Source organism: Mixophyes fleayi, chromosome 4 (assembly GCF_038048845.1).
Source record: "Mixophyes fleayi isolate aMixFle1 chromosome 4, aMixFle1.hap1, whole genome shotgun sequence".
In the NCBI taxonomy this organism is placed as follows: domain Eukaryota; kingdom Metazoa; phylum Chordata; class Amphibia; order Anura; family Limnodynastidae; genus Mixophyes; species Mixophyes fleayi.
In genome coordinates, this window is record NC_134405.1 from 330,320,482 (window position 1) to 330,392,570 (window position 72,089).

Sequence of the window (72,089 nt, forward strand, 5' to 3'; positions counted from 1 at the left end):
GATTTAGGCCCCGCCCCCTTTCTAATTTCTAAGGCTGTCGGCGGCTGCACAGTATGTGCAGGTCCGCACGGCAGTGACGGTGTGCTGCCCCGCTGCTCTGATTGTGTTTAAAACACAATCAGAGCAGCCGGGCAGCACCCTGTCACTGCTGAACGGACCTGCACAGTGTGCAGCCGCCAGCAGCAAGCCCCCACCTGGATCCGCCACTGGTACTATTGTATCTGGCTGAAGTCATCTAAACTGCGTAGGAGCACGTGACCGATTGATTCATGACAAATTAATTTGTGCTTGAAATCAAAATAAAGTACTCTCTGATCATACAACATGATAAGTGGCTCTCTTATCCCATGACAATACAGTATATGTAATACTAGACTTCATATTAGCATATATAGATAGATAGTTAGATATAATATTGTGGCTGTTGAAAGCATGGTTTGCCCCTCTGTAGGAGCACAAAATAATTTTGGTATAATCACACTTGTGGATCTGTATCAATAGGACTTTTGAAGGGCTTAAAGGATTTTTCCATCTCCTGATAACTAAAATGTATTGGCTTGTACTGTACCTTCTGTAAACTTTACTTAATATATTTGTAGGAAAAGCTCATGCTACAACACATATAGCATAAGTGAGGATACTCTCACCCACCACTTGTGTCGTCAGAATCATCACGTTTTCCAAGCACATGTCAGACAGTGAGCAGAGAATCCAATATGAGAGTCAGGATCTCAGGGTAAATTTATCAAGCTGCGGGTTTGAAAAAGTGTAGATGTTGCCTATAGTAACCAATCAGATTCTATAAATATTTAGTACATTCTACAAATTGACAGCTAGAATCTGATTGGTTGCTGTAGGCAACATCTCCACTTTTGCATTCCCACACCTTAATAAATAAGCCCTAAATTTAAATTTACCCCCTTGTGTCTAATCTTACTTCTCCGAGTCATTAGTATCACTCCATATATTACAGATCGTTGACTAAACCACTTGACCCACCAGCAATTAATTTTCTCCTTTATTACCCTGAAACTGTATTATTAACATTTCTGAACAGTTTATTGCCTTGAAAGCTTAGTTTTGGCTTTTGAACTTTTTTTCCTTGCTAAACATATACAAACATATTTCTCCGCGTAAATGTTAATTCATTCTCTTTTCATCAATTTCTATGCAATTTTATCATTATGTTATTAAAATTATTTTATCGTTTACCAATAACCATTGTCTATGCAATTTGTGTGGTTTCAAAGCACAAAGCAATTTATTAGCAAAAGGAAAAAAAAACAACAGTTCAATAAATAAGTACAGCCGATACATACACTGCACACTGCTGGATCCAGCTATACAGTCATTCAGTCCTGAAGTCTGTGGTCAAAGTGACTGCAAGCTAATTCCAGAGAGCAATATATATACATTTGGCATCACAGTAAATACAATACAGATGACTTGGTATGTTTCCATAGGTTCAGGCTCCAGGACAGTTCAGTGTAATGCAGGTCATTGGCCAGTTCAAACGATATCATGCAAGGGTCAGCTCTCCAGAAGATGCATACTAATCTTCCCGCCAAGAACTAGTTCAAAGTGGTCTATTTACATTACACAGACAATACCATTCTGATCACTAATACCCTATATTCCATAACTAGCATACACAAAGTGCGATCTTATAGCTGATGGAATCAGATCACAGAGGATAAATAGGGGATTAGAATGACACCAAACATGATATGTTTCCTGAAACCTGAACCTTAGATCTCACTGAAGTACATATAACCTTATACTATTTAACTATAAACTCAATAACATCTGTTTATAAAAACCTGTGGGTTGGAACTATTATAAAATTAACTATGTACATGTGAATGTGTAAGTGTATGCGTGTGTTATTTATCGTACAATCGCGCTATGACACGTGGCGTACTGATTGCTATCGCACGGTAAAACAATATTAATCAATCTGCTTTCTTTCATCCAATTATTTGACTTTGACAGCACCACCCCTTGATAGTGCACAAAACTATCACCTTAAAGATTTTATTGCAGGATCTCAGTAGTACGTCTCATTGTTCTGTAATGTATGTCCCCCCTTGCATATGACCACACTGTCTGTAGATATCAGTCAGGTTACCGGAAAAGAGATTCACAATCCTAGAAACAATTTTCTTTTACTATGGAACATATACCTCTGGAGCTCGGAGATAACCTTTTGTATGCCCTTCACCCACACATGTAACACATTATCTGGAAGGGTACAGGGTGCGATAGAACATGTATCAACAATATAGAATACAAAGTAACCCGTGCATGATACTCATGCATTCTAGTCAAATCAAGCTACTTAAGGTCTTAAAAAGGTACTTGTCATGCATTTGGGCCTAGCCCAGGCCTCCTCAGGGGAAGAGCGTTACTTCCCGACGCAAGCGCCCTTTTTAATGTGTTTTCATGAGGTAAAATTATCTCACGAAAATGAGTTTGACCCCTCAACTCGTAAATTTAGCCTTTACTACTCCTCCCACGGGGGGAGGGGGGGATGATGGAAGCTAACTGACTTCACTATTCTAATTTTTTTGTCAAATAATGTCAGTATACCAAATTTCAGGTCAATTGGATGAGCCCTTTCTGAGAAAATAGTTTTTTCCACTTACACACACACACACACACTAACACACGCCGCTACACATGTGTGTTCATGAGGTAAAATTACCTAAGAATTTAGTAGGTCAGTGTATAACTCCGCCCAGCAGGTGGCGCTGCAGCTTGGTGTTTTTTTTTCACACACAGACTACCACACGCCACTAGGCTTTTATATTATAGATTCTACTACAGTCCTTCATGTCTAACATGTTCATCTGTCCAAAGCATGTCTTTTAGCTGAGACAAAATTTAAATAATGCATGTTGACAAATATCATCCTATGTCTATCAACAATGTAATTTACAATCTCCTTCAACCTGAGTTAGCATATACACTCTAATAATATCAACAGTTCTTTTCTTCAACAGTTGTGGGGCAGGCTATTGTCTGTTTGTTCTTCCCAGTCTCCCAATACTCAAGTTTCTTTGTACGTGAAACAGTGATCGGCCTGCTGAATATTGGGAGACTCCAAACTAAGGGACCTAGCTGTATTACCTTTCCCCTAGGGACCTCCCACCCCATAATTCAGGAACCTCAGAAATATTTAGTGGAAAGAGAACTAGTGCTACTTGATATAATCTCGGAGGTACGTGAGAGCACACCTAGCACTTAGTTTGGTTTAAACTCTTACCCACCCAAGAATGATAATCATTCTCAAGGATGCCTGCTCAAGTCCGAATATTACTGGACTGGCATCGCTGGATGTACCTCTCTTCAACTATGGGGTCAACGTAATTACGGACACAATGACAAGTGCAGCCCTAAGCGAAACGTCCCTAAACTCAGGTGATAGGCACAACAAATGGTACCTGCAACCTAAAGGTTAACTCCTCTCCAGTATCCAGCCAATGGGAGGGGAGTGGGCATTGACTCCCTGGAGAGGTATACGCCGGGCACAAGCAGGTTCAGTTCTTCTTACCCGGCTGGAAAAATAAATTTAACAGTTGTCTGTGTCTTTATTTAATAAGGTATGTTGATTGGTTAAACGGGTCATAGGAGCATGGTAACAGAGGTTAGGACTCTTCAATCTGCAGTTTATACCTCAGACAATAAAACTGTCTTCAAGCTCCAAGGTTAGCAAATTTTCCTTTACCCTTGAATTGAATAGAGTAATTGGCTGGACCGATTGTGCTAACAACTTCTCTTTCATTCCCAACTGCTCAATATCACTACCTGAACCAGCCTCTGTCACCTGTTCCCAATTTAAAGAATTGCATGTCCTGAAAAGAGAATGAGATGAGAGAAACACTGGACAGGGATAAACAGGAAAAACTGCTACTTCATGCTGGTCAACAGTCTTTGCCAAGTCCTTGGCCCAGGTGCTGTTAACTGCAATCGGGGTCTCCCAGAACAGATTCACGAGTGTAATTGGAACCGTCTCCGTGGGGTTGCCTCCTCTGCAGTGGATGGAATGGGTACCAGTGTCTCTCTGCTACCCCTAAGGACATGATGCTGGTCGTCAACACTTGGTACCTATCTGTCAAACAACCTGAGCGTAGGAAATTACAGTTCCACAACATACTCTCCCAGTTCAACATCAAAACAGTTAGTGTAACACCTTAGGAGACAGTGTTTCGAACGTTCTTTGTTGCTGTCTCACTATTTGCGTTTCCTCTCAAGGTCTAGAACAGTCTCCATTACAAACTCATCACAAGGAAAGTCAAAAGTATTTCAAAAGATGACAGGTTAAGAGGCAGTTTAGGAGTGATTTTGATAGTGGGGAGGACTAGTGGTCAAAGCTCTCAGCCACTCCAATCTAGTTTCAACCATCATTCTATTCAATTTGTTCTAACTAGTACCGTTTTACTCTATATTCCCACTGGTTTGTGGACGATCAAAAGTATGTAACTTACTATCACTGTTCATACATTATAAAGTTATTACCAATAAAAAGAATACCCCATATCACTTTCTATAACTCTAGGGATACCACATCTACTAACAACAACCCTGAGTATGAAACAGCAATATTTTAGAAACATTTCAATAAACCTTTACCCAGATATATTTCATCGGTACACCAGTACATACTTGAGAATCCTGCAAGGTGGCACTTGGATGAAGTGGATTTGTTTTACCTGGAGAAAGTCCATCTGTAGGATGGGTATCGGATGGTTCTATTGGTATTGACTTCTTGACATTTTCTCTCAATCAAGTAAGACAGGACATTGCCTTCCTACCAGCTTGAGAAGAACAGTCTGGTGCATGTTACAACTCACCTGTCCTCGCTCCAGCGCCGCGATCCTCTCTTTCTTCCGGGTTGGGGCGGCGCTGTCACATGACAGTCGGGGCGGGGAATTCAAATCTGCAAACTACTAAAGTCCTGCTCTGACGCCTGGACAGCGTCAGAGCAACTTCCTATGTACCCTGACTAGGTGCTTCTCGTGTACTAGCTCCTTACAGGCTTTTCAACATTAACTCCTCATTTACCAGACCCAAGCTTGCGGACTACGTATTATCTCCACTCCTCGTGTACCAGACCCAGGCTTTCTGACTACGTATTCTCTCCATTCCAAGTGTACCAGACCCCGGCTTGCTGACTACGTATTGTCTCCACTCCAAGTGTACCAGACCCCGGCTTGCTGACTACGTATTGTCTCCACTCCAAGTGTACCAGACCCCGGCTTGCTGACTACGTATTCCTCTCCAATCCAAGTGTACCAGACGTCGGCTATCCTGATACTACCTTCCAGTTCCAGTGTTATCGTGGGCTACCTCCTACATCCTTACCTCTAGAGGCAGACCAGTGGGCCGCGACCTGCAATCCTCCTCAGCAAAGCCCATCCCGCCTTGAGGCGGTTCATGGTGAACACCAGGGGGTTCGTTAGACTCCGCACCACCGGCTGGCCAGCGCTAATCTAGAGTAAGGCAAGTACTCCATATTCGTTACTTACATTGCTACATAATTGTTACAGTGCACACCAGTATGCTCGTACCAGCTTGCACATACCTTCTTTACCCAGCTGAGTCCGACCAGGTGCTGCTTCAGCTAGGCCTGGAAGATACACTCTGGGCGCCACAGGCCTACCTTGTCCACCTCTCCAGAATCCAGAAGACTCCTGACCACATCCCTTCACTTCCAGACCGCTTTTTCTTCAGGTAACACAAATCTCATATATTAACTAATTTATGTGTGTGTACAATTTAATACAATACAAAGAAAAACAAAACAAAACATTGATTTGTCGGTTGTCATGTAAAACCCTGCTGCCCATTTGACAGCTATGTCCGCCCTTTTGTTAAAGTCATGTACAGTCATGTGTGTAAGTGTTAACTTAAATAACAGCTACTTCAGTTGGTAATTGTGTCACTGTCACAAGTCCTTCATGTAATGTGAGTGTTCTACTTATGTATTGCCATTGTCATAAAAGTTCATCAGTCACCTCAACGTCGCCCCCTATCCTGGGAAAATACTGAAAACCATTGTATGTCAATCGATTTACCCAATTCACATGCCATTTTCAATCCCACAAGTTCAGCTACTTGGCTAAGTGAGGAGGGCAAAGGGGTCATATTCTATAACACTTCTATAACACTTTGTCAATTATAACAATATCCAGTACATGTCTGTCTGACTTAATAAAATAATAAAACATGAAAATGTTACATTTTCTAAAGGGTTTCACTTGTGTCGAGTCTTGTGGCACAAATCTTACTCCAATGTTCTACAGAGAGATGCATATCTGTATGTCGACCTAATTTACCTTCAGCGAGTCTCCTGTCTCCGTACACCCTTTGTGCATCTCGAGGCACACTTTGCACAAGAGACATGAAGGCAGATACCACATGCAATCTATAAAACATGAATCATATTTCCACAACACAAAAATCCTCTGCTTAAAAATCAGCAGCTTCTATAAAAATAAAAACCCTTAACTACCTTTGTGACTGTGAAAAACAAATAATGAGGTGATTCAAGTGCTCCAAATATTCCCCACATAAGAATGTGATTGACACACATAAATTGAATAAACTTTATACTTAAATTTAATGTATACTTCTAAGTTTCTATGCTGAACATCCAAAACAGATCATATAAACATAAAATAAGTGATATAGTGTAATAACATCAAAATAACAGCAATTAAAAAATACAATGTGAATATTAAATTATTTCAATGCTGCTCTTCAATTTTCTTTGTGTAATAGGTACAAAATCCCCAAAGGTATTGCACGCACCAAAAAAAGGAAGAAATTGCGCCTCAAACATATATCTTGATCTCCTTCCTTATGTGGATCTTGAAGATGAATAGTACTTATCCCCTCGTTAATCGATCATAATAGATAGGAAAAGAAGAAAAACCGGGGAAAGAGCCTATAGGCTCTTATAGGAGGATGTAGATGTGTGGTTGGAGGAAGTGACATCACTGCCATCCATTCGCCAACCAGGAAGTGCTGGTTGACAGGAAATACCTGGCAGCCATTTTCAGTTCTCAGTATATACCACACAGTGAAGACACGTTCTCACATTTCTCCAGCCTCTTCTTCTTGATTTGAACTCAGACAAATCTCTTTATTATACTGGACACTTCCTGATGTCTACATTACTGCCTGTTAGTCCTTATTTATCTAATATTGGAATTTTGGAGCTGCCGGAAAATAAAGGAACTTTGTTTTTTTTCTTAATTCAGAGTTTTATCATTTAAAATAAATCAGATTACTTACACTGACCCGTGGGCAAAATTTTTCTTCTGCCATCGGGACGTAGCGTCCTGGCATCACCATTAAAGTATCGAAGGTGAAAAGAATAATAGTAGAAAACAGAATAAAAACAAATGAAACCTTTTATGTCCTCATTCAGCTTTATATTAATTAGAGATGGGCGGGTCCGGTTCTCCGAGAACCGAACCCACCCGAACTTTGGGTATCCGAGTACCGAGCTGAGCAGCTCGGTACTCTCCCGCCCGTTCCGAATCCAAATCGAGGCCGAACGTCATTGTGACGTCGTCGGATCTCGGGGCTCGGTTCTCGCGATACTTCAACTTTATAAATACACGCCTCCACAGCAATCCATCGCCATTTGACAGAGGGAGAGAGCAGGGTGTAGTCATAGGCTAATTAGAGCAGGGACAGAGAATACAATATTGTTCTTGCAATTGCTCTAACCAAAATCGCTAGTGCAGAGAGGAGGATAGAGGTTTATTATTTTTTCTTCATATTTGGCACTCCCCAGCGCTTTTGGGGTGTCCCCCATAATTGTGCATAAATATTTCTGGCTGTCAAAAGTCATATCTGTCAGCAGTATCTACTAAATAATTTTTAGCACTTCTCAGTGCTTTTGGGGTGTCCTCCCTAATTGTGCATTAATATTTCTGGCTGTCAAAAGTCATATCTGTCAGCAGTATCTACTAAATAATTTTTAGCACTCCTCAGTGCTTTTGGGGTGTCCTCCCTAATTGTGCATTAATATTTCTGGCTGTCAAAAGTCATATCTGTCAGCAGTATCTACTAAATAATTTTTAGCACTCCTCAGTGCTTTTGGGGTGTCCTCCCTAATTGTGCATTAATATTTCTGGCTGTCAAAAGTCATATCTGTCAGCAGTATCTACTAAATAATTTTTAGCACTCCTCAGTGCTTTTGGGGTGTCCTCCCTAATTGTGCATTAATATTTCTGGCTGTCAAAAGTCATATCTGTCAGCAGTATCTACTAAATAATTTTTAGCACTCCTCAGTGCTTTTGGGGTGTCCTCCCTAATTGTGCATTAATATTTCTGGCTGTCAAAAGTCATATCTGTCAGCAGTATCTACTAAATAATTTTTAGCACTCCTCAGTGCTTTTGGGGTGTCCTCCCTAATTGTGCATTAATATTTCTGGCTGTCAAAAGTCATATCTGTCAGCAGTATCTACTAAATAATTTTTAGCACTCCTCAGTGGTTTTTGGGGTGTCCTCCCTAATTGTGCATTAATATTTCTGGCTGTCAAAAGTCATAACTGTCAGCAGTATCTACTAAATAATTTTTAGCACTCCTCAGTGCTTTTGGGGTGTCCTCCCTAATTGTGCATTAATATTTCTGGCTGTCAAAAGTCATATCTGTCAGCAGTATCTACTAAATAATTTTTAGCACTCCTCAGTGCTTTTGGGGTGTCCTCCCTAATTGTGCATTAATATTTCTGGCTGTCAAAAGTCATATCTGTCAGCAGTATCTACTAAATAATTTTTAGCACTCCTCAGTGCTTTTGGGGTGTCCTCCCTAATTGTCCATTAATATTTCTGGCTGTCAAAAGTCATATCTGTCAGCAGTATCTACTAAATAATTTTTAGCACTCCTCAGTGCTTTTGGGGTGTCCTCCCTAATTGTGCATTAATATTTCTGGCTGTCAAAAGTCATATCTGTCAGCAGTATCTACTAAATAATTTTTAGCACTCCTCAGTGCTTTTGGGGTGTCCTCCCTAATTGTGCATTAATATTTCTGGCTGTCAAAAGTCATATCTGTCAGCAGTATCTACTAAATAATTTTTAGCACTCCTCAGTGTTTTTGGGGTGTCCTCCCTAATTGTGCATTAATATTTCTGGCTGTCAAAAGTCATATCTGTCAGCAGTATCTACTAAATAATTTTTAGCACTCCTCAGTGCTTTTGGGGTGTCCTCCCTAATTGTGCATTAATATTTCTGGCTGTCAAAAGTCATATCTGTCAGCAGTATCTACTAAATAATTTTTAGCACTCCTCAGTGCTTTTGGGGTGTCCTCCCTAATTGTGCATTAATATTTCTGGCTGTCAAAAGTCATAACTGTCAGCAGTATCTACTAAATAATTTTTAGCACTCCCCAGTGGTTTGCGCTCAGAATGGATTCAAAGCAGTCCACATATGATCTGAATGAGCAACCAGGTTCTGTCACCAGTCCTGATGTTAGTGTTCCCAGTACGTCATCTGGCCAAGGCGATGTCAAACAACAGAGTGTTTTCAAATTAGTGCAAAAAACAAAAAACAAAAAAAAATTTACTGTATTGAAGCGAAAAAGAAGTGTAACTGAGCAAAAGTTAAGTGACGATAAAAAAAAAATTGCAAGCATGCCATTCTATACACGCAGTGGCAAATAGAGAATGAGGCCTTCACCTTTGGCTATTAGTGGCAGATCCCAAAAAGTTACCCAGCCTACAATTGGTGCACAACTACTGTTACGCGTCAAAGCCGAGCTGTAAGATAACAGTGAGGCATTACAGGAGAATATTTGCTCTGATTCACAAATGACAACAATCCCTGTGGAGAGTCCATCCAACAGTGGGATGCCTAATCGTAAGCATTCTGCTGATGTGTGCCTTAATAGCCCGAGTGTAGCCGGTGATACCCAAATTGAGGATGCCACTTTGGAATTAGAAGAGGATGAGGGGGAGATTTGTGTAGACGACGAGGGCGCTAATGAGGATGTTGATGAGGTTGTTTGTGTAAGTCCTGCACCAGTGGCAGCAGTTCTGGCACGTGACAAGAAAAAGGCCATTGTCATGCCTGGGCATAAAACAAAAAAATCCACTTCTTATGTGTGGAATTATTTCTACCCAAATCCAGACAACAATTGTGTAGCCATTTGTAGTGTATGTCAAGCCACAGTCAGTCGAGGGAGGGACCTTAACCATCTTGGAACCTCGTCTATGTTACGCCATTTAACGAGAGTTCATGGCAAAGTGTTGGGAAAAGCTGAAAGTTCTTCCCAAAAGAATACAAGCACTCCCTCATCAGCTAAGACCCTCCGCTCACCGACATACCGACGGCTACAAAATACACCCACCACACCATCCTCATCAATATCCTCAGTAGCGCTCGGAGTTAGCCCGGCATCCCACTTAAGGCTGGATGACTCCCGCACTATTATTGATTCCTCTGAAGAAAGCGTTAGTCCTGCTGCTGCTGTTGCTGCTGCTGGGGGTGAATCGTCACCCCAGAGGCAGGTTAATAAAATGAGCAGTCCTACATTTCAGCAATTAACTGTGAAACAATCATTTGCGAGGGGAAGCAAATATGACAGCAGTCACCCAGTCGCCAAGCGAATTACAGACGCCATGGCTGCAATGTTAGTGTTAGATCTGCGTCCAATCTCCACAATAAACGCAGCTGGTTTTTCACAGTTAATTGAGGTTTTGTGTCCGCGTTACAGAATTCCATCGCGACACCATTTCTCCCGTAAAGCTATTCCACAACTATACCAAAAAGTGTGTAAAAATGTAGAGATTGCGCTGAAAAATGCCATTCTGCCCACTGTTCACTTAACCACAGATATGTGGACAAGTGGAAGTGGCCAAACCAAAGACTATATGACTGTGACAGCCCACTGGGTTGGTCATTCACCTTCACCAGCAGGAACAGCAGCAGCATGTACACCACTACGTAACATTTGTCACAGGCAGGCCACTCTTTGTATCACCGGCTTCACTAACAGGCATACGGCTGACAATTTGTTACGCAAACTGAGAGATGTGATTGATGCATGGCTTATACCACTCGGACTCTCCCCAGGGTATGTCATTTCAGATAACGCCAACAATATAGTGCGAGCATTACAGCTGGGTGATTTCCAACATATTCCCTGTTTTGCTCACACCATCAACTTGGTGGTGCAGAGCTTCCTACGAAATAACCGTGAGGTGCAGGAGATACTTTCGGTGGCCCGTAAAATTTCAGCCCATTTCAGGCATTCAGCCACAGCATGTAGGAGATTACAGCAGCTCCAAGAGCAGTTTAACTTGCCCTGCCACCAACTTAAGCAAGAGGTGGTAACTCGGTGGAATTCCACCCTGTACATGCTTCAGAGGATGGAGGAACAGTGCAAAGCCATCCAAGCATATTGCACAAGTCATGACATTGGGAAAGGAGGGGGGATGTATTTCACTCTTGCACAGTGGGGAATCCTTTCAGTGCTGTGCAAGGTGCTGAAACCATTTGAAGTTGTGACATGTGAGGTCAGTGCAGACTCTGCTAGTTTGAGCCAAGTCATTCCTTTAATTAGACTATTGGAAAAGCAGCTTGAGAAAATGAAGGAGGAGCTGAAAGCAAGCAATTCAGCAAAGTATGTTGGCCTTGTCGATCAAGTACTTAATTCGCTTCACAATGATCCTCGAGTTATTAAGATCTTGAACTCGGATCAGTATGTTTTGCCACTGTGCTTGATCCAAGGTTTAAAACCTACATTGAGTCTTTACTTGTAAATGAGCGAGAGGTGAACTTTTGCAAGGAGCTATTGCTCAGCAAGTTGGCCGCTGAACTGGGCCTCGGCTTGACGACGTGTCCTCCTTCACTTTCTCAAGCTGTTGCTCGTAAAAAATTAAATTTCCAAAAAAGAAGCAGGGAAGACACAGGGGGCAGACCAGAACAATTTAACATCTGGGCTGGTTTGAAGGATTTTTCAAAAAAATGTGTCACTTTGCCCATAACTCCATCCAATATGAGTATAAACATGCAAAGGATGGTGGAGGATTACTTTCAAGAGGTAGTTGATATGGAAATGTCAGACAGTCCCTTTCCTTACTGGGAAGAAAAGCAGGCCATTTGGAAACCCATATACAAACTTGCTTTGCAATACCTAAGCTGCCCACCCTCCAGTGTGTACTCTGAACGAGTGTTCAGCACAGCAGGGAACTTAGTCAGTGATCGCCGTAGAAGGTTACTTCCCAAAAATGTGGAGAAAATGATGTTTATAAAAATGAACTACATCTTCCACGAGGAAGGCCTTCACCATCCAAGACATCCAAGCACTGACTGTTCTCTAATGGCGGATTCAAGCGGCGATGAATTGATAGTCTGTGATGATGACGTACACACTGATGAGGGTGAGGATTAAGCTGAAGATGATGCCGATAACATCTTTTTAAAACTTTCTATGTAAGTGTAGGGTGCAATCTACCCCCAAAGAGTAAAGGGACTTGTGGCATTTCCATATCACATACCATCTTGAAAGGCTGCTGTTAGGGCAATTTATCCTTAAGGGTAGGGTGTCATAGACAGAGTGACCCTAAACTGGCTTTGTCCATTTTTCATAATATTGTACAGTCTATAATGGCTGAATTTTTGGGTATTTTATACAAGTGGAGGGGGGCCTAGAGAGACAGAAACCAAACTGGCTTTTTCCATGTCAATTAATATTGTACAGTCTATAATGGCTGAATTTTTTGGTATTTTATACAAGTGGAGGGGGGCCTAGAGAGACAGAAACCAAACTGTCTTTTTCCATGTCAATTAATATTGTACAGTCTATAATGGCTGAATTTTTTGGTATTTTATACAAGTGGAGGGGGGCCTAGAGAGACACAAACCAAACTGTCTTTCTCCATGTCAATTAATATTTTACAGTCTATAATGGCTGAATTTTTTAGTATTTTATACAAGTGGAGGGGGGCCTAGAGAGACAGAAACCAAACTGGCTTTCTCCATGTCAATTAATATTGTACAGTCTATAATGGCTGAATTTTTTGGTATTTTATACAAGTGGAGGGGGGCCTTGAGAGACAGAAACCAAACTGGCTTTTTCCATTTCTTTACATATTTAACTATAAGTGTAGGGTGTAATATACATTCAAAGACGATGGCTGCATTGCCAATATGCATAGATGGAGAGGAAGACAATCTGTTTTGTGTGTAGAATAGGCCTACCAATGAAGAATTAAACTGTTTTTTTTGGATGATTTATTACCTCAACAATTAGATTACTTGTCTCTAAAACAGTTGGAGCACTAAATTGGGTAAATTTAGGCCCAAAAACTAGAGATGGTCACTGACCCCCGTGTTTTGGTTTTGGATTCGGTTTTGGATCTGGATTACCGTTGTGTTTTGGTTTTGGTTTTGCAAAACCGCCATTGCGTGTTTTGGTTTTGGTTTTGGTTTTGTTTGGTTTTGTTTTGCTATTTTGTTGGAAAATACATGTTTTTGTGCCTAAAATAACCCAATTTAGTGCTCCAACTGTTTTAGAGATAAGTAATCTAATTGTTGAGGTAATAAATCATCCAAAAAAACTGTTTAATTCTTCGTTGGTAGGTCTTCGTTTATTCTACACACAAAACAGATTGTCTTCCTCTCCATCTATGCATATTGGCAATGCAGCCATCGTCTTTGAATCTATATTACACCCTACACTTATAGTTAAATATGTAAAGAAATGGAAAAAGACAGTTTGCTTTCTGTCTCTATAGGCCCCCTCCACTTTTTTAAAAAAACAAAAAATTCAGCCATTATAGACTGTACAATATTAATTGACATGGAGAAAGCCAGTTTGGTTTCTGTCTCTCTAGGCCCCCCTCCACTTGTATAAAATACCAAAAAATCCAGCCGTTATAGACTGTACAATATTAATTGACATGGAGAAAGCCAGTTTGGTTTCTGTCTCTCTAGGCCCCCCTCCACTTGTATAAAATACTAATAAATTCAGCCGTTATATACTGTACAATATAAATTGAAATGGACAAAGGCAGTCTGGTATCTGTCTGCATCAGATCCTCTCTCCACTAGGAGTAAAATAGAAAACTATTCAGCCGTTATATAATCTAGAATATAAATAGAAATTGAGAAAGGCAATTTGGTATCTGTCTGCATCATAATCATCAACATCATCATTAGCGCCCTCGTCGCCTACACAAATCTCCCCCTCATCCTATTCTAATTCCAAAGTGGCATCCTCAATTTGGGTATCACCGGCTACACTCGGGCTATTAAGGCACACATCAGCAGAATGCTCACGATTAGACATCCCACTGTTGGATGGACTCTCCACAGGGATTGTTGTCATTTGTGAATCAGAGCAAATATTCTCCTGTAATGCCTCACTGTTATCTTGCAGCTCGGCTTTGACGCGTAACAGTAGTTGTGCACCAATTGTAGGCTGGGTAACTTTTTGGGATCTGCCACTAATAGCCAAAGGTGAAGGCCTCATTCTCTCTTTGCCACTGCGTGTGTAGAATGGCATGCTTGCAATTTTTTTTTTATCGTCACTTAACTTTTGCTCAGTTACACTTCTTTTTCGCTTCAATACAGTAAATTTTTTTTGGGTTTTTGTTTTTTGCACTAATTTGAAAACACTCTGTTGTTTGACATCGCCTTGGCCAGATGACGTACTGGGAACACTAACATCAGGACTGGTGACAGAACCTGGTTGCTCATTCAGATCATATGTGGACTGCTTTGAATCCATTCTGAGCACAAACCACTGGGGAGTGCTAAAAATTATTTAGTAGATTCTGCTGACAGTTATGACTTTTGACAGCCAGAAATATTAATGCACAATTAGGGAGGACACCCCAAAAGCACTGAGGAGTGCTAAAAATTATTTAGTAGATACTGCTGACAGAAATGACTTTTGACAGCCAGAAATATTAATGCACAATTAGGGAGGACACCCCAAAAGCACTGAGGAGTGCTAAAAATTATTTAGTAGATACTGCTGACAGATATGACTTTTGACAGCCAGAAATATTAATGCACAATTAGGGAGGACACCCCAAAAGCACTGAGGAGTGCTACAAATTATTTAGTAGATACTGCTGACAGATATGACTTTTGACAGCCAGAAATATTAATGCACAATTAGGGAGGACACCCCAAAAGCACTGAGGAGTGCTAAAAATTATTTAGTAGATACTGCTGACAGAAATGACTTTTGACAGCCAGAAATATTAATGCACAATTAGGGAGGACACACCAAAAGCACTGAGGAGTGCTACAAATTATTTAGTAGATACTGCTGACAGAAATGACTTTTGACAGCCAGAAATATTAATGCACAATTAGGGAGGACACCCCAAAAGCACTGAGGAGTGCTAAAAATTATTTAGTAGATACTGCTGACAGATATGACTTTTGACAGCCAGAAATATTAATGCACAATTAGGGAGGACACCCCAAAAGCACTGAGGTGTGCTAAAAATTATTTAGTAGATACTGCTGACAGAAATGACTTTTGACAGCCAGAAATATTAATGCACAATTAGGGAGGATACCCCAAAAGCACTGAGGAGTGCTAAAAATTATTTAGTAGATACTGCTGACAGATATGACTTTTGACAGCCAGAAATATTAATGCACAATTAGGGAGGACACCCCAAAAGCACTGAGGAGTGCTACAAATTATTTAGTAGATACTGCTGACAGATATGACTTTTGACAGCCAGAAATATTAATGCACAATTAGGGAGGACACCCCAAAAGCACTGAGGTGTGCTAAAAATTATTTAGTAGATACTGCTGACAGAAATGACTTTTGACAGCCAGAAATATTAATGCACAATTAGGGAGGACACCCCAAAAGCACTGAGGAGTGCTAAAAATTATTTAGTAGATACTGCTGACAGATATGACTTTTGACAGCCAGAAATATTAATGCACAATTAGGGAGGACACCCCAAAAGCACTGAGGAGTGCTACAAATTATTTAGTAGATACTGCTGACAGATATGACTTTTGACAGCCAGAAATATTAATGCACAATTAGGGAGGACACCCCAAAAGCACTGAGGAGTGCTAAAAATTATTTAGTAGATACTGCTGACAGAAATGACTTTTGACAGCCAGAAATATTAATGCACAATTAGGGAGGACACCCCAAAAGCACTGAGGAGTGCTACAAATTATTTAGTAGATACTGCTGACAGAAATGACTTTTGACAGCCAGAAATATTAATGCACAATTAGGGAGGACACCCCAAAAGCACTGAGGAGTGCTACAAATTATTTAGTAGATACTGCTGACAGATATGACTTTTGACAGCCAGAAATATTAATGCACAATTAGGGAGGACACCCCAAAAGCACTGAGGTGTGCTACAAATTATTTAGTAGATACTGCTGACAGATATGACTTTTGAGAGCCAGAAATATTAATGCACAATTAGGGAGGACACCCCAAAAGCACTGAGGAGTGCTACAAATTATTTAGTAGATACTGCTGACAGATATGACTTTTGACAGCCAGAAATATTAATGCACAATTAGGGAGGACACCCCAAAAGCACTGAGGAGTGCTAAAAATTATTTAGTAGATACTGCTGACAGAAATGACTTTTGACAGCCAGAAATATTAATGCACAATTAGGGAGGACACCCCAAAAGCACTGAGGAGTGCTACAAATTATTTAGTAGATACTGCTGACAGAAATGACTTTTGACAGCCAGAAATATTAATGCACAATTAGGGAGGACACCCCAAAAGCACTGAGGAGTGCTACAAATTATTTAGTAGATACTGCTGACAGATATGACTTTTGACAGCCAGAAATATTAATGCACAATTAGGGAGGACACCCCAAAAGCACTGAGGTGTGCTACAAATTATTTAGTAGATACTGCTGACAGATATGACTTTTGAGAGCCAGAAATATTAATGCACAATTAGGGAGGACACCCCAAAAGCACTGAGGAGTGCTACAAATTATTTAGTAGATACTGGTGACAGATATGACTTTTGACAGCCAGAAATATTAATGCACAATTAGGGAGGACACCCCAAAAGCACTGAGGAGTGCTACAAATTATTTAGTAGATACTGCTGACAGATATGACTTTTGACAGCCAGAAATATTAATGCACAATTAGGGAGGACACCCCAAAAGCACTGAGGAGTGCTAAAAATTATTTAGTAGATACTGCTGACAGAAATGACTTTTGACAGCCAGAAATATTAATGCACAATTAGGGAGGACACCCCAAAAGCACTGAGGAGTGCTACAAATTATTTAGTAGATACTGCTGACAGATATGACTTTTGACAGCCAGAAATATTAATGCACAATTAGGGAGGACACCCCAAAAGCACTGAAGTGTACTACAAATTATTTAGTAGATACTGCTGACAGATATGACTTTTGACAGCCAGAAATATTAATGCACAATTAGGGAGGACACCCCAAAAGCACTGAGGAGTGCTAAAAATTATTTAGTAGATACTGCTGACAGATATGACTTTTGACAGCCAGAAATATTAATGCACAATTAGGGAGGACACCCCAAAAGCACTGAGGAGTGCTAAAAATTATTTAGTAGATACTGCTGACAGATATGACTTTTGACAGCCAGAAATATTTATGCACAATTATGGGGGACACCCCAAAAGCGCTGGGGAGTGCCAAAGATGAAGAAAAAATAATAAACCTCTATCCTCCTCTCTGCACTAGCGATTTTGGTTAGAGCAATTGCAAGAACAATATTGTATTATCTGTCCCTGCTCTAATTAGCCTATGACTACACCCTGCTCTCTCCCTCTGTCAAATGGCGATGGATTGCTGTGGAGGCGTGTATTTATAAAGTTGAAGTATCGCGAGAACCGAGCCCCGAGATCCGACGACGTCACAATGAAGTTCGGCCTCGATTTGGATTCGGAATGGGCGGGAGAGTACCGAGCTGCTCAGCTCGGTACTCGGATACCCAAAGTTCGGGTGGGTTCGGTTCTCGGAGAACCGGACCCGCCCATCTCTAATTATAATACATTTTTGCATTTTCAAAAAAGGACGCCAACTTTCCAGAAGCCAGCGAGAGGATAACAAAGTTGCAAGAGAGAAGAGCAAGGACAGGTAAGAGACAATGGCACAATCTGTCTAAATTTGAATGCTGGAGAATACACCTGAACATTTATATTCAGGAGTGTTCCTATACATCTATATATTCGGAGGAGGGGGGGGAAATAATGTGACACTTAGGGGTGAAGCAGAGGGAAAGGGAAGGTGAAGAACAGGAGGGAAGGCGGCCAGGTCAAACAAGAGGAGGAGCAGATAAGCCCCTGCCCTCACCTTGTTGTGTTCTTAGTCAGCTTAGGCTTCCTGCTTTAGGCTGATAAACAGGGAGTTGAACTGGTCAGGAAAGAGTCTTATCTACACTATAAGCAGCATTTAATACAGTGACTGGTCTCTGGGAGGGACCAGTCACCAGGAAATACCAAAATGCCAGGGGTGGTCTCCTCTAACATGGGCTGGTCAGACCAGGGCTACAGGCCCCCCTCATACCATGCCAGCAAAACAGGTGCAGGGCGGGCTCCTAAGTCAAAGGGCCTGGTAGAAGCCCCCCTAATTCATGGGCCCAGGTGCAAATGGAAGAAACTCACAATCTAAATAATAATTTAATACCATTAAGATGACTCTTTAATCCCTTAATTACCGTTGTAATAAATAGTCTCCATTTTATTTTAGAATTAAATAGGTTTTTCTTCGGGGTTATAAAAACTAAATTAGATAATAATAATAATAGAGATTCACTTTACCATGATTATTTTTTGTTTTGATGTCTATTATGTGTAATTGTCTTTTGTTTAGGGAAAGTTATAGGGGATAACATTTTGTACAATTTTTATTCCTGTTTGGTTTTTTTTAAACTTTTTTTATTGAAGTGTGTCTGTATAGACATTGGGGATATTAAAAATATATTTTCACATTTAAAGCAACTGCTTGTGTGCTATAACTGGAGATGAAATAGCAGATGGGGTTAGAGCAGAAACAAATATGTAACTTTTTATATTATTTCATTACACTGAGAGGTAATACGGGTCTTCTTAGACCTGGGAGTAGGTGTGGATGAAGCTCCCAAAACTCTGTTGCCACAATTTAGTTAAAATATAACTAAAAAAATTGTAAACCACAGATAATTTCACATGACGACGTGGGAAAATCCCTACAGTATAAATAGACCTTGCGTGTTTATATTTCATTCTGCGGTGGCTGGTTAAGGGTTTCTTGTTTTGCCAAGTTGGATCCGGCTGCAATATTTTACGGTCATTGTGACTGAAGAAAAATGTTTTGTTTTTTCATTTTTCAAGCACATTTGGAATATTTTTTTGTTATTTTGCGGACAAATGTTTTCCAATACGTTGGTTTTTAGTTATCAGACTCCTTCTGATACAGATATACACCAAGATGTTGCCAGGATGAAATTAAAGAATGTTTATATTTTGAAATTCAGCATTAAATTTGATAAAACAAACTCCTTCATATCTATTGTAATCCTGTTGACACCTCTAATATTAGTAGAGCATCCAGATGTGTAACAATGAATTAGTAGACTCTCCACATAATCTGATAGTTTGTGAAGCCAGAATATTGCCAAAAGCCTTCTATAAAATTCAGTCCTGAATGATCACTGAATCCGCACTGTGAGGATAATGATGGATGTATGGTGCCCCATATCGTCACTAACTCACGTACCCACCATCATCCGGTTAGAAATGAGCAGCCTTTCACACAAGTCCGTTCAAACTGTTGACATCGCCGATAGAACTCCTGGCCCCCAGGTGATCAGGACTCTTCAGCAAAGGTAATTATTAGATACACTCCATTAGAAAATGTATCTAACCAATGTTATAGATGATAGATGTTATATTTGAAGAATAGATTGTTGGGGGGGGGCTGTTTTGCACATATAAACCACTCCCCTACCACATAACAAAATCCAAATGAGTTATATAATACTTTAAATGAAAGCATAAACAGGGAGTTTATAATTGTGTAATTTTGTAACCTTGACTCTTTGTCAAATGCTGTTTTTAGGAGTGATATCGGGAGTCCAGCTGGTCAATGTGTATGTAGGATCCGTCAGCATCATATATAAACCTCCTGGAACACAGATTTACATATAACACAATAACACCAAGACTTCATCTGGATCCAGACTGCTTCGGCTCTGTAGTCATGCAGGTGATAGTGCTTCTCCTACTGAGTATCGCTGCGGTGTGTGCAGGACCTGAAGGTAACGTTATATTCTACAAAAATATAGGATATATTGTACCCTTTAATGAAAAATGATAAGGACATTATAAGTGGAGGCTGTAGGCTGAGTGCTTTTATAAATTTAGGGGTATTAAATGCAAAAGCCAGGCTGCATTATTCCATATAATACACGTTTTCCTAATGAGCATTGCAATGACATCCAAAATCACTGTGTACATTTTATACATGAGCATCACAAGTGTGATAGAGAGATAGATGTGAGATAGATGATATATACATATGGGATAGATAGATAGATAGATAGATAGATAGATAGATAGATAGATAGATAGATATGACATAGAGAGCGAGATATGAGATAGATATGAGATATGAGTTATAGATAGATTTAAGATAGATAGATATGACATACACTATACCAAGCCTGACCAACCTGTGGCTCTCCATGTATTGTGAAACTACAAGTCCCATCATGCTTAGCCAGTAGATAGGCCACCAATAGCTGGCAAGGTATGCTGGGATTTGTAGTTTCACAACACCTGGAGAGCCACAGGCTGGCCAGGCCTGCACTATATGGACAAAAGTATTCGGACACTTGACCATTACACCAACAGGGACTATAATGACATTGAATTCAAGTGTTGGGTACATTTTCCAGGGTACCAGAAACCCGACAAGCAGGATCCCTACAAAGAAGATCCGATTTGAAAAAAAAAACAACTGGAATATAAATAGACTTACCTAAAAAACGAATCTGCAGATTTCCGATGGCACCAGCATGCTGACAGCAACTAATTCTGAATACACAGCTTTCCGGCAGCTGACTTTCACATCACTTAACAGTGCGACCTAGATAAATGTTAATTTAAAGCGGCAATGTCGGGACCCAAAAGGTTAAGTGGTTAAAGAAACACTTAACCTGCATTAAGATTGCCTTCACTGGAGATAAGGGGCCTAGCCCAAACCCTGAAAAACAGCCCCATACCATTATCCCTCCTACACCAAATTTCCAGTTGGCATAATGCAGTCAGGCAGGTAACGTTCTCCCAACACCCGCCAAACCCAGACTCACCCATCTGACTGCCAAACAGAGAAGCGTGATTCATCACTCCACAGAACATGTTTCCACTGCTCCACAGTCTAGTGTCGATGTGCTTTACACCACTCCATCCGATGCTTGGCATTGGTCTTGGTGATGTGAGGCTTGCATGCAGCTTTTGGGCCATGGAAACCCATTCCTTTAAGCTCCCGCTGCACAGTTTTTGTGCTTACATTAATGCCAGTGGACGTTCGGAACTCTTTAGCTATGGAATCAGCAGAGCATTAAGGACTTTTATGCACCATGCGCCTTAGCAGTCCCTGCTCTGTGATTTTTTGCTTTGTGGCTGAGTTGCTGTTGTTCCTAAACGCTTCCACATTCTAATAATATCACTTATCACATCTAATTAATGTCCAGTAGGGATGAAATTCACAAACCGTCTTATTGCAAGGTGGCATCCTATCACAGTACCACGCTGGAAGTCACTGAGCTCTTCAGAACTATCCATTTTGTATCACAAATGTTTGCAAATGGAGACTGCTTGGCTAGGTGCTGGATTTTATACACCTCTGGCAACGGATCTGTTTGAAACACCTCAATTCTATAATTAACAGGTGTGGCCAAATACTTTTGTCCATATAGAGTGTGTGTGTGTATATATATATATATATATATATATATACAGTGTCGGACTGGGGCATGAAGGGCCCACCGGGGGACTGCAACCCTAGGGGCCCACCAGAGGGGGTGTGGCCAGCCATCATAGAGGCGAGACCAGACACTGGAGGGGGAGTGGTCAGCCCATGAAGGACAGCTAGCAGCACATTGTAGTATATAAAGAATGCAGTGTATATAATAATGTGTACTCTAATAATGCAAAACTTACTGTGTCCACCACTAGTGATAGAATTACAAGTACAGATGTGTTTTTGCAAGCAGGGTTGCCAAGAGGAATTTTGAATTTTAGGCCCCAGTACAGCAATTACCTGGAGCCCCCTCCATAGTTGACCATAGCAGACATGACAATAGTCTTCTTGTTTCCTGGTTAGCATGCAAACAAACAAATAATAATGGCAACAACAATTAATAATAAGTGTATACTTAGACAAGGCTCCTGTATGAGTAGAAGGATACACATTACCCTAGGGCCTAGGTTATTGATTAGGTTGCAGGTGGACACAATATATATTATATTTCAAGTGCTGGGCTTGCGCTTCTCCAAGTTGGGGAAAAGGGTCATTTGGTGCTACCACAGACCCCTAGAGGTTGTCTACAGACCCCTCAAGAGTGTAAAAGATAAATCATTTTGAGGAGAGGGCTCAAAGGGGAAGGGATTAGAAGGGGGATAGGGAAATGCAGTACTAGTAGTACGTAACCAATTACCTGTGTGATTTTTGGGGTTATTTTCTTTTTACCATATGTCCACTAGGTGAGTGTGGTGGTGAGATTATTTGAAAATCAGCACCCAATTTTGTGTCAAAGAAATAGTATCTATATGGAAAAAAGTATGTTTATGCAAACTTGGATGATATACAGTTAATAAACATACTATATCAAGCACAAATCACATTAGTAGCAATTCAATGCAACTGGTTGCTAGGAAAGATTATAGAATATTGATTATAGACAAGTTAAAACATGGATTAAATTATCAATTTATAAACAAAATTAAAGGATTCTCTTAAAAATAAATTCCAGCAGTGTTGCATTTCTTATGATTAACTGAGTGTCTACAAATGCATGAACGTTTATAATTGTTCCAATATCCAAATCCAACCAATCTTAAAATTAAAGTAATGTCCAATGTAAATGCTGTCAACAGTGGCTGAATCCCAGGAAGATATATGTACAGTATATGTATATTTATTAAGTTCAGTTACTTACTGTGCCCACATTTCCTGCTCCCCATAGCTCTGTTCCTCCTGGTATCTGCATGCTCTCAGTGTACACCTCCCAGCCAGTAACGCGGATCATGCAGCAGAGCCGAGTTGCAGGAAGTGATGATTCCTTTACTTCCTGTATTGCGGTCCCGGAGCCAGGCGCTGCTTCTACGTGTTCAACATGTGCAACATGTGCACTGTTGTCTTTTGCATTCCTTGGGACTTGGATCTGGCGCCCTCGTTACGGCTCTGAGGACTCGCGGATTAAACACTATGGGCCCGGGTGGGCTCCGCCCACATATGAAAGGGGGCGTGGTCCTAAACAAGCAGGGCCTACCGGTAATTTTACCGGTGTACCGGCGGGCCAGTCCGACGCTGTATATATATATAATGACGCGCACAGTAATTTACAAAAGTTCTGCCCCAGTATTGTCTACAAGTCACTAGGGCCGTTTAATACCAGACCCATCATCACACATTTGCACATCTCATTTAATAATATTTCCCCTGATTGTGTGCTCTGTGCACATGTAGGTTCTCTCCTCAACCTGCGCTAAATTGTAAGGGTCTCAGCTCTGCTTAATGTTCTAGGTTTGGAATTCTGCCCCATCTCCTTATTAAATTGGATTTTTTTTCTGTTTTCTTTTAACGTACAGTATTGTTCGTTTATCCCTCATTTAGTTAGTATTGCAATTTAGGGAACTTTTCTTATTTCAAGGGTCATGTTTAAGAATAACATTTGAAATAAATCAAATTACTTGCATTGATTTGTGGGCATAGTTTATGCTGTGCATGATCTCCTGGCCTGTCTCTCTGGAAGAGTCAGAGGTGAAATTAATTACAGTGGATAATGGCATAAAACCAAACCAAACCTTTCACTTCCTCATCCACATTTGTGTAAATATTATTTCTTCATCCAGTTTCAAAGCTATTCTATTAAGCACATTTGGAGGTAACTTCTTCCCTTTCCTCACCATCTGTAAACTGAATTCCTGGCTGCTGTAAGGACTCACTAGACGCCATCCACATGGATAATCCTATAATCCACATTTCTGTAACGCCTGTGGGGAACAGGGCAGACGCACACAGATAAACTTACCTTACATACGATGGTCACCTCCTGTCCGCTTCCGAGACACCCCAGCCACTCTCCTCTCCCAGCAGACCAGTAACCGAACCTCTGTCACCTCACTCCAGTTCCCTCTATGGAAGAAACAGATATTAAGGCCGTGCCTACCAGGGGAGGGTTGTCAGTGACCACGGCAATGAGCAGAGACACTCAATTCAATCTCGCTTACCGTCAGCTCGTTTTGTTCTTGCCAAGGGCGCGGGACTACGAGTACTTGAGACGAGGAACAGTCCCACCTCGACTACTCCACTCATCTCTCGGTGAGGGCCTAACCAGAACTAGGAATAGAGCGTTATACTCACCGGGCACTCCAACTTCCAGTCCCTGCTCTCCTGCTCCTCTCCATCACCTGTGGAAGACAGACACAACACAGCCTCCCTCTACTCTTCTAGTGAGGCTAGTATGTACAACCCACATAACCCACACTAACTAACAACAGTTGGTCCGACCCTAAACAAGCTAACTAATGGTCAGGAACGCAACTTTACTATAAACTGGGTGTAGTGTACTCCCTAAGCCTCCTCCCTCTACTTTACAGGGAACACCAGCCGGTGTTCACTTTTTACTACGGAGGGCTGTTCCTAAAACCCTCACCCAGGTCGTACCGAGAAGACTATCTTCTCCTATGGGGTCACTCACGAATCCTAAGGACCAGTCGCATGTGGCACGAATGAGGCCCACAGGAGCAGAGCACCACCGGAGTGTCAACTGCCACACGGAACCACCAGTCGTTACTACCGTAACTCGAAACGGCTGCCTTCACTCAAGCAGAACACCGCCCCACTCCAGAACCACCAGGGAACTTGCCAGAAATTAGGACTGGAACACCCAAATAGAACCACGGGATGCCCCTGAAACTCAAATTGGCTGCACTGCCTGTGAGTTTCCCAATCACTGCCTCTGAAACCAGCATAACCCCAGGGACCTATGGGACGGGAAGACTACTGTGTGCTCTTCCCTAAGTATGTGTATGCTCTTAACTACACCTTGTCCCCACAGACCCAGATTATACCAGGAAAGCAGTAAGGAAACAAGAGCCTATCTTTAATGGGGGCCTGACGTCTTGCATCTGTAAAGAAACACACACAGCACAACCAAAATACAATGCACAAAACAGTATTCGCCGCACAGGCGGAATAAGACTCTGCTACGGTATCTGGCAGGCTGACCACGCAATACATACACCTGCTATCTAACCAGACGGTCTAGTATAGCACTAACAGGAGCCTTCTGCTCTACTGTTACCCAGGACTATCACCTAGCTTATTCACCACACACTGGGACTGCACCCTTTCTACCCAGGGCTCTCACACCGGCTCCTATAGGGCCTGGTGCCCTTTTTACCATGGGCCTTATGCCCTACACCAGTGGTCAGGGAACAGGGGTAAATTACCCCAAATGGGGTAAAAATAAAATTCCTGGGGGTAATGCTGCCGATTCACATGCTGTCAGTTGGATTGTAGACCCCTTTAAATGTGAAGTTGCTGTTGTACAAGAAGAGCCTCAAGGGTTGGCAGAGGCACTTCTTGAGCTTCGATGCAATAATGAAGCACGTATTGCATTTGAAAACAAAGCAGTTCTGTCATATTTTTGGATGTCAACAGCTGCAAAGGCATTCAAAATTTCATATGAGGAGGCAGTCAAAAAGCTGCTGCCTTTTGCAACAATCTACCTTTGCGAACATGGATTTTCCACTCTAACAAACATAAAAACAAAGCAGAAAAATCGATTGGACGCTGAAGACTGTATCCAAATTACTCTGACATCAAAATGCCCCAATATTGATGCTCTCATATAAAAAATGAAGCAACATCATTTCTCCAAAACCTGAAGTTTTGAAGTTGAGAAATTTTGAATAGATTCAATAACATTTTAAATTCCAGTAATTAATAATATATGACTTCCTTCCTTTCAAATCAAGGGGGTAACGTCGGCGTATCTAAATACATTTTGGGGTAAAAGGTAAAAAAGTTCCCTGACCCCTGCCCTACACCATGGGCTCTCTGCCCAGCTAACTACAGGCCCTTGTGCCCTGACTATGGGTATACTATGGGCTTTATGCCCCCTGACAAGGCCTTGTGGCCTTACCTAACTATGGGCGCTAGCTCACTAACTAGGGCCTTGTGCCCTTTTGCTATAATGGGCTTAAAGCCCCCTGACTACCTATAAGGGCCTTTTCCCCAATTTATCCTGGGCCTTATGCCCCTAACTAAGGCCACGGACCTTGTGCCCGACCGTGCCCACGGGCCTTGTGCCCAACCTAACACAGGGTATACTTACCTGCTCTGCGCAGAATACTCAACTTGCTCCCGACATCTTATTTTCCGGGTCTTCCAGACGCTACAGCCGGTGGCGTCTCTTCTCCTCTTTGGCGTGGCGTTTCCGGCAGCTCTCTGGGCGGGGGTGCTCTTAGCCCTTACAAGGGCTCCCCGCCAGCGTCTCCGGTGGTCTCTTCGTGTGGCAGGGTAGCTCCTTGCCCTGACAAGGGCACCCTGCCACCTCCGCCGGAGTTTTCTCGAAAGTTCTCTCTGGATGTCCCACGACATCCTCTCTTCTCTGCTCCGCCGGACTTCTGGCAAGATGGCGCTGCCCGGTGGCTTAAATAACCGCCGGCGCAACATCATCACTAGGCGCTGCCTCGAGCGCTCATTGGCTCGCCTCAGCGCCAATAATTTGAAAGGCCGGAGGTGAGCCAGGATTGGCTCACTCATCCGGCCTCCGATTGGCCAGCAGGGGAAGGTGAGCCCTAATTGGCTCATCTTCCCTCTGCGGCCGAAACCTGCGGAAAAAGAAATATACTTACCGGCGCTAGAATGCAGGGATGGTAAGTAATTGTTCTCTTCTTTTTTTGCCCTCTTCATGAGCACAGCAGTCAGGTCCTTCTTCGCCTTCTTGACGGGCACAGCGGGGCACATCTCTACACTTCTGTGATGCATCTTTACACGTCCCAGATTTCCATTGTTCTACTACACAAATTCTCATCCTGATCTCTGTTCAATAACATTCTCCATAAGAATCTATATTACAATACGACTTCCACTACTATCCTTCAGATCTCTGTAGCACCCCCTAATCATCAAAACATGGAGGCTTGAGTGTTTTGTGTGTCACATCATATTAATAATATATATTTATATTTTCTTTTCTTAGGAACATGGGTCAATGATTTTGATAAACCTCTCAACTACACGTGCCAAAATCACCAGAGCATTAACTTAATTATCAGGTAATAAATAATATATTCCAGAAATCAAACTGTATCCTCATCTACAGCCAATGGAGGCAGCCATTCTATGGGGTGAACCAAGATCTGTCAGAATGCAGCCAATCACTGCACTAAGAACTAGTGACATCACTAAGGTATGAAACCAAGTGATTGGTTAAGCCTGCAATATGGCTGCCTCCACTGTGAGTAGACGCAAGGTCTTCATTACATGACATTTCCTTATTATCCAGTCTTGAGGTTGGTATTTTGACATAACCATTTCCTGCTCACTGTTTTATGAGGTTAATATACATTTTTCCTCTTACTGCAACATATGAAATTCAAACCTCGTCATTTTCACCCTCTGCAGATTCAAATACATCTATCTACATCTTATGTACATACTGCGTCCTCACATGCTGATTATAGTTATTGTCTTGTGTCTGTTTGCAACATAGAACCTTATTTTAGCCCTCAGATGTCCTATCGCTATCTATAGAGAGCATTTGGCTGATGGTGAGTTCTGTCTACTTACAGCTGTGGAAACAGCGCCACCTACTGACTGTAAAGAAATATTATACAAATTTGGTTCTTACCTATTGTTATGGAAAGGACCTGACCAGGCTCGTTATTTCCCAGCAGTCAATCAGAGAAAAGGATAGTGATCAGCTGTTGTTCTTAAACAGGGCCAGGTGTGATGTTTTATTCTGGGCCAGTCACTTCTGTGAGGACAGGAAGCTGGGAGCAGCTGGAGACCCTCTGACATCACAAATGACTAGAAGGGGTTAAGACAGGGAGTGACTGACTATCACCCACCATCACCAATGGATTAATGACAGCAAGATCCTATTGTTCTACCCTAGGACTGAGTCAGACATTGTGGCATGAAAACAGCAGGGGGGAACTCATTTGGCATAGTTGCCTATTTTCCCGGAATGTCCGGGAGACTCCCAAATTTTTGGGAGTTCTCCCGGACTCCCGAGGAAGCAGGCAAAAATCCCGGATCCAGCTGTCGCCGTTGTTGAAGATGGTGGGTCTGGGGCTAAAAGCCCCACGAAGGACCCCCTCCTGGACAGCTGCCTTCAAAAATAGGCAAGTGTGTAATTTGGTCCTGAGACATGACTACACTCTTGTACAGCCCCACATTGAACTCTACCAATCAGGGGATACCTTTATTTTTAAGGACCTGAGAATAACCCTGAAGGGAGGGATCCCATTTTGAAGGTCCCAGGAGAGGTTTCTGGATGTGTTATTTTGCTTCTCAAAGTCACTGATGTCTCGGCTGCTGTCAGTGCGCTAAGGATTACACCTGGGAGTATTGTGATTGCAGACTTGGTGGCTCTGCTGAACGATAGCTTCATAAGACTCCCATGGTCGGTTGGGCATTAATCACAGACAGTGTGGGAGAGTTCTGGGAAGTCTAGCAGTAAATTGGTGTTTATTGGGACCTGCTTATATTTTTATGTTTTATCCTTTTGCTCATTTAGAGAACTTGTATTGTACAACTCTCTAATAAAAATATTGCTGTATCTTTCCCTGTCTTCAGTCTGTATGACCTGACCCAAAAGTCCCAGGGTACCTCTTGTGAGTTTAGGCTCTAATGGGGCAACATGGTGGCTAAGTGGTTAGCACTTCTGCCTTACAGCACTGGGGTTCATGAGTTCAATTCCCGACCATGGCCTTATCTGTGAGGAGTTTGTATGTTCTCCCCGTGTTTGCGTGGGTTTCCTCCGGGTGCTCCGGTTTCCTCCCACACTCCAAAAACATATTGGTAGGTTAATTGGCTGCTAACAAGTTGACCATAGTCTGTGTGTGAGTGTGTTAGGAAATTTAGACTTTAAGCCCCAATGGGGCAGGGACTGATGTGAGTGAGTTCTCTGTACAGCGCTGTGGAATTAGTGGCGCTATATAAATAAATGGTGATGATGATGATGAATACCCCGGGTCTTCACATCTGTCAGCATTCTGTGATAGCCCTGTAACAGCCATTTAAATTATGTATAAGTGTATAGACAATGCAAAAGGGATATACAAAAAAATGTATTGATCTAATTCTTTAACTTTTTCCAGCATCCACGACAATAAACATGAGGATCGTGTCTGGGACTTCCGCTGCCAGAACACCTTTACCAAACCAGCGTCTTGTTACTGGACAAGCTACGTCAATGACTTTGACCAAGAGTTTACCTTTGTCTGTCCATTTGGATCTGTTCTGAGCGGCATGGAGAGTTATCATAACAATTGGAAAGAGGACAGAAGGTAAATCAGTCTAGTAATAATACATTCATAAAGCTAATGAACCACAATTAAACAAGTGACATGTCTGCTTTCAAACAAGTGGCTTCCATTCAATCTGTTAGGCCCAAACATAGATATTTGCAATCATCTGAGTTTCAGTTTGGAAGATCCGTAACTGCCAGACTACAGGTGGAATATTATTATATAGTTTTACTTGTTCTAGATAACAGATATGTAATGAAAGTGAATGGTTGGCACCCCAAAAGTAGTGTAAGGAAGGATTCTACAGGCCCGGTGTTATGGTAGAGAGGCAAAGGTCCCCCCAGTAGTGTTGGAATAAAACAATGAACACAGGACTAAAACTGCAGAAACTCGTGGGTTTATTCTCTTTGCTTGTAGCATTAGACTTTACCAGAGCAGCAGATAAGTAGCAGGAAGCATAGAAAAGTAATAACACAATACCATCAACATGCAATGTTATTCAACATGTCAGAAAATAAATAACATTTTAGGAATCTTGGTTCAACAATATGCAAACATAAATCGACACAACACATAGGTCACTGAATAAATATATCCCACTTTAAATTTAGGCACTGTGCTTCAGTGAAATGGATTTCACTGGATAGATACTGTAGGCAACAACCGGTTGCTACAAGTTAACTAGACCATCACACTAAATGCTGCGGCAGCAGATAATATAGATCAATCAATCACAATACTTTCAGTGCAATTATACAGATCATACTTATCACACAAAAATCAGTAGAGATGCAACTAGGAGTAATCCAGCTGGTTCAGGTTAGATGCTTTAGAAGAAATGATTATAGTCTAGGGTCACTTTACGACATACAATTTCCAAGGGGCTAAATTATAATCCACAGGTTTAAGTGAAGTTTCAGCTGACTCATGAAGCTTGTTTACCTGTACAGGCTGAAATCAGTAATCAACTTGATGCATGCATGACTCCTTAGCTTTTTCTAGTTTAAAAGACAGTGTCCACTTAGCAATCCATATAATGGAATAAGCAGCTCTATCCCAGCAACTGTAGGGTTAAACAACCTGCAATTCTCTCATCAGCAACCATTTTAGGCAGTTTCACAATAGAATCAAACTTCTAATGTAATATAGACAAACTCTTGTGGTAAATGATTGCTCTCTATGTCCCAGTCAGCTTGCAGATTTGGCTACAACCAACTCTTCCTTTAGACAGTGCTCTAACACCTTTCAATAGCAATTTTACAGTCCCGGTCAGAAGCTTTAATAATACAGTTTGATGTCTCACTTAAATAACTTGAGCATAGCAAAGCAAAAGAAACTTGTCTGTCATCATATAAGTTCTACTGACATCTCATGGGCAGTGACAGGTTAAGTCTTTTCCTATACTGCAAAAGTGCTTCTTTCTGGGCTGGCTGCAAACATCGATCAGGACAACAATTCAGCCATTGCATTCAGGGGCTCCTTGTGAAAAGATCCTGCATGAGCTCAGTCAGCAGTCACACACACACCACTTCTCTCACTAGCCAGTCCGTTTTGGGCTCCCCTTTTCCCCAAGAATCTCCTGGAGCCTTCTACTTTATTGTAAACACAACAGTAGACTTTATATCAGGCTTTATATAGGGCTTTATATAGGGACTTTATATAGGGTATGCAGCCACATCTGTATCCGGAATGTCCTCCAAATATTACAAAAAAGTAAACAACAATAAAAAAAAATGATACATACACTTGCGCTCCCCTCTTTGTACACTCGGGTATTCCTTCCCAAAACTCACATGTAATGAGATACAAAAACAGAATACAACATGCGTGCAATATGTCATGTAAAATATATAATTTAGTCCACCACCACTTGACAGATGATGTGCTCTTGTTCCCGTGTTGAACTGATTGTTGTGTCCACTAAGCCCCCTCAGGATGTATGCTTACAAATGCTTGCAAGATCACTCGCCTTCTCAAAGCTTCTTTAGATGTCCCTCTCTCATGGATTCCATTAGTAAGGATCCCTCATTCATGTCCAACACCATCCATTGCAACAAAAAATAAATAACAGAATCTTGTGCAATGACCAGATAAACACTGGGATACTTTAATAAAAAACTAAAAACATGTAGAAACTCAACTCATGAAAAATCCATGTAACGTAACATATGGATGTACTCATACCAGAAGTCCATGTGTAACAGCATGTATGAATGTCCACCCAAAGAAAAGTATTCCAATCCGAGTAAGGCTGCACAAACAAAGCTTCTGGTCTAGAGTGTTCATTGCCGTCTTCTACTTTATTCATTGCAGTTTGCCCATCCCAAAATGACAGATGCAATTTGCATTTAACTTCCTAGAGACACTCTGGGGAACTGTAGATTTCTGAATGAGTGCATACAGTAATATATGTAGGGTAGGATTTGTAGGGTATTACAGATACTGCTCTGCTGCCTTAGGATTGGCTGGCTCTTTCCCACCTACTTCCATACACTGCAAATCAGATCAATAACGAGATTGCTGCATATCACAGAGGAGGCGGCCAAAACTAAGCAATTTTCCACACCACGCCCCCTCCCTCCTTTACTTGCCACTTGACCTCCCCTCCAGGATATCTCGGATTTTAAAGGTGGCAAGTATGCCTACTTCAAACCCCATTCTGTGTTACCTTTTCTGCAACTGTTAGCCCTGTGCAGGATTTAAACACAAACTTGTCCATGGAGGCGGCTTGGTGATTATGTCACAGTGGAGACAAAGATCATCATCATTATCATCAACACTTATTTATATAGCGCCAGCATATTCCATAGCACTTTACAATTGGAAACAAACACAGTAATACAACAATACTGAGGATCACATAGTCACACACCAATGTTGGTCAGGGAGTGTGAAGATACCGGGTTTATCTGCGACAATTCTACCCACTTCACGCTGACTGACCACCCACGGGTGCCTTACTATGTGTCACAGAGGTGACTTTAGTACCTGCAAGTATTGGCACAACTACACAAGGAGGCGCGGAGTCTAACACGCCGCCGGTATTCACCAGGTACCCCCGCAAGGAAGTTTGGACTTCGCGGCGAGCGACGTGCAGGTCGCGGCCCTCCCAGGTAGCTACTTGCGAGGTAAAGGGCAAATCCGTAGTCGTACAGGCAGAGTCAGAACCAAGCGGGCAGATAAGGTACCGAATCAGGAGGCAGAGAATAGTCAGCAGGCCAAGGTCAAACCGAAGTAACAAGACAGGACACAGGGAGAATCCAAAAGCGAGTTCAGGAAGCCGGGTCAGTAACAGGAATCAACAGGTAGGATATAATGAAGATATCACAGGAACGCTGGAGGCTAGATAACTAGTTGCTCTGGCATCCTAGTGGTGTCAGAGCAGGATATATATAGGAAGTCCTTAACCCTCATTGGTAGGCAGAGATTCGGCGGTCTGACCGCGGACAGGAAGCTTAGCAGCGCGTCCCGTTGTTATGGCGACGGGCGCGCATGCGCACCGCGCCGCCAGAAGACGCGTCTCCGTTGCCTAGCAACAGGACGCTCAGAGAGAGACAGACGTCCGTCCCGGCTTAGCGTGGAAGCGCGGGGACGGCATCTGACAGTACCCCCCTCCTCACAATCGGAAAACACATCAGGTAAAAAGCGCCGCTTAAGGAAGGCGGATAATAATCCTGGGGCATGCAAATCTTCTTTAAAAACCCAAGAACTCTCTTCAGGTCCAAAGCCTTTCCAATGTACTAGGTACTGTAGACGTCCTCGAAATTTACGTTCCTCCAGGACTTGACTAACCTCATATTCGTCCCCCATATCGGTGGGAATAGCATGAGGAACCGGAGTGACATGGGAAAATTTGTTGAGTACCAGAGGTTTAAGGAGAGAGATATGAAAGGTGTTATGAATCTTCAACGCTGGAGGAAGTTGGAGTCTAACCGTAACTGGATTAATGATTTGCGTAACTGAGAAAGGCCCAATGAAGCGGGGTGCCAGTTTCATGGAGTGAACCAGTAGTCTCAGATTCCTAGTGGACAACCAGACCTTGTCCCCAACCTGGAGGACTGGTACGACTCTTCTATGATTATCAGCGGAAGATTTATAATGACGTCCTGATTTGAGAAGGTTCTATTTAGTGGAAACCCATAGTTTAGCCATATCTTGAGTCATAGCGTGGGCGGCAGGAACCGTGGGAGGTGGGGAAGAAAACGAGGGAAGAATGGGATGGGTCCCATATACAGTGAAGAATGGAGAATATCCAGAAGAAGAATGATTATGGTTGTTGTGGGCAAATTCGGCCCAAGGCAGCAGAAGACTCCAATTGGATTGGTTGTGTGAAGAAAAGCAACGAAGAAACAATTCTAAATCTTGATTTACTCGCTCCGTCTGACCGTTGGTCTGTGGGTGATTCCCAGAGGAGAATTTAAGACTGATACCTAAATCCTTGCAGAAGGCTCTCCAGAAGCGAGAAATAAACTGGACGCCACGGTCAGAGATTATGTCCAGAGGACAACCGTGGAGGCGGAAGATCTCTTTAATAAAGATTTGTGCTAGTTTAGATGCAGTTGGAAGGCCCTTTAGTGGAACGAAATGGGCCATCTTAGAAAATCTGTCCACAGTGACCCAGATGGTGTTGCAGCCGTTGCTCGGTGGTAAATCGGTGATGAAATCCATTGAGATGCTAGACCAAGGGTGATCAGGAATTGGAAGAGGTTGTAACAGTCCTGCGGGAGGTTGCCTAGGTACTTTATTCTGAGCACAAGTAGTGCATGAGGCTACGAACTCCCGGACGTCAGTACGGATAGTGGGCCACCAGTAATGTCGAGAGAGCAGTGAAAGAGTCTTCTCTGATCCGGCATGCCCAGCAAACTTAGAGGTATGTGCCCAACGGTGCGCCTTCAGGCGTAGGTGTGGTTCCAGAAAGGAGCAACCGACAGGAGGTGTCTGAGTGATCGCCACAATACAAGAAGGTTCTAAGACCGGTGGGGGTTCTACCGAGTGTGGAGTATCTGAGATATCGAAGGAACGGGACAGAGCATCAGCCTTGGAATTTAGAGAACCAGCACGGTAGGTGAGTCTTAGATTAAACCGGGCAAAGAATGAGGACCATCTGGCTTGACAGGGATTCAGGCACCGAGCCTCCCGAAGGTAGATGAAATTTTTGTGATCTGTAAGTACAGTGACCGGGTAGAGAGCACCCTCCAGGAGATGACGCCATTCTTCGAGTGCAGACTTTACTGCTAATAACTCTTTATCTCCGATGCCGTAATTAGACTCAGAGGGGGTAAACCTCCTAGAGAAGAAACCGCAGGGTATTAGCTTCCCAGAAATAGATTCTTGTGACAAAACTGCCCCGACACCAACAGAGGAAGCATCAACTTCGACTAGAAATGGTTTGTTCTGATCAGGTTGGGCAAGCACTGAAGCAGAAGAGAAAGCTTTCTTGAGGAGTTCAAAGGCGGTGATAGCTTCCGGAGACCAAACTTGAGGATTAGCTGTTTTTCTGGTCAAATAGGTAATGGGTGCAATGATGGAAGAAAAGTGAGGTATGAACTGCCGATAGTAGTTGGCGAAGCCAATAAATCTCTGAATTGCCTTTAGTCCCAAAGGTCTAGGCCACTCGAGGATAGCAGATAACTTCACAGAATCCATCTGCAGACCGACCCCAGATACAATGTAACCCAGGAAAGGAATCTGTGATACCTCAAAAACACACTTCTTGAGTTTGCAATATAACTTATTTGTTCTTAAACGGGATAGGACCTCTCTTACATGAGCACGATGGGTGACCAAATCTGGGGAGAAGATTAAAATGTCGTCTAGATAAGCTACTGCAGAGACGTAGAGAAGGTCTTGAAAAATCTCATTAATGAAAGACTGAAACACAGCAGGGGCGTTGCACAATCCAAAGGGCATCACTAGATATTCAAAGTGACCCTCTTTAGTGCAGAAGGCAGTCTTCCACTCGTCTCCAGAGCGTATACGAATGAGGTTATATGCTCCTCGCAGATCTAGTTTAGTAAAGATCTTTGATCCAGTGATCCTATCAAACAGTTCAGAGATGAGTGGCAACGGGTATCTGTTTTTAACAGTGATGGCATTCAATCGCCGGTAATCGATACAAGGTCGTAAAGACCCGTCTTTTTTTTAACAAAGAAGAATCCCCGCCTGCGGGAGAGGTAGACTTCCTGATAAATCCACGCTGGAGATTCTCAGATATATAGGTAGACATAGCAGCATTCTCGGGAAGAGATAATGGATATATTCTGCCCTTGGGAAGCGGTTTATCAGGAAATAGTTCAATGGAGCAATCCCAGGCCCGATGAGGAGGTAGGGTCTCGGCTGCGGTTTTGCAGAACACATCTCGGTAGGAGTTATATAAAGATGGTAATTCAGTCTGAGGAGATGTCCAACGACAAGGAAGAGTTGACTGGCCAGGTTTTAGGCCGGACAGGCAGGACTTGAAACATTGTGGGCCCCAAGAGGTAACCATAGCACGATTCCAATCAAATTAGGGGGAGAGAAGCTTGAGCCAAGGAAATCCTAGAATGACAGTGTTGACAGAACGAGGAAGAACCAAAAACTCGATGAGTTCAGAATGTAGCACCCCTACCGTCAGCCGAATAGGAGAACAGATGTGGAAAACCGACCCGTTGGAGATCCGATTCCCATCCACCGCGGTGAGAAATAACGGCTGAGGCAATTTTAGTGTATTTAATTGGAGTTGCGATGCCAGAGTGCCAGAGATGAAATTTCCGGCAGAGCCGGAATCCACAAAGGCTAAGGTCTCAAAGGGGCCGACAGCTGTATCCAAGGAGATGGGCATGAGGCAATCTGTGCTAGCAGTAGTGTAGGGAGTAGTAACTCCAACTCCTAAGTCGGCCTCCCTGCCACCGACTAGGAGGGGGCTGTCACGGGCACTAGGAGTCTTTACCCAGGGATCACCAGGTGATAGGCCTACCAGAGCAGTATAGGTGGTAATATGGTACTCTGGTAGCAGGGTGATCACGGAACAGGAAATAGCAGATGATGAGATGCTCAGGAAAGTCTATGACTAGCAGCACTGGCAATATGATGGTAATAATACACGAGGAACTGTATGGACAAAGGACACGTGAAGGTAGTCAGTGGTCTGCGGTAGCAAGTTGTACCACTGCTATAGTGAGGAGGAATGTCCAACAGAAACGAGGAGGTGATGAGAGTCAGCGGTCTGCGGATAGCAAGTTGTACCGCTGTCTGAGTGAAGGAATGGAATCCAAGTGGAGGTATCCGGGGAGTCAGTGGTCTGCGTTAGCAAGTTGTACCACTGCTATGTGAGAGGATACTGGAACAGGTGAAACTGGAAACAGGAATCAGTGGTCTGCCACTAGCAAGTTGTACCACTGAATATATATGTGAGGAGGTGCACGGGGAGAGACTGCAACACAAGATATACACGGGCACCGTAACTTTGATCCACAGTAATATGCACAATATACATGTATATATGACTGAACAGCACTGCCAATATAGAAAGTCTCTTGAAGTAATCCAGCACGAGATAACACAGTCAATGATGGCAATAGACTCAGCGGATAGCAAACTCCAGAGGAGAACCAACACAGTCCAGCAAGGTATGCAATACACAGCACAGTCAATGAGAAGTATGCATACCGAGGTTCAGAAGCAGGCAATCAGACAGGAGTGCAGAGATACCTGAACGGCAGGAGGCCGGCAGGATGCAAAGTCCCTGGATGGGTGAAACGGTGGTCTAGTAGGTGCAGCGCACAGGTAGGTAGACCAGCAGGGAACACAGGAAAGCGTGGAGAGCGGATCAGCAGTAGATGGATGAGTAGCGCTGAGGAGTAGCAGCAGCGGGTCTCTGCGGAAACACGGAGGTAGCCAATAGCAACCAGCAGGTGCAGTAATGATGGGACACGGAAGAGCAGAGTTGAACTGGAACTGTTGATCACGGAGAGCAGCAGATAGCAATAGTGGCAGCAGTCTCAAGGAAACACGGGAGAGTTGACAAGAACTGAAGACTGAAGCGCACAGAGGCAGCGGATAGGAATCAGCCAAACAGTCACGATGAAACACAGACGGGTTGCAGGTTGAAGACTGTAGTGCACGGAGGCAGCGGATAGGAATCAGCTAACAGTCATGATGATGAAACACAGACGAGTTGCAGGTTGAAGACTGTAGTGCACGGAGGCAGCGGATAGAAATCAGCTAACAGTCACGATGATGAAACACAGACGAGTTGCAGGTTAAAGACTGTAGTGCACGGAGGCAGCGGATAGGAATCAGCTAACAGTCACGATGATGAACAGGTGAGTGGATGTGGATGGAAGACTGTAGTGCACGGAGGCAGCGGATAGGCATCAGCTAACAGTCCCAATAATACATGGTAGAGTTGAAGTGGTTAGAAGACTGTAGTGCACGGAGGCAGCGGATAGGAATCAGCTCACAGTCACGATGATACACAGAAGGGTAGCTGTGGTATGGGGACCACAGTAGTAGAAGTGGTTTGGAAACCACAGAGGTAGAAGTGGTTTGGAAACCACAGGAATCAGCTGGGCTGAATAAACGAGGAAACACAGGAACACCTTCAGAGACTCATGGGGAATGAGACTCCAAGATCAGGCAACGTGGTGTTGACCACAGGTGCTTAATATAGGGAGTGTTGCCTGATCTGCCAATTAAGTTAAAGGAACATACACTGAAGGTTTAGAAAGGGCTGCGCATGCGCAGTCCCTCAGGATGGAGGACGGCCACGGTTCCTAAATGTCCGGGAAGAAGCACTCACAGTCCGGTGAGTGACAGTACCCCCCCTTTTAAAGGTGGGCACAGAACGCCTGGAACCGGGCTTGTCCGGATTTTTGGAATAAAACTTCTTCAGAAGGGCAGGAGCACTAAGGTCTTCAGCTTTGATCCATGAGCGCTCTTCAGGACCAAAGCCCTTCCAATGAACGAGGAAACGGAGAACTCCTCGCGAAATTTTTGCATCCAATACCTCAGTAATCTCGAAATCCTCCTCCTGATGAACTTGAACTGGCTGCGGTGCTGAGGGAGGAGTCGAGAAACGGTTGATGATGAGAGGTTTGAGCAAGGACACATGGAAGGCATTGGAAATCCGAAGATTCTTAGGAAGAAGAAGTTTAACACATACTGGATTGATAACTTGAATGATCCTATATGGACCAATAAAACGAGGGGCGAATTTCATAGATGGAACCTTCAAACGAATATTTTTGGTAGATAACCAGACACGATCTCCAATTTTTAGTGGTGGAATAGCCCGCCTCTTCTTATCTGCGAAAGACTTATATTTGTTAGATGTCTTCTTTAAACAGGTTTTGACCTGAGACCAGATATTTTTGAAGGTCTGACAAGCAGTCTCCACAGCAGGAACTTGGGTGGGCGGGAGGGCAGGAAATTCCGGAAAAGACGGATGGTGACCGTAGACCACAAAGAATGGAGTTTTGGATGATGACTCATGGTACATGTTGTTATGGGCGAATTCAGCCCAAGGAAGCAATTCTACCCAGTTGTCTTGGTTGGCTGAAGAGAACATCCTTATAAAAGTCTCAAGATCTTGATTGACTCGTTCCGTTTGTCCGTTAGATTGCGGATGGTAAGAAGATGAGAGTGCTAATCGTATGCCCAAGGTTTTACAAAGGGCCCGCCAGAATCTGGAAACGAATTGTACTCCTCTATCTGACACAATCTCAGACGGACATCCATGGATGCGGAAGATTTCTTTAATGAAATGTTCAGCCAGAGTAGACGAGGAAGGTAAACCGGACAGAGGAACGAAATGAGCCATCTTCGAAAATCTGTCTACCACTACCCAAATAGTATTGTGATTCTTACTTGGTGGCAAATCAGTAACGAAATCCATACTAATATGGGTCCAAGGCTTGGACGGAATGGGTAGTGGTCGCAGCAACCCTGCTGGAGTTCTGCGGGAGGATTTGAACTGAGAACATAAATCACAGGAAGCAATAAACTCTTTGACGTCTCTCCTCATTGAAGGCCACCAGTAACTTCGAGAGAGAATCTCAAAGGTCTTGTGTTCACCGGCGTGTCCAGAAAAACGAGAGGCATGGAACCACGAAAGGATTTTCCTCCTCAGAGTAGGAGGCACGAGGGTCTTCCCAAATGGTAGCATTTTGGTGGATGAAGCAGCCAGAGAAATACATTTGGGGTCTAGAATAGCATGGTTGGGAACCTCTTCTACATCAGAGGACGTCACAAAAGCTCGAGATAGAGCGTCAGCTTTCTTGTTCTTAGCGGCTGGTTTGAAGGTTATAATTAATTCAAAACGGGAAAAGAAAAGAGACCATCTTGCTTGACGAGGGTTCAAGCATTGGGCAGATTGCAAATATGACAAGTTCTTATGATCCGTGAAGATCGTCACCGGATGGCGAGCTCCTTCCAACAAGTATCTCCATTCCTCTAATGCAGCTTTGATGGCCAGCAACTCCTTGTCCCCGATAGTATAATTTTTCTCTGCAGGCAGAAGACCCCGAGAGTAGAAGGCACAAGGATGTAATTTTTGTTGCTCCGAGCGTTGGGAGAGAATGGCTCCTAAGCCCACATTAGAGGCATCTACTTCTAGGAAGAAGGGGAGTGTCACATCAGGCTGTCGAAGAATGGGAGCAGACGAGAAGGACTCTTTGAGAATTTGAAAGGCTTGGAGAGCCTCAGATGACCATTGCTTAGTATTAGCCCCTTTCCGAGTCAGGGCCACAATAGGAGATGCAATGGATGAAAAGTCTTGAATGAAGCGTCTATAGTAATTGGCAAAACCTAAAAAACGCTGGATGGCACGAAGAGTAGTTGGCTGAGGCCAATGTAATACAGCATTTACTTTGTCTGGATCCATCTTCAGGCCAACTCCGGAAACTATATACCCCAAGAATGGAATCTGGGGTAACTCGAATGAACATTTTTCCAATTTACAGAACAATGAATTTTTCCGTAGTCTGGAGAGGACCTCTGCCACATGTTGGTGATGAGAAGGCAGGTCCTGTGAAAAGATCAATATGTCGTCCAGGTAGACAACGACACATACATATAATAAGTCCCGAAAGATCTCATTGATGAAGCCTTGGAAAACAGCGGGGGCATTACACAGCCCAAAGGGCATTACTAAATATTCGTAATGCCCATCTCTGGTGTTGAACGCGGTCTTCCATTCGTCACCGGAACGGATTCTAATTAAATTGTAGGCACCACGAAGATCCAACTTAGTAAATATCCGAGCTCCCTTGATGCGATCGAATAGCTCAGTGATCAGCGGAATGGGATACCGATTCTTGATAGTAATGGCGTTGAGTCCACGAAAATCTATACAAGGGCGTAATGATCCATCCTTCTTTTTGACGAAGAAGAACCCAGCTCCAGCGGGAGAGGTGGAAGGTCGAATAAACCCACGCTGGAGATTCTCCTGTATGTACTCAGATGTGGCTTGAGTCTCAGGTAACGAGAGAGGATAGACCCGACCCCTGGGAGGAGTCTTGCCAGGTAGAAGGTCGATCGGACAATCCCAAGAACGATGAGGAGGAAGACGTTCAGACTGAGCTTTATCAAACACATCGGCAAATGAAGCATACTGAGGAGGGAGTCCCGGGGAGGAAGATGAGATGGAAGATTGCTGTACTTTAAGAGGAATAACTTGGGAAAGGCAACGATGGTGACATTCAGACCCCCAAGACGTAACTTGAGGGGTGCGCCAGTCAATCTGGGGAGAGTGACACTGAAGCCATGGAAGGCCTAAGACAATCGGACTTGTCGTAACTGGAAGAATTAAAAACGAAATTTCTTCATGGTGTAGTACACCAATCTGAAGAGTTACTGGAGACGTACTCTGGGTGATGAGACCATTGATGAGACGTGATCCATCTATAGCCGTCACAGTAATGGGTGTTTTTAAAGTAATCACCGGCAGGGACCATTGATTCACTAGTGATTTAGAAATGAAATTTCCTGCTGCTCCGGAATCAATCAATGCCTGTGACTCAAAGGATTTGGTAGCAAAGGAAATCGTAACATCAAAAGCGCAGACTTTAGATTTCATAGACGATGGAGAGGACTCCAGGGACCCTAACTTCACCTCTCCAGAACTAGTTAGGGCCTGGCATTTCCCGATCTCTTAGGGCAAGAGCTGAGCATATGCGTGGAATCAGCACAATAGATACAGAGTCTATTCTTTACTCTTCGTTTCCTCTCCTCTGAAGATAATTTGGAACGTCCTATCTCCATGGGAATCACAGAGGGTGGAGCTGGACGAAATTGAGGGGTTGAACGAAGAGGTGCTTTGACAGCCGTTGTTTTCTCAGACTCTCTTTCACGAAATCTCATATCTACACGATGGCAAAGAGAGATCAAATCTTCTAGTGACGAAGGAAGCTCTTGGGTAGTCAGTGCATCTTTAATTTTATCGGAGAGCCCCTGCCAGAAGGCGGCAACTAATGCTTCAGTGTTCCACTGAAGTTCAGAGGCTAAGATCCTAAATTGAATGACATACTGGCCTACTGTATGGGAGCCTTGTCGCAAACGAAGAATGCTGGAAGCAGCGGAGGTCACACGACCTGGTTCATCGAACACACTTCGGAACGTGGAAATGAATTTGGCACTATCTTGTAGAATTGGATCGTTTCTTTCCCACAGAGGGGAGGCCCAAGCCAGGGCTTGTCCAGAAAACAATGAGATAAGATAGGCCACTCTGGAACGATGGGTAGAAAAATTTTGAGGTTGGAGCTCAAAATGGACTGAACATTGGTTAAGGAAACCTCTACAAGTTTTGGGGTCCCCGTCATATTTTGACGGAGTAGGCAGGTGAAGCGTAGGAGCTGTAGACACCTGGGATGGCACTGGGGAAACGGAGGAAAGCACAGGAGCTTCAATATTAGCTGTAACAGTCTGTCCAGATGTTCCTTGGGAGGTTAACGATTGGTAACATTGAAGTAACAGCTGTTGGCGAGCATCCTGTTGCTCCACACGGCTGACCAGATGCTGCAGCATCTCTTTAGCGGTAGGTTCCGTATCTGGGTCTGTCATGGCCTGATCTTACTGTCACGGGCACTAGGAGTCTTTACCCAGGGATCACCAGGTGATAGGCCTACCAGAGCAGTATAGGTGGTAATATGGTACTCTGGTAGCAGGGTGATCACGGAACAGGAAATAGCAGATGATGAGATGCTCAGGAAAGTCTATGACTAGCAGCACTGGCAATATGATGGTAATAATACACGAGGAACTGTATGGACAAAGGACACGTGAAGGTAGTCAGTGGTCTGCGGTAGCAAGTTGTACCACTGCTATAGTGAGGAGGAATGTCCAACAGAAACGAGGAGGTGATGAGAGTCAGCGGTCTGCGGATAGCAAGTTGTACCGCTGTCTGAGTGAAGGAATGGAATCCAAGTGGAGGTATCCGGGGAGTCAGTGGTCTGCGTTAGCAAGTTGTACCACTGCTATGTGAGAGGATACTGGAACAGGTGAAACTGGAAACAGGAATCAGTGGTCTGCCACTAGCAAGTTGTACCACTGAATATATATGTGAGGAGGTGCACGGGGAGAGACTGCAACACAAGATATACACGGGCACCGTAACTTTGATCCACAGTAATATGCACAATATACATGTATATATGACTGAACAGCACTGCCAATATAGAAAGTCTCTTGAAGTAATCCAGCACGAGATAACACAGTCAATGATGGCAATAGACTCAGCGGATAGCAAACTCCAGAGGAGAACCAACACAGTCCAGCAAGGTATGCAATACACAGCACAGTCAATGAGAAGTATGCATACCGAGGTTCAGAAGCAGGCAATCAGACAGGAGTGCAGAGATACCTGAACGGCAGGAGGCCGGCAGGATGCAAAGTCCCTGGATGGGTGAAACGGTGGTCTAGTAGGTGCAGCGCACAGGTAGGTAGACCAGCAGGGAACACAGGAAAGCGTGGAGAGCGGATCAGCAGTAGATGGATGAGTAGCGCTGAGGAGTAGCAGCAGCGGGTCTCTGCGGAAACACGGAGGTAGCCAATAGCAACCAGCAGGTGCAGTAACGATGGGACACGGAAGAGCAGAGTTGAACTGGAACTGTTGATCACGGAGAGCAGCGGATAGCAATAGTGGCAGCAGTCTCAAGGAAACACGGGAGAGTTGACAAGAACTAAAGACTGAAGCGCACAGAGGCAGCGGATAGGAATCAGCCAAACAGTCACGATGAAACACAGACGGGTTGCAGGTTGAAGACTGTAGTGCACGGAGGCAGCGGATAGGAATCAGCTAACAGTCACGATGATGAAACACAGACGAGTTGCAGGTTGAAGACTGTAGTGCACGGAGGCAGCGGATAGAAATCAGCTAACAGTCACGATGATGAAACACAGACGAGTTGCAGGTTGAAGACTGTAGTGCACGGAGGCAGCGGATAGGAATCAGCTAACAGTCACGATGATGAACAGGTGAGTGGATGTGGATGGAAGACTGTAGTGCACGGAGGCAGCGGATAGGCATCAGCTAACAGTCCCAATAATACATGGTAGAGTTGAAGTGGTTAGAAGACTGTAGTGCACGGAGGCAGCGGATAGGAATCAGCTCACAGTCACGATGATACACAGAAGGGTAGCTGTGGTATGGGGACCACAGTAGTAGAAGTGGTTTGGAAACCACAGAGGTAGAAGTGGTTTGGAAACCACAGGAATCAGCTGGGCTGAATAAACGAGGAAACACAGGAACACCTTCAGAGACTCATGGGGAATGAGACTCCAAGATCAGGCAACGTGGTGTTGACCACAGGTGCTTAATATAGGGAGTGTTGCCTGATCTGCCAATTAAGTTAAAGGAACATACACTGAAGGTTTAGAAAGGGCTGCGCATGCGCAGTCCCTCAGGATGGAGGACGGCCACGGTTCCTAAATGTCCGGGAAGAAGCACTCACAGTCCGGTGAGTGACAGGGGCGTTTCCCGGTCTTTTAGTACAAGAGGATATGGTATGTCCAGGATCCCAGCAATATAGGCACAGATTTTGTTTGAAACGTCGCTGACGTTCCTCAGTAGAAAGCCGAGATCGGCCAATCTGCATTGGTTCCTCCTGATGTACCGGATTTTGAAACATGGGAGCAAGGCGAGTAGTGGTCCGTCTGGAGGCGGAACGTTCCTGAGTACGTTCTCGGAAGCAGAGATCAATGCGGTTGCATAGGGTGATTAATGAATCCAGATCAGTAGGAAGCTCCCGAGATGTTAACTCATCCTTAACTTGATCTGACAGCCCTTGCCAGAATGCCGCTACTAAAGCTTCATTGTTCCAACTGAGTTCAGAGGACAAGGTGCGGAACTGTATGGCGTACTGACCGACTGTCATGGATCCTTGGCGGAGGTTAAGGAGTCTGGAGGCAGCTGAAGATATGCGACCGGGCTCATCGAAGACCTTACTGAAGGCCTCAATAAAGGTAGAGACGTTAGGAAAGCATTGAGTCATTTCGCTCCCACAAGGGGGGAGCCCAGGCGAATGCCTGTCCGGATAATAGAGAAATGATGAAGGAACCTTTGATGCGTTCTGAGGGAAACGAACCTGGATTACACTCGAAGTGTATAAGACACTGATTCAGAAATCCTCTACATCTCTTAGGCTCTCCGTCAAACTTATCCGGCGGGGAAAGTCTCAAAACAGCAGTGGATGCCACAGCAGGAGAGGAGGAGGTCGCTGCAGCAGCCGAGGTAGTCACGGGAACATTCTGAGCTGCGGTCACAGAGGTCTGAAGGGTCTCGAGACGTGCGGCGACTCCTTGAATGCAATGAAGCAACTGCGCTTGCTCAATCTCCTGTTTTTCAACTCTATGAGCCAGATGGAGTAGAAGGTCACGTGCTGAAGATTCATTAGACGACTCGGTTGACATGACCAGAGCAAACTGTCACAGAGGTGACTTTAGTACCTGCAAGTATTGGCACAACTACACAAGGAGGAGCAGAGTCTAACACGCCGCCGGTATTCACCAGGGACCCCCGCAAGGAAGTTTGGACTTTGCGGCGAGCGACGTGCAGGTCGCGGCCCTCCCAGGTAGCTACTTGCGAGGTAAAGGGCAAATCCGTAGTCGTACAAGCAGAGTCAGAACCAAGCGGGCAGATAAGGTACCGAATCAGGAGGCAGAGAATAGTCAGCAGGCCAAGGTCAAACCGAAGTAACAAGACAGGACACAGGGAGAATCCAAAGGCGAGTTCAGGAAGCCGGGTCAGTAACAGGAATCAACAGGTAGGATATAATGAAGATATCACAGGAACGCTAGAGGCTAGATAACTAGTTGCTCTGGCATCCTAGTGGTGTCAGAGCAGGATATATATAGGAAGTCCTTAACCCTCATTGGTGGGCAGAGATTCCGCGGTCTGACCGCCGACAGGAAGCTTAGCAGCGCGTCTCGTTGTTATGGCGACGGGCGCGCATGCGCACCGCGCCGCCGGAAGACGCGTCTCCGTTGCCTAGCAACGGGAAGCTCAGGGAGAGACAGACGTCCGTCCCGGCTTAGCGTGGAGGCGCGGGGACGGCGTCTGACACTATGCCAGGGAAGCCTATCCAGTACCTTCTAGGATTCTTAGAGTCACTCAGGCAAATGCAGTTAGAAAGTATAACAATACATTTATTGTAACAAAAACAATCACTAGAGTATTATATACACACAATAAATTAATGCCAGACAGGTTTACCACATTATCTGTTCCTTACACGACTAGCTTAAGGAGTTACAGTCACCTAGCTGTTCTGATTTGCAGAACCATGGATCTCTCTCAGCTGCATATGTGGTCTCTGGTAGTGGACGACAGCTCAAAACCAGCACCTTCCAGGATCAAATCCACAGAATGAATCACACATCCTCCCCTGAAGTGGTTACTTATATCTAGGGTCTAATTTCCACAGTGATTTCCCCTCCCTGAGCAAAACCATGGGTCTATCCTTCTTAACCATTTGTGAGTGCTGCACTAAGGGGTTGGAGAGGGGAGTGGAGATAAGCTGTACTTCCACAGAAACTCCCCTGGTAGATTGCATATTGGGACTAGTCTTGTGAGAACAATGGATACTAATTATCCTTCCCCCTCACCATCTTGCAACCTGATCCATACCCATAACCCACCTGGCTTAACTTTAAGGACAATGAATAACAGCTTCAACAATATACAATAAACAATATACATATTTACAATGAGCTGCAATGTCCCCTTATCCACATGTAATGTAATGTAATAGGTATTGCAAAGCAAGTTTGTACATAGGTCTTCAAATTGCCTTTTTTTCCTCCCAGTATGTAAAAACTCTGTCTGACATGTCTATTTCTACACTGTCATTAAAATATTCCTCCGCCATTCTTTGGATGTTGATAGTAAGATCAGGTGGAGTTACGGCAGAGGTGCCACGCTTTTTGGGCAATTATTTTAGACCAGACCAGGGGGTAAATGTATCAATCTGCGGGTTCTTCAACACCCACGTGTTCAGCCTCTTCCGCAATTAAATTTCAAGCGGTGCTGCATTGTAAAGGGTTAACTTCCCTTTACAATGCAGCGCCGCTTGAAATTTAATCGCGGAAGAGGCTGAACACGCGGGTGTTGAAGAACCCGCAGATTGATACATTTACCCCCAGATGTGAAAATGTTCTGCTGACTCATCTGCATCATCCCTGAGTCTCTCGCAAAAGCTTAGTTTTTTCCTAGCAGCAGTAGCCTGAGAAACTGAAGAAGGGGACGCCGTTGGGTCATGTACCACTTCAACTGTCAACTTGCTCAACAGGGGCCTGATTCATGTAGCACACAAATACTTGATAGCTTATTTGTACACTGACATTTAAAGTTGATATTTGTGTGCTACATGAAAAAACAGTCAGTATTTAACTTATGTGCAAAACAGAATACTAATTTGCACCCCTTGCATTGTAACATGGCTTTGTCCAGGAGACTGAAATAAGAAGTTTCTCAAGTTAAGATCCTTAATGAATTGGGCCCCAGGAGCTCATTGCATCTCTTGTGATCTGGGGCAGTTGGAAATACCTCTTAAACCTAGGATCAAGCATAGTCGTCAAAATGTAGTGATCTGATTTCAAGATGTTGATAACTCCTGGCAAATCGAAAAAAGTACTTGATCTATAAGTCCGACATACTTTGCGTAATTGCTTTGATTCATCTGCTCCTTCAGTTTCTCAAGCTGCTTTTCAAAAAGTCTAATTAAGGGAATCACTTTTCTCAAGCTAGCAGTGTCTGAACTCAATTCACAGGTGACTAATTTGAATGGTTTCAGTAACTTGCACAAAACGGAAAGTATTCTCCTCTGTGCTGGACTAAAATACATTCCCCCTCTTTTCCCAATGTCATATTTTCGCTGTTCCTCCATCCTCACAAGCATATAAAGTGTGTAATTCCACCTTGTTACCACCTCTTGCTTCTGTTGGTGACAGGGCAAAATAAATTGTTCTTGCAGCTGCAGTAATTTCCTACATGTTGTTGCAGAAAATGTCCCAAATTTTTTGGGGCATCAGACAGCATCTCCTGCACGTCCAAACGGGATAAGCCATGTTGCAATGACATCCTTTAGTTTTCCTAACAGGTTGTCAGTGGTATGCCTCTTGGTGAAGCCGGTTATATAAAGAGTAGCATCCCTCTAAATAATATGGTGTTATCGGTTACATGCTGCTGCTGTTTCTGCTGCTGAAGGCGATTCACCAACCCAGTTGGCTGTCACAGTCATATAATCTTTGGTTTGTCCAGTTCTGCTTGTCCACATATCTGTGCTTAAGTGTACAGTGGGTAGAATGGCATTTTGTAGTCCAATAATTACATTTTATCGGACCTTCTGGTGAGGTGAGGAATTGCTTCTCTAGTAAAATGGTGTCGTGATGGAATTTGGTAACGGGGACACAGGACCTCAATTAACTGTCTTGAACCAGCTGCATTAATTGTGGATATTGGACACAGATCTAATACTAGCATAGTCGCCATGGCGTCTGTGATCTGCTTTGCGACTGGGTGACAGCTTTCATACTTGCTTCCTCTTGCAAAGGATTGTTTAACAGTCAATTGTTATAAACTACTAGTAGTCTTCTTCTTGGTCTATTTCTGGGTTGAAGATCCACCCCCAGCAGCAGTAGCAGCAGCTAGACTAATGCTCAAGAATTCTTCAGAGGAATCCTGGATAGGGAAGAAATCATCTAACCATAGCAACTTGGATGCAGGACTAACTAGTGAGGATATTGATGAGGAAGGTGTTGTATCGTTGTGGCTTACAAACGCTACTAATGGCTAGACAACTGTTGTCAGGATTGGGCAAAAATAATTCCACACATAAGAGGTAGATTTTTTTATCTTATGCGCAGGCATGACAATGGCTTTCTTCTTATCACTGGCAAGAACTGCTTCCACTGGTACAGGACATTCACAAAGAACATCATCCTCATCAACATCCTCATTAGCGCCATCATCAGCTACACAAATATCCCCCTCAACCGTTGCAAATACAAAGTGGTGTCCTCAATTTGTGTATCACCAGCTACACCAAGAGGCATACCGCTGACAACTTGTTTGAAAAACTAAGTGATGTCATCGCAACACGGCTTATCCCGCTTGGACTCTCCTGAGGATATGTCATTTCTGATAACGCCATCAATATCATGAGTGCATTACAGTGGTGAGAATTTCATCACATTCCCTGTTTTGCTCACACAATCAACTTGGTGGTACAGAGTTTTTTAAAAAATGACAGTGACATGCAGGAGATGCCGTCTGTGTCCCGAAATAATTTGGGTTATTTTCGGCATTCTGCAACTGCATGTAGGAGATTGCAGCTGCTGCAAGAAAAGCATTTGAGGGGGAATGTACTTTAGTCCAGCGCAGTGGAGAATACTTTTCGTGTTGTACAAGGTGCTGAAACCACTCTAAGTAGTCACTTGTGAAGTGAGTTCTGACACTGTTAGCTTGAGTCAAGTGATTCCCCAAATTAGACTTTTGTAGCAGCTAGAGAAATTGAAGGAAGAGATGAAACAAAACAATTCTGCTAACTATGTAGAAGTTGTAGATCAAGTACTTCATTTCCCTCGCCAGGATCCGAGCGTTATCAACATCTTGAAATCGGATCACTACATTTTGTCAACTGTACATGATCCTAGGTTTAAGAGGTATCTCTTCTCTTTATTTCCAACTGCCCCAGATATCAAGAGATGCAATGTGCTCCTGGTCAGCTATCTGACAGCTCAAGTGGTACATGACACAATGACGACATCTTTTCCCTCAGTTTCTTTGGCAACTGCTGCTAGGAAAAAACTTAGCTTTCCCAAGACACCCAGTGCTGATGCATATGAGTCAGCACAACATTTTGACATTTGGTCTGGTCTATAAGAATTGGCCAAAAATCGTGACAACTCTGTCGTAAAATGAACTACAAATTCCACGAGGAATGCCATTACCTGCAATTACATCAAAATACAGAGACTTTTGTAATGGAGGATTTCAGCGGGGATAAATTAGAATTGTGAGCATGATGTACACACTGATAAGGGTGAGGATGATAACAATGTAGATTGCAGGTGCTGGGATCTATCTGAGAGAATGGAGCTAGCTGATGCTGGTATGCTTGTCAATATTTTGGGTATAATGGCATGTTTGCAATTTTATGTTTTTTTACAGTAAACTTTCACCTTTATTAGATAGAGAGGTGTTCTTTTCTTTAAAAAGGTAAAAGCTTTTTTTTTACATTTTTGTTTCCCTGACTTTAAACCACTATGCACTTGAGCATAGGCTTTAGCAGATGACGTAGAGGGATTAGTGTCACCATGACTGGTGCCAGCAGCTGCTTGGTGCTCCTGGTCTTCTGTGGACTGATGTGAATCCATATCGATGGCACAGACCAATGTGGCCAGAGAGTGACAAGAACAATGTGACTGGAGAGTGACAAGTACACTGCTACCCCTGTTTCTGTGTGACCAACGCGCACTGGGACTGGAGAATGACATGAATAATGTGACTGGAGACTGGAGAGTGACAAGAACACTGCTACCCTGTTTCTGTGTGGCCAACGGCACTGAGACTGGAGAGTGACAAGAACAATGTGACTGGAGAGTGACAAGAACACTTCTACCCCTGTTTCTGTGTGACCATTGGCACTGAGACTGGAGAGTGACAATAACAATGTGACTGGAGACTGGAGAGTGACAAGAACACTGCCAACCCTCCTGTTTCTGTATGAGCAATGGCACAGAGCAATGTCACTGGAGAGGAGACTGATAAGAAGAACACTGCCTTCCTTCTTGTTTCAGTGTGAGTTATGGCATAGTACAATGTCACTGGAGACTGCCAAGAACACTGACACCCCTTGTCTTTCTGGTTTAGCTATGATGCTGGCCAACTGCACTGGAGACTGCCAAGAACGCTGCTACCCATTCTGTTTCTGTCTATGAAATGGCACCGGATGTCCGTGGAGGGCGGTACTTATAAAATCCAAAACTCGCGAGATCCAATGACACAACAATGATGTTTTGCCTTGTTTCCCATTCCGAGGGTGCCACGAAAGTACCAAGCTGGCTTGGTACTCGGATCTGCGAAGTTCGGGTGGGCTCGGTTTCATCATCATCATCAACATTTATTTATATAGCGCCAGCAAATTCCATAGCACTTTACAATTGAGAACAAACATTAATAAAACAATACTGGGTAACGCAGACTGACAGAAAGTTTTTAAGAAAACCGAGCCCGAACATCTCTAATAATTACGGGAAGATACCAGTAGAGGATATCAGGATAGGAGAATACAGAAATTACTGGTTACATTTCTGTAATGCATGCAATGCATGATGGTAGATGTAGTTTTCTGCCGTAATTACTACATTTTCAAAAGATGCAAAGCCAGAAAACTCACTGGGGTTCACAGAAGCTCATACAACAATGTATTTTTTGGGGCCACAATAATATTATTAATAATAATAATAATAAAAATAATAATAATAATGGTACCTTTTTTGGAGAAATATAAAACTATAAACGGTGTTACAGATACTATTTATAGCTGCAATGACAATTTAAATTGCATATTTACCTTCCTGAGATAGTTATAGACTGCAGGTATTTGTTACTGATATCTATAGATGTCAACCAAGGGGTAAATTTATCAAGCTGCGAGTTTCTGGCTAGATGAAAAGTGGAGATGTTGCCTATAGCAACCAATCAGATTCTAGTTATCATTTATTTAGTACATTCTACAAAATGATAGCTAGAATCTGATTGGTTTCTGTAGGAAACATCTCCACTTTTCAAACTACCCAGAAAATCTCAGCTTGATAAATATACCCCAAAGTGTTTTCAATTACCACTAGAGTAACAGTGCCATCTACAGGCATTAACTAGGCACTGCAGCCCATACCTAAAAATAAGCCTTACTTTTTTAAAATTATAATTCTAAGAAATTGCACACATAACTAAGATTAATTATAATAATTGGCAGTTAGTGTTATTTTAAAATGCAAATTCACAATATGTTATTTTCTAGGTGGGAGTTTTATTGCTGTAAAGGAGAGGTGGAGGTTACACGCAACTGCAAGTGGAGCGGCTACGTCAATGACTTTGATAAGTACCTGAGATGGGACGCACCTACTGATTATTATTTGACTGGGGCTCATAGTTACCATGACAACAAAAGAGAGTATGTATTCTATAGCAGTGACCATTTCTCCCATATATAGTGCATTTTGCATCATTTGTTACAGTGTATGTAAATATTTCCTTACACTAGATATTGATACTCTGCTTAGAAATTGTCTCTGGTGTTGGTGCTGCTGTTACGTCTTCCAATTTTGTAGCATACAGCTGCTTTGTTGTAAAACTACTGCTGCTGCAATATCACTTATCACCAGTAGGAGGCAATGTAGAACCAAATTCTATACCTAAATTCTATACCTGTGAGCATTTTAAAAAATGATAAAATTATTACTTTTTACCATTTATGGCTGATATTCTCTAAATTAGAGGCTAAATTATTTTCAATTTGTCCTAAATTTCCTTTATGTTTCTTGATTGAATATAGTGTGTTTTACCCCCCTAATAACTAGGGGTATTTTGTAATTTTGTGTGTCCACACATTTTTAAAAAATAACAATTTAATGTTGTAATTTTTTTCCTGAAAGCACTTTCATTTGGTATTATTTTAAGTAAATATTTTGCAGGATTATATTACTTAAATTAGGCAAAATTAGTAAAAAAAAAAAAAAAAAGCACTTTTATATGATTCTTCTCACCATTATTTTCAAATAATTAGTGAGCCCAGAGAAACGTATCATATAAATGTGTTACCATAATTTTCCCATTTCTTTTGAGACCTAATTTATACAGTTTACTCTAGTTTATGAAGGTTCTAGGAGCTAAAAGTGGGATTATATTTAAATAAAATAGTTTTATTGTTTACATTTTTAAAACATTTTTTTTTAAACTTGTTTATTTATTTTCTAAGTAGCATATATTGACCTGTACAGGGCTGTAAACTAATCTGAGTCTTCTTATATCCAGAAGATCTTACCAGGGGATCTAGATATGGAAGTATCACAGTATTTGCTGAACATTATCAATGACAACCTGGCTACAATCTCCATTTCTAGCTGCACAGTGAATACAGCTCAGTCCAGCACACTGTAAAAGCGAAGCATATAACAATTTAAATTACACTACTTTACAAGAAAGAAATTTGAGACAATGGGAAAACAAATATTATGTAGATTTAGAAAACTAGCGGATGGTATGCTGTAAAAAAAACAAGTTAAAATGCCCAGAGATATTACTGACATATATTTACATTTTCAATGATGTTTCAATCAATTAAAAATGGACACAAATGGAGCTTCTAGAACAATTTATTTAAACCAACTCTTCACTGAGTTAGCAAACTTTGATTTTCCAGCCCGATGTCTTTGACAATCCGAAATATGACATAATGTCTGCAAAATTCAGGAAAATACAATGGATGTGCAAAATACAATAGGATAATACAATGTATTATCAAACTTCACCTCTCGCCAGTCCCTTTCATGTAAGCAAACACATTTCCTTTTTTTTTTTTATGTATAATTGATCTACCTATACCCAAAAACTCTGACCCGTCCAAACTCTGAAGTGTTGGGCCTGAGGGAACTCCTTACCAAAATGCTGTCTGACTGTTATGGCCACCAGTGTGTCATAAACTTGTAGAACTTAGCAGAAGAGGTCTTCACCTATTATTATTATTATTAATTTTTATTTATAGGGCGCCACAAAGTATTCGTAGCGCTGTACAAGGACAAACAATGGCACAGTACAAGGTGAAACAGCACAGTACAAATAACAGTAAGCACTATAACTCTGGGTACTCAAAGCACAGCTAGAGAGAGAGGATGGGGGATAGTCAGTACAGGCTGGTAACTTGAGCCCAAAAGAGTGGGCACGGATAACAGGTTAAGAGCCACTGAGAGCAACAGAGAGAAGCAAGAGGAGTCAGAGGGCAGAAGGTCCGAGATGAGGTGGGCTGAGTAGCTGGAGAGCGAAGTTAAAAGTGGTGGAGACAGGAGGCAGGAGAACCCTGCTCAAAGGAGCGTACAATCTAAAGGGAGGGGAAGACAGACAGAGACACAAGGGTGAGACGGAGTCGAGGAGGGGGGGGAGAGGGGAAGAAGGGAAGAGAGGGAGAGGTAGCCGACAGGTGGGAGGTTAGGCAGGTGACTGGAAGGCTTTTAAGAAAAGGTGGGTTTTTAATGTTCGTTTGAAAGAGGACAGATTAGGGGATGTTCTGATGGAGCGAGGGAGCTTTTTCCAATGAAAGGGGGCGGCGCGGGAGAAGTCTTGGATACATGCATGAGAAGAGGTAATCAGTGGGGAAGAGAGGCGACGATCATTGGACGATCGCAGAGGGTGGGATGGAGTGTGAATAGAGATGAGGTTGGAGATGTAGGGAGCAGTGGAGTTGGCGAGGGCCTTGTAAGTCAGAGTAAGGAGCTTGAAAAGGATTCTGTAAAGGAAGGGGAGCCAGTGGAGGGCTTGGTGGAGTGGGGAGACAGAAGTGGTATGACGAGAAAGGAAGATGAGCCTAGCAGCAGCGTTGAGTACAGATCGAAGAGGAGTGAGGCGGGGAGGCCAATAAGTGAGAAGGGGAGGCCAATAAGGAGAAGGCTGCAGTAGTTCAAGCGGGAGATAAGAGTGAATGAGAAATTTGGTGCCATCCTGGGAGAGGAAGGGCTGAATGCGTGCAATGTTGCGTAACTGGAAGCGGCAGGATTTGGAAAAAAGAGTGAATGTGAGGGGCAAAAGAGAGAGAGGAGTCGAGGATGACGCCCAGGCAGCGAAGTTGGGGAACAGGAAAGATAGAGGAATTGTCGACAGTGATAGAGAGGTCGGAGGGGAAGGAGGTACGAGAGGGAGGAAAGACAATGAGGTCGGTTTTAGCAGATTGAGTTTAAGAAATCTAGAGGACATCCAGGAGGAGATGGCAGAGAGGCATGCAGACACCCTAGAGAGAAGGGAGGGAGAGAAATCAGGAGATGAAAGGTAAAGTTGAGTGTCATCAGCATAAAGGTGCTACTTGAGGCCAAAGGAGCTGATGAGTTCATCCAGTGAAGAAGTGTATAGTGAAAAGAGTAAGGGTCCAAGAACAACTGGAAGGGTGGAGAGAGACCCAGAGGTGGAAACAGAGAAGGAATAGTCGGCAAGGTAAGAGGTGAACCAGGAAAGGACGGTGGCGGAGAGGCCAATTGACTGGAGGGTGTGAAGCAGGAGGGGGTGGTCAACGGTGTCAAAGGCCACTGAGAGGTCGAGGAGAATCAGAAGGGAGAAGTGGCCCCTGGCTTTAGCCGAGAAGAGATCATTAGTAACTTGAACCAGGGCAGTTTCAGTGGAGTGGAGGGGGCGGAAACCTGATTGGAGAGGATCAAGGAGGGAGTGTTCAGAAAGGCATGTGGTGAGACGGTTGCAGACGAGCCTCTCGAGTATTTTAGAGGCAATGGGGAGAAGAGAAATGGGACCTATAGCAGCCGCCTTTCTCGTAGAGTCTGGTTATGCTCACAGGTATTCAGTTGCCCCCAGGTCTTAAACTCGGTGTAGTACAAGTTTATGGTCACACGGCGGCACTCAGGAGTGGAAGGTGTGAGGGTCCCACTGGAGGAGGGGTGGGGATGTCCAACGCCCAAACGTGCAAGGGGAGGAAGGTCCCTGACTTCGTGTGCAGGGCACTCTTTTTGCTGTAAGGGGAAAAGGGGAAAGAACGGGAGGGACAGCTCACAAGGTAAGTGCACCAAGAGAACAGCCCTCGCCGAGGCTATACTCACGTACGCAAGTCTACGATGGTGCCTCCCTCTATCCTTTCCGCGCACCTTGTCTTATGACCAGCACCTGTAAAACAAGAGAGACAGCACAAAGAACAATCCCTTTTCCAACACCTCAGATACTTACTCAATCTTGAGGGACTGCTATGGAACGCACCGTGCCTTGCGTCTCCTTACACGGACCACTCCCACGTCCTGAGACGCTATACCCCACAGTCCTTCGCCCCCGCGGCCCGAGCCCCAGCTGTTAAGCCCTCCTTGTCCCGGGGCTCAGGCTTTAGGTGCCCTTCCGGACGGATGGAGGGGTTCTGTAAACCGCTCCAGACTCTACTTCTTAACTACCAAGGGACCGAATGTCCCCTACACTACTTCGGGACCTAGCGTCCCGCTAGACCTGGGCCAAATGCCCACTATCAACTATCAGGGCCTATTTCCCCACTAACCATCAGGGACCTTCTATCCCTCTAACTGCAAGGACCTAAAGTCCTGTTACACTACAGGGCAGCCGCCCTGTTACATTCGCGGGAGCCTATTGCTCACCTCACCCAGAGGCCTCTGCCTCTATACACTCAAAGGGCCTCGTGTCCTGCTACGCTCTAAGGGCTTGTGCCCTGCTAAGCTCCAGGGGCCTAGTACACCTCTAGCCTAATGTTAGGGCTTGCACCCTCCTAACTAACTAGGGCCTTGCGCCCTCCTAACTAACTAGGGCCTTGCGCCCTCCTAACTAACTATGGGGCCTTGTGCCCAAGAAATTCCAACCGTGGCCCCCCTGACTGTGTCACAGGCCTAGTGCCTGAAACTTGCCCCCGGGCCTTATGCCCGACCTAATTGAGTATTTTATACTCACCTGCTCCGCGCAGGACACTCAGCTTGACTCGTCGTCTTCGGGTCTTCCAGACCCTCCAGCCGACGGCGCCTCTTCGCCTGTTCAGCGCTCCCGGAGTCTTGTTGGCGGGGGCGGTCTTAGCCTTTACATGGGCTCCCCGCCGATGTTCCTCTCGCCGGCGTCTTCTTTTCGGTCTTCGCGCAGCAGGGTAGCTCACAGCTCTTACAAGCGCTCCCTACTGCTTCCGCCGGCGTCTCCGGCGTTGGACGTCGCTGGATTTCCTCTTCCTTCTTCTCCGCCGCCGGACTGAAACAATTGAGGCGCACGGCGGCTTATAAAGTCGCGGGCGCGCCAACGTCATCAGCCATCGCCGCGAGCCTTGATTGGCTTGCGGCGGCGCCAAACATTCAAATGACCGGAGGCGTGCCAGGATTGGCTCGTCCCTCCGGGCACTGATTGGGCAGATGCGAGAAGCGAGCCAATCGGGACTCGCTTGCCCGCTGCCACAAGGACTTGCAGAGAAAGAAAAGGGATACTCACCGCTGGAACGCTGGGCCGGTGAGTATCTTCCTCCGTCTTCGGTCTTCGCCCTCTTCGGGGGCAGCTGGTCCAGAGTGTGTGGATGAAGATGTAAATTATTCTTTGACAGAAATATAATTGAAAAAAATATATAAAAATATTATTTTCCCTTGGATTTATGTGTATTATTTTTGCAAACAACTTACTAAGTATTTCTGTCCTGACCTAAATACTTATTACGTTATTTTGACCCAACTACTTATAAAACGGTACTGGTTGGTAATTATTTTGGAGGGGTGCCTTGAAAAAATTATAGAGACTCTAAGGGTGCCGCGAATGAAAAAGGTTTGGGAACCACTGAGTTATACTACTCATGCCCTGCAACGTGAGAATGGGACTTCATCCCTGTCCACTGCTGGCCCACAGGCCGCCCTGCACCCATCCCACTTACTCAGCTTTGGCACCTTTCGCGGCCATTTAGTCTTATTCTGCAACATTGATTACACTACTACCTGACATTCACGTGAGTCAACTAATAACAATTAAAATCTACTCTTCCCCATGACAGATGATAAACTGGAATCCAGATTTAACCTTGTTTTAGACCTCCCTATATGTTGTGTGAGCATATAAATGCCTATTGGACTAAGGAAAGCTGGATAATCTCAGTCTGTTTTATTATTTAACAATATGAAACTCTATTTTGTGTTCTAGGGACAGACTGTGGAGTTACCACTCATGTGAGAAGAACGTCTAACGCAAGAGAAGTTCTCACCCAGAGCCAGAATCTATTACATCATCTAGAAATGTGTTCATGAGTGTAACAATGTATCTGGCCTCTAGTGCCACATTCTTCTTATAATACAATAAAAAAAAACTATTGTTTTGTGGGTTATTTAATCTAATACCATATTATATGATGAAATATATTGGTACCTGGAAGTACTATAGGGTCTACTGTGATCGATATAATATGGCATGTGTATAATGTCTTTAATGTAAAATGTCTTTTACTGCAGTCTTCTTAGTATCTATATAACTGTGGCTGCGGAAAGCATGGTTTGCCATGATACATTCTATCTAGTATAATTCTGAACTCATTCTCTTATCAATTCATATTGTGGTCAGGAGTAGATTGAGAATGTAAAAGGTCCATCAAAAAAAAATCTGCTAGTGGCCTCATATGTGGCTTGGGGGGCTTGGAAGTAAATTACTTACTGCTCGGCTCTCCAGAATTTTCACCTCTTGGAAAGCCAAACTTTGGCTTCCCCCTTCTCCATTATGTGACATAATATCATCATCTATTTATATAGCGCCACTAATTCTGCAGCGCTGTACAGGGAACTCACTCACATCAGTCCCTGCCCCATTGGAGCTTGAAGTCTAAATTCCCTAACACACACATACCCTGAGAGAGATTAAGGTCAATTTAATAGCAGCCAATTAACCTACTAATATGTTTTTGTAGAGTGGGGGGAAACCTGAGCACTTGGCGGGAACATACAAACTCCACACAGATAAGGACATGGCCAAGACTCGATCTCGTGACCCCAGTGATGTGAGGCAGAAGTACTAACCACTAAGCCACCATGCTGCCCCTTAATAGAAGGAGGGGTTCCTCTTCATTTAGGACGTAAAATTTGGAGGGTTAATGGACGAAGGTTTTGGTGGACTGGGTAGTTTTCTCCTACCTGTTATTGCAGATTTCACAACATGCTGTTGGTTTCTTGTCTGGATCCTGAGATGTTGGGGCCTGTTTGGAAAATTAGTAAGCACTTGGAATATGGAAAGCCGAACAATAAGTAAACACTCTAGACCTCCCTCCCCCCCCCAGTAAACAAACAGCATTCACATTTAATAAATAGGTCTATATATCATAGTGAGCCCTGGCATTAAATTATTAGCACATTTAATACAGACCTGGAAGTAACAGACTATATACACTCTGTTCCAGTGACACAGTGTAAAGCGGTACTGACCAATGTGTAACATTTTTTGTGTTCATTTTGTTGCATCACAACTATCCTGTGTATTATGACCAGACATGCTGCATATAACAAATATATCGCACTACTGGGCTTATTTAATATCATGCAATCTGCACATGTGCTGTAACCTCAGAGTGCAGTTTACAAAAATAAAGCAAGAACATTTGTACTAATACCAGTATTTGCTATTAATTAGAACACTTTATAAAATACAAATTAGAATTTTTTTATCAGATTTCACACCATATATGATTCATAGCACACAATAAAGCAAATCAGACAGTACATAACACAAATCACACATTATATAATTTATTATAATATAACGTATACATACATCTGTATCAGCTCACATGGTAGATATTTGGTTGCTAGATGACTGGGAGGGAAGTGGTGGCACATTTTGGCCTGGGGTGCTGCTTAGCTGGTGCAGTGTAATCAGGGTCATTCTACCCCTAGGTCTAAAGTCTGGGTGCATATAGAGATGGCCTCTCTCCCTGCAACCTGTTGCGGAATTGTTATATTTATTTATCTTTTATTCCTTTTAACATATAAGTATTAATATATATCTATATAGATATATCTTATATGTCTGCAGATATATTATATCAGGCTTTCAATTGGTTGGCTCATAAACTTAAAGGCTGAAGTTACTTCTAGTGCAATCATAGATTATATAAGCACATTTATCACGTATGTGTATATGACTGGCTCATGTGTTTTTAATAGGAAAAAATGTTCTATATCACTACGGTCCATGAAATATATCTATGCGATAATAAATATACTACATATACAGATATATTACCTTTGGCTCATTGACTATGCAGAATTTATCTGTCCAAACCTTTCCAATCTGACATAAATATATTTGTATGCAGTTTTGATATATAATGATTCCTAGGGGTATATTTACTATGCAGCAGTTCCATAGAACAGCCGATTTCCAGTGCTTTGAAGGCATTTTCTTCAAACGGCAATTTTATGAAAGACAAATCCCCATGGCCTATGTCTTTAATACATGTGCCGTTTTAAAAAATTACTTCAAAGCACTGGGAATCAACGGTTCTATGGAACCACACACCGCATAGTATATATACAGCCCAAAAGTAATTTGTCATTGAAACTCAGCTCTATATTACTAATATTTATTTAGTCCTCTAATTAGTTATGCTTCTTTAACTACATAACAAAACAAGACTATGTGACAAGACACTAAACATTAATAAACATATTGTATCCTTGCAAGACATATATCAGTGTATATATAGAGAGAGAGAGAGAGAGAGAGAGAGATGCAAAGAGTCAATATTTGCAGTGCTGACCTTTCTTTTTGAAGACCTCTGCAATTCACCCTGGTATGCTTCAATCACCTTCTGGGCCACATACTGACTGATGCCCGCCCATTCTTTCCTAATCAATGCTTGGAGTTTGTCAGAATTTGTGGGTTTTTGTTTGTCCACCCACCGCTTGAGGATTGACCACAAGTTCTTAATTGGCCATAGACCCAAAATTTCGATGTTTTGATCTCCGAGTCACTTAGTTAACACTCTTGCCTTATGGCAAGGTGCTCCATCATGCTGGTAAAGGCATTGTTCATCACCAAACTGTTCTTGGATGGTTGGTAGAAGTTGCTCTTGGAGGATGGTTTGGTACCATTCTTTATTCATGGCTGTGTTCTTAGGCAAAATTGTGAGTGAGCCCACTCCCTTGGCTGAGAAGTAACCCCACACATGAATGGTCTCAGGATGCTTTGCTGTTGGCATGACACAGGACTGATGGTAGCACTCGCCTTTCCTTCTCCGGACAAGCACTTTTCATCAGAGAAAATTACTTTACTCCAGTCCTCAGCAGTCAAATCCCTGTACCTTTTGCAGAATATCAGTCAGTTAATTTTCATGGCAAAGAGAGACTTTGAAATAAATTGCATTTAATCTGATCACTCTTCATGCCATTCTGGAGTAAATGCAAATCGCCATTATAAAAACTGAGGCACCAGAGTTTGTGAAAATGAATATGTCCTGGTGAATAAATGTAGAGAGTGCTGTAGAAGGAATAATTCATTTGTTCCTTCCGAGACCGAATGTTTTGTTTCAGAGGCACAGAAGCTAACGAAATTCGCTAGGACACGTGGATAGCTATAACAAGGTGGTTTTAATCAGTGTGACAATGTGACAATAATGAATGAATGAATGAATATTGTGCTGTCATTCTCTGAAGACTAAAGGACCAAATGAAGAGCACAGATCTGGAGGTAAATCGTGTCAGTGTGTACTCATGAATCGTCAGACTGATCGGACCTTCAGTCGTAGGAACAATCATTTGAGTTAACACGTCGGTCGGAAAATTCTTCAGTGTGTACCTAACCTTAGACATGGAGGACTGGACAGACATTTGGTCAAGGGTGGGCAAATCCTTGATAATTATTCAATTAAAGGAATTTTGGGGTCCCCTTCAAAGAGCACTTTTTTTTTATTTTTTAATGTTTTGTCATTAATGACTATATTATTAACAGGTGACAATAATTGAATAGTTTTGTTTTCCTGTGCGTACCTTTGTGACTTGATATTTCCCATATGTATTGGATGTATCCTACTGTGTATTGTCTGTCAAAGCACAGCGGATCAACAGACGTATCGTCTCTCTCGTTCTCTCTCTCGTTCGTCCTCACTTTCTCTCATTCTCTCTCTCATTTTCTCTCTCCCACTCTCTCGTTCTCTCTCGCTCCAATATAATATTTGAAATGTTTTATGTCATGGAGATATAATTAACTAAAACATTTACCAGCCTCATCTGAGTAGTATTCAGCATCCTTGTGACCGCTACAAAATACATAGAGCATTCTTGTGAACCCCATACAAGACAGAGATCATGCGCTCCCCAGCCCACACCTTGTCCTCCCAGCTACACCTTGGCCCCCCAAGCCACACCGTGCCCTCCCCCAGTCGCACCTTTTCCTCACAGCCACACCGTGCCATCCCTCAGTCACACCTTACCCTCCCCAGCCACACCTTGCCCTCCCAAGCCACACCGCGCCCTCCCCAGCCACACCGTGCCCTCTCCAGCCACACCCTGCCCTCCCTCAGTCACAGCTTACCCTCCCCAGCCACACTGTACCCTCTCCAGCCACACGCTGCCCTCCCTCAGTCACACCTTACCCTCCCCAGCTACACCCTGCCCTCCCCAGCCACATCGTGCCATCCCCAGCCACACCTTGCCCTCCCAAGCCACACCGTGCCCTCCTCAGCCACACCGTGCCCTCTCCAGCCACACCCTGCCCTCACTCAGTCACACCTTACCCTCCTCAGCTACACCCTGCCCTCCTCAGCCACATCGTGCCATCCCCAGCCACACCATGCCCTCCTTCAGCCACACCCTGCCACACCTTGCCCTTTTTCTCTATTTGCCAGTTTCAAATATGGTTTTATCTTTGTAACGCTGCCTATAAGGCCATCATCCTGGAGTCATCTTTTACTGCTGCAGATAACACTTGTATTTGGTGTGTACTATTTAAGGAAGCCGGACTCTGATGTACTTATCCTCTGATGAAGCTGTGCACCTGGGCCTCCTACTTTTTGTATCCTGGTTACATCCAGTTTTTCTCTCAAGACAGTGAAATAGCCTACAGTTCAGCAATTGAGGTATGTTCCCCATAATTCCTTTACCTTCTCCGAGAATTAACCTGACAATCTAATTGAGGAGTGATAATCCTTTCACAATACAAGAGCTTGGAGGTGTGACCGATTGGCAAGAGATATGTGGCATGTTCTCATTGTGGGTGAGACCAGATCTGGAAAGGTCCTAAAATTTCAGAAACCAGGTGGAGGTGGCAGGTACAACCTCCTGAGTTTGCTCAGTCTTCACAGAGGACCAACATAAAATTATGTCTGGTCTATACATCCCCCTGTCCTAGGCAAAATTAATCCATACTTAACAAAAATAATTTCCTCCTCTCTCCGAGATCTCAGATGGGAGGTGAAGTGCTAAAAGTGCTGGGATTTGAATAGTTTTCAAAACTTATTACTTGATAACATTGACCTTTTCAAAATATTTTTATGACTAAAAAAGTAAAGTTGTTTCCCAAACGTGTCTTGTACAATGTAATGCACATACTTCACAGTTTGACTATTAGTTGCTTATAAACTGGTTTAACCCTTGCATCTCCCTCCTCCTTCAGCCGAACATTGTAATAGTTAAATATTTACTATGTAATCACCATTATAGGTTGTTGAAACACAGACAAGGATTGCTCGTCTTCTCAAATTATGTGCTTTATTTTGAAAACCATAAACCATCTGACCTGACATCGTACTCAACCAGGATTACACATCTTACTTCAATTTCCATGTATATATTTACTTTTAAGAACCCTCCACAACAAAATGCCACAATCCTTTAATGCTCCACAAGAAATGTAAATAGTTTTTGCATTTTTTGGGGTATCGTTATATATTAAGGGTACTACTGGTATTTTAGGTTATTTGTTTGTAAATTTAAACATAGATATGATGTGATATATTTAACCATGGTGATGTCTAAGTGTAATAGAGACACCCTACTTATTCATAATGTCCCAGCGTAAAAGATCAATAGGTGTTTTTATTTTAAAATCTTATCTTTTAGTGTAACAGGTGTTACAAACTGTTTTGCTCCCACTGTTGTGCAAACATAAATGGTTCTTTGTTCATATTTTAAAGATATTTTAAAGATATAAAAACAAACACAATGCTTTCAATCATTAATTCCTAGGAAGACATAAGACAGTATAATTAAATACAAACATCTGTTTTGCTTCCCTTTAAAAAGTCAAATGAGGGTGAGGGGGCAATTAGAGCTCGAGCCGAATCGGTGCTACCCCTTTCACAGTTCACCTTGAATGAACCCTTGCCCGAATCTACATAGTCTCTTATAACGAGAATATCCCACTGGGATTGTGACCTCCTTGATGTTACTAGTATTTTATTTGCTGTATTACTGACCTACTGACTTGATAGTCCATATTGTACTAAGTACCGTAAATTTTAAAAAAAAATTCTGGTCCTCCCCTCCTCCTACCCTTTATTTTTTTTCTGTATCCCTTAAACTTGAAAGAATAAATAAAAAATACTATTGAAGTTAAAAATTCAAATGAGAATCTTCTTTCCTGCCGCAGTCCAAATTTAAATATAATTTCAGCAATGTGAATAGAGGGCTGCAGCAAGGGCCAAGACACAATCAGCCAATCAGAAGTTGCTAACTAGTGCTGCCAGTGCTGTAACTAAACATTTTAGTGCCTCGGGGCGAGACAGGGTACCGGCGCCCCCCCATCTAAGTGGGAGTATAAATCGGCAAGTGGGCGTGGTCAACCTACTGTGGGGGCGTGGTTAGCGCTTTACAAGTTCTAGACCGCACTGAAACCCCCTCCCTCCCCGTTCTTCACATTCTGGCTTTGCAAGGATTTTTATGTAATGAGCCTCCATAGAATCAAAGTACTTTAAATGCAGCTGTCACATGCTAGCTCTATAAAAAATTAATTGGTTATTAAAATAAAACTCATTGAAACAAATTGAAACATAATTTTAATGGTACCATCTGTATCACACTGCCCCCTCATCACACTGTGCCATGGAGCCATCTTTATCACACTGTGCCACCTTATCACCATCACACTATGGGGGTCCGTTCTTATGATGATTACGCTTTTATGATGATTTTGCTTCTTTTGTGCCTTTTATGTCTTTTATCTGATTTTGGTGTCTTATCATATTTTATACTTTTATACTGACTCTGTATAAGTCCCACTAGGATACTGTGTTAGACCATAGGTAGGAGATATACCATGTTTATGCAACACTCTGCTTTGCTGTATATGCCAATTTACACCGGATATACCTTTACATTCCTCCTGAAGAAGTCATTAGACGAAACGCGTTGAGGCCCTTCCACTGACTGTACATCCCTGTCCTGAGTTTACCTGGATTATCTAACCATCGAGTTTTCTGTGTGGAGACTGTGGGAAGTTCCTGTGTACACCCGAGGGGCTGGTTTTACAGCAATCAGTGTAACCTGTACAACAGATAAGCTTGTTTTTGATTGATTTATTGTGAGTGCACATTCTATATGATTTGATAATTAAAATATCTGTTTTTGAAATACTACACCATATGGTACATTATCTTGTTTCCCCATATCTGATGAGTGGAGGAGAGGTTTTGTGACTGGTGTATGACTGAGGAACAGACATACAGATGTGCTGATTATGCAGACTTTCGGAGAAACATCGTGATACCGGGGAAGCTGGTTATATTATCATATTGGAAGCTGCTACAGAGCTAAACGGTTCCTGCCTCTGAATAAGAGCAGTCTATGCAGATAAGCTAATTTATTAATTTTCTGGTGTGTTTACTATGGTGATAGGCTATCACAAACACACACTAGTCCTCTGATTTTTCTGTTTTCTGTCTTTTACATATATACAAAAATGGACTTATAACCTTGGTCCAAGAGGACTATCCAAAATCTTGAAAGATCTATCTATTTATGACTTATATTTCCACTGAACTTTGGCTTATTATCCAATACTGTCACACCTTGAGCGGCGATTCCTGCACTATACCTATATATTTATTCTGGACTTACCACCCATTTCAAGGAAGGCTGCCTCCATACGTGGAAGAGGTGTTTTTGTGGACTCACTTGACATACCATACATATACAATACTGTTGTTTGCGCCAATTGTTTATTGCTGTATATCTTTTCATATATATATATATATATATGTGTATATATATACAGAGAGCATTCCTATGACCGCCATACTATACAGAGAGCATTTCTCTGAGCGCCATACTATACAGAGAGCATTCCTATGACCGCCTGTCGAAGTCAGCAAATTGGATAGTCATTTCAATTAATATCGAGCAAACTTGGTTGTCTTTTTCTGAAAAGATGCGTAGAGCAAGCTACGGCGTGGAAGGGCGTACGCAGCCGCAACACGTGGCAATAACGTTTTTTACACATTTACACACATTCGCACAAATACGAACATTTGTAAATAGTACACATTAATTGTAGTTGCAACATATAGTTATTTATGTCGAAATATAGTAGTATTCATGTTTAATATTATAAGTTATACGCTTGTTAGTAAAACATATGGTTCAGGTTAAAGGAAATGTGTCATGTCTGATATCATTTTAATGCCCTATTCATCAGCAGCTGTCCGGTTCATTCGGCGAAGAGATCGCACTTTGCCTACTCTAGTTATTGATGTTAGGGAATAAACCTTTAAAGTGATACTGATTATAAAATGCTAATAGACTAGTTGAGACTGGATTCTTGGCGGGAAAGTCGGAGCACATCCCCTGGAGAGATGACCCCCACCTTTGGATATTTTGGTTTGAACTAGCCTATGATCTGCAACACCCTGGACCCTCCTGAAACCTGGACCAATAGAAGCAAGCCACGTCATCTGCATTGTTTCACTGTATTTTTGACTGCATATAAGCAGGAGCTCTTCATCTAGTGAGCAGTCATCTTTGATCACAGACTTCAGACCTGAATGACTGTTCACTGGATCCAGAGCGCCTGCGATAAGTAACGGCTGTACTTATTATTATTTTGCTTGAATTATTCTGCTACCTTTTGAGAATAAATATTTGTGCGTTGGAAACACAAATCAAGATTCGACAATCGTTATTGGATAGCGACAAAACGTGCATAACAAGCCATACAATAAAAAGAGCATTGCTTTGACCACCATACAATACAGAGAGCATTCATGTGACTGCATTACAGATACCATCCTAGTGGCCCCATATTATACAAAGAGCATTTTTGTGACTACCTCGCAATACCACCCCCCTAATCATGAATGAACCCCTCTTCAAAATTCTTAACTCCAGGATCGTCATAAAACCCCTATCAACATTAACTCACTCATCCAGTTTAATCATTAATCCCCACATCATAAATTTATTTCATTCATATTCATTAAATCCCATCATTATCTTCTTCAGTATCATCAATAGACTGTATATGTGTGTGTCCAGAGTGTCTGTCCCTGTATGTGTGTCCAGTGTATGTACCAATGCATGTATGCCCAGTATCTGTATCTGTGTGTGCATGCTCAGTGTGTGTAACTGTAGTTTCTGAAAAATTACTTACCATAAGATATCCAGGGACAGCCCAGCATAGCTTCAGTGCATAGGAAGTATCTGGATCCTGGAATGTTGGGGACCCTATTTTGAAAAGAAAAATTGGTGCATGAAATTTCGAAAACTAATAATTAGCCCCAACATTAAAATAATAGTATTCCTATTTAATAAATAAACATATTTCCCTCCCTCCAAACAGCCCCAGCAATAAATTAAATAGAATTTACATTTAATAAATATAACCATTTCCCACAACCATCCCCGGAATTAAATAATTTATATTTACATTTAATAAATAGCCCTCCTTACCAAACTCAGCCCCACAGTTAATTATTAGCCCCAAACCACCCCAGCATTAAATTAAAGGTCCTGTCACCTCACCTTAAATTAATAGACCCCACTATTAAATTAAAAAGCCCCATCAATAAATTAAATTGATCCCCCAGCACCCCACAAATAAAATAGTACCCATTAAATAATTAGCCCCCACCTAAACATCACCATTAGACTAATAGCCTACCTCCCACCCATGTACTAAGACACGCAATCTCCCTACCCTCATTTCACACATTATATTAATACATCCCCCCTTCCCTCACACATTATGGCAGCATACCCCCCCCCCTTCCCTCATAAAGCATAGCAGCAAGCAGCACACATACCCCCTCCATAATAGTAGCTTACATCCCCCTCCTCCATAATAGCAGCATACATGCCCCCCCTCCATAATAGCAGCACACATTCCCCCCTTTATCCATAATAGCAGCATACATGCCCCCCCTCCATAATAGCAGCATACATTCCCCCCTCTCCTCCATAATAGCAGCATACATTCCCACCTCTCCTCCATAATAGCAGCACACATTCCCCCCTCTCCTCCATAATAGCAGCATACATTCCCCCCTCCCCTCCATAATAGCAGCATACATGCCCCCCCTCCATAATAGCAGCACACATTCCCCCCTCTCCTCCATAATGGCAGCATACATTCCCCCCTCTCCTCCATAATAGCAGCATACATTCCCCCCTGCCCTCCACAATAGCAGCATACAACCCCCCCCTTCATAATAGCAGCATACATTCCCCCCTCCCCTCCATAATAGCAGCATACATCCCCCCCTCCATAATAGCAGCATACATCCCCCCCTCCTCCATAATAGCAGCATACATTCCCCCCTCCCCTCTATAATAGCAGAATACTGTCACATGCCGGCCCTGCGGACAGGTACCGACGTTGTTACCTTCCTCCTGTAAGCGGTGATCAGGGTGTACTAACTTCATTATCGGATCAACATCCACCATCTAGTATCTTGTTCTGCGCATGTGCTACCAATTACTCTCTCTTATGACCTCCTACCTGATCCCATTGGTTCTAGCATTTTGGAGCACTATTTAAACCTCTCATTTTCCTCTGTACGATGCCTGTTCTTCGAGTTACTCACTCCTAGTAAGGATCTGGCTTCCTTCGGTCTGACTCACCTGTTGTTGCTTTGTACGAACGTCCTGGATCAGCTGAACTCCTCTCTGCCGCTGCCGCTAATAGAACTGCTTGCTGCACCTGTACTCACCTGCTGCTGCTCTGAATCACCATCTATGGATCAGCTAAGTTCTACTCCACTACTACTTCTATATTTGAACTGCTGCTGTACCAGTAACTCCCCCGTTGCTCTGAATCACCATCCACGGATCAGCTAAGTTCGACTCCACTACTGCTTCTATATTTGAACTGCCGCTGTACCGGTAACTTACCCGTTGCTCTGAATCACCATCTACGGATCAGCTAAGATCAACTCCATTACTGCCTCTGTTTGAACTGCTGCTGTGTCAGTGATTCACCTGCTATGCTTTGGGTTACCATCTACGGATTAGCTAAGTTCTACTCCGTTACTGCTTTTGTTGAACTGCAGCTGTACCAGTAATTCACCTGCAGTTGCTCTGAGTTACCATCTACGGATCAGCCAAGTTCCACTCCATTACTGCCTGTATTGAACTGCCGCTGTACCAGTAATTCACCTGCTGTTGCTCTGAGTTACCAACTACGGATCAGCTAGTTCTACTCCGCTATTGCTCTAATTCAACTGCCGCTGTATCAGTATCCACCTGCAGTTGTCCTGACGTGCCATCTACATCTCAGCTATTCTATCTCAGCATTGCTCCCATTTGTACTACCGCTGAACCAAGGACTCTCCTGCTGTTGTTTCCAGTTACTACTTACAGTTTTGCCACTCCATTGCTACTTCCCGCTACACCATTGTTACTTTTCATTCCTATGAGACTGACCCTATCGTCATTACCTTCAGTGTCTCTCTGACTGGCCGTTACCAATCCGCTGTATCAAGCTCCACTATTTACTCTGCCAACACTCATTCAGGGAACCGCGACCTGCGGGATAGGCGCAGCGAAATCCATACCCTCTTGCGGGGGTCACTGACGAAAACCTCATACTCGTTAGACTCCATGCCCCTGAATGAGCTCTACCCTTTGGCAGCTACAAGAGATCCACTAAATATCATTCGGATTCGTGACACATACAATTCCCCCCTCCCCTCCATAATAGCAGCCCACATTCCCTCCTCCCTCCATAATAGCAGCCCACATTCCCTCCTCCCTCCATAATAGCAGCACACATTCCCCCCTCCCCTCCATAATAGCAGCACACATTCCCCCCTCTCTCCATAAAAGCAGCATACATTCCACCCCTCCCCTCCATAATAGCAGCATACATTCCATCCCTCCATAATAGCAGCACACATTCCCATAGGCAAACCAGGGGGGTTTCCTAGTGCCTGGAAACCCCCATCCAAGCCTGGGGCACTGTATAAATGAGGTGGTTGGACCCTTCCCCCTGCTTCACACGGCTCTGAAAAGGGAGAGCTGTGTACACCTAACAGTAGTGCATGCAGCATTGCCTATGTATATTAAGGGGATAGGAAGAGTTGGAGAGCAGCCAAGCACTGTCTACAATTATAGCCACGCCCCCATGCATGCTGGTCACCCCCACTGATGGTGTGGTGTGGAAACCCCCCTCTATAAATCCTGTGTTTGCCCCTGCCTCCCCTCCATAATAGCAGCATACATTTCCCCCTCCCCTCCATAATAGCAGCATACATCCCCCCTCCCCTACATTAATAGCAGCACACATCCCCCTCCCCCCCCCCTTTGAAGCTTACCTTTTTCATCTTTCTTCCTGTCCAGCCGTCGATGACTAGCTCCTCTCTGCTCCTCTCTGCTTCTCTGCAACGTCATGATGTCAGACGCTGAGGGGCAGAGGGCAGAGTTCAGAAGGGGGTGGAGCCAGGTACCGGCCGCCATTTTGGATGTGCCGGGTGGTCGGCAGTCTGATTCTGAGGTCTGTTATTTTCTTTATTTTTCAGTCTCCTCACAAAGGCAGGTGCGGGCGGCCACTGCGCACCCTTGGGACTGCGCCCTGGGCGATGGCATCCCCCGCACCTGCCTGGTTGCGGCTCTGAATGCTGCAGATCGTTAGCATCATCATTGTGTCTAGAGACAAAACTAGCGAGCTGTGGGCCCCTGTGCAGGCAGGCGGGGAGGAGGAAATCAGGGCCCCTGACCCTCTATATCTGCCATGTAGCGGGCCCCATTATATCCATTGGCCCGGTGCACTGTACGGCTGCACCAATGGTAGTTCTGTCACTGATTGTGTCTCCTTGCACCAGCCTCCATCACCTCCAAAGGAACACACCCATACTATACTGTACTGTACTTTGTCTATGCTTGCCCACCCCTCCACTCTCCTGCTAGACCTCTCCGAGCATAAGGAGTCATGTAAGATGTAACAAAATCTGCATACGGACATATGCATACTCATTTTTGGTATACATGTACAATTCGGAAATACGTAAAGCCCCTTTAGTTACAAAATATATCCTTTAGACCTGTTATGCATATTTAATCTCTGCCTTCACCACAAAAGAATTCTACAATGGTCATATAACTTTACGGGAAACCATAAATAGAGCACAGGATTAGTAATAGCGACATTTGTAACCTTGATTCTTTGCCTAATGTTGTTATTAGTAGTGATATCAAAAGTACGACTGGTTAATGTGTAATAAGACTCCGTCACCATCCTGTATAAAACCACATGGAACACAGACTGTCACATAACCCAACAACACCAAGACAGAGTCTACACCACATTCAGATCGAGACTGCTCAGATCCTCTCATCATGAAGGTGATACTACCTCTGCTAATGATGATCACTGCAGCGTATGCAGCACCTGAAGGTAACAAAGACTTCTACAAATATATATGGGCTAGTGTATCTGTAAATTATAAGGATATTATAAGTCAAGGCCATAGTCAGAGAGCTTTATACACGTCATGGATCTAATATTCACAGTTATTTACAGTAGGGGATACATTTTTTCCCTATTTTGCACACGTTTTCTTAATGCCCAGTGGTGACATCACAACTCACTAATTATAAGCGATGACATCACAACTCACTAATTATAAGCGATGACATCACAACTCACGCTTTATACAGATATTAGCATCCTTTGGATAAATATAGAGAATATGTTGGATGGATATATAGAATCTCAAAGCATACTGGTTTACTCTACTTATT

General features: G+C 43.3%; 3 protein-coding genes across 3 annotated transcripts in view; all 3 read left to right on the forward strand.

The window, feature by feature from the left end:
- LOC142153098 (hemagglutinin/amebocyte aggregation factor-like) overlaps positions 1-475 on the forward strand; it is a 22,068-nt gene extending 21,593 nt beyond the window's left edge. The window contains exon 5 of the mRNA XM_075210372.1: positions 1-475. This exon is cut by the window's left edge and continues 498 nt beyond it. The gene's annotated coding sequence lies outside the window, so the exon portion shown is untranslated.
- A 19,718-nt stretch (positions 476-20,193) lies between these two features.
- On the forward strand, positions 20,194-58,126 carry LOC142149602 (hemagglutinin/amebocyte aggregation factor-like). Its single transcript, XM_075204925.1, has 6 exons — positions 20,194-20,286; positions 26,028-26,038; positions 27,465-27,536; positions 29,586-29,774; positions 52,235-52,387; positions 58,084-58,126. The coding sequence occupies exons 1-6, from the start codon at positions 20,224-20,226 to the stop codon at positions 58,124-58,126; spliced, it is 531 nt and encodes a 176-aa protein (XP_075061026.1). The 5' UTR covers positions 20,194-20,223.
- A 13,167-nt stretch (positions 58,127-71,293) lies between these two features.
- Positions 71,294-72,089, forward strand: part of LOC142150219 (hemagglutinin/amebocyte aggregation factor-like) — a 10,635-nt gene continuing 9,839 nt past the window's right edge. Inside the window, exon 1 of the mRNA XM_075205424.1 lies at positions 71,294-71,742. Coding sequence (XP_075061525.1) covers positions 71,685-71,742 — 58 coding nt within the window. The 5' untranslated portion in view covers positions 71,294-71,684. The remainder of the gene's footprint in view (positions 71,743-72,089) is intronic.

What these genes read in the sequence shown, in the direction of transcription:
- LOC142149602 (XM_075204925.1), top strand. Translation starts at nt 20,224, where the DNA reads ATGCAGGTGATAGTGCTTCTCCTACTGAGTATCGCTGCGGTGTGTGCA. An exon ending in AGCATTAACTTAATTATCAG is followed by an intron (nt 27,537 to 29,585) that starts GTAATAAATAAT and finishes AACTTTTTCCAG; the next exon opens with CATCCACGACAATAAACATG. An exon ending in AATTGGAAAGAGGACAGAAG is followed by an intron (nt 29,775 to 52,234) that starts GTAAATCAGTCT and finishes GTTATTTTCTAG; the next exon opens with GTGGGAGTTTTATTGCTGTA.